The sequence below is a fragment of the Euphorbia lathyris genome, chromosome 1 (assembly GCF_963576675.1).
Source record: "Euphorbia lathyris chromosome 1, ddEupLath1.1, whole genome shotgun sequence".
In the NCBI taxonomy this organism is placed as follows: Eukaryota; Viridiplantae; Streptophyta; class Magnoliopsida; order Malpighiales; family Euphorbiaceae; genus Euphorbia; species Euphorbia lathyris.
The window spans coordinates 43645273-43717361 of record NC_088910.1 but is presented as its reverse complement, the minus strand read 5'-3'; the positions used below and the strand labels follow the sequence as shown (position 1 = coordinate 43717361).

Below are 72089 nucleotides of genomic sequence, written 5' to 3'. Positions count from 1 at the left end.
AAGAATGATGTCACCCAATAGTAAGACAAAGTATGCCTCTTCACTTGTTAAAAGATGTACACAACTCATTCTTTATCTATTCCAGCCACAATTTCGACCAAAACTTCAGCAAACCTTCCTTTGATATACCCTAACATCCTCCAAACAAAACTCTTCCAATTTCTTCCATTTTCAAGCCAAACAAGTCAAGTTAGGAAGCATACTAGGTGATAGACACAAGTTGAAGGTTAGTATGCTGTTTTAGCTTGTTTTCTATGAGTTGGAGATTCTGAAAAAACCTAGGTATGATCATAGGATTTGTTGTGGATGAGTTGTGATTGAGCTTGTTGAGTTTTGGTGTTGTTTTCATTGGTTTTAGGCTGTCCAAATGAAAGATATGTATCAAGTGCCCTAAACAGAAATCTAGGGTACTGCTTTCAGTCATTTTGGAGCCTGTTTTTCATATTGATATTGTTCGAATTTGAAGATACATAAAGAATAACATATGTTCCTATATGTGTTATGAAACCCTCTGTAAAATATGGGACTTTAATTCCATATATAGAGGAAGAAAACCTAGATGGATCATGACTGCCTCGAAATTGAATGTCATGTGAGGCAGCCATGTTGATGTAGCATTTTGAGGATCTTAAAGTCCGAATTGTAGAAAGTTTCTTTATACAAAAGTGTTCCTAAATACTTGAAGTATATGTCTGTAAAAGGATTTGGCAATCCATTGTGTTTATTGTGAGCTAGGTTGAGTGAATTATGGTAGATGCAAATCTGAATAGTCTGTTTCTTGGCTGGAAACAGGACCGAATCATTTTGCATGCCATATATTGTGTAGAAGTGATATTAAAGTGAATTTTGGATATGTTCTACTCATATATGTCTAGTTTCAGTAGGTTCAAGAATCAGGGCATTTGGATTCATATACAGAAAGTTATGGCAGAATGTGTGCAAGTAGGTCATGTGATGATCTAAGACAAAAGGATTAGATTGCATGAACTTTGTGGCATTAGTGTCTTGTAAATCATATAGCATTCCTTAGTTTCTATTTTCATTAAGTTTATGTTAATTCTAATTGTATCAATGTTATGTGACATTAGGAGGGCAAGGTGCAATTGAACGCACACCCGATCGTGTTGAATAGATCGAACCAAGTGCGACGGTAAGCATATTGCTTATATATGTGTATGAATGTATTGTGCCTTGTGACTTGTTGAGTGTGAGATGTGGTTGAATCTGATGTGAATGATGTGGATAATGTTTGAGTGTTTATGATACGTCATGATTGATAAAAAAGTGTTATGATTGAGTATGTTGCAGTGTTATGCGTAAATACGGCATGTTAAGCCTTGTGCACATACTGGAACTGAATAATGGTTGGATTATAAATGAATATGAGCTTGCTTAGATGGATATGTGAAATGGTCCAAGTTGAGAGTGCTATCCGAATATTGTGAGCCGGAAGCACATGTGTTGAGATATATGAGTACGTGAGTGAGTGTAACTCCTCCGTAGCACAGATGATTGTATTCCGAATTTAGTGAGCCGGAATACAGATTGGGCCCAAGGACCATTTTATATATATTGTCTAAGTATGGCAAGGCCTTTCTAAAATCAGTATTACTATTCTAAATGAATAAATTCTAACTTGGTACTGATGACCTATTTTGGTTTGTGCTCTTTACATTACTTGTATATACATATATGTGTAATATGTTTATTGAGTAGGCAGCTCACCCCTTGCCAACAGATTTTACAGGTTAGGTGGCGTTCTTCTTGCTTAAGGTCGCACCAGCAGTGTCAGTCCATTCTCATCTAGGCATTTTGGAGTCTTGTTAATGTACTTTTGTTTTGTAAATCCTCTGTGTAGGATAATGACTTAAACGTGTATTGTAAATTATAAATGATTTCTCTTCTGTATAATATGTAAAATTTATATGAGATTGAAGTTTATATGATTGAGAATTGAAAACATGTCTATGACTGATATTGTGTGAGATATCATGTGATCCAAATGAGGGGGTTACATTTAGTGGTATCAGAGCGGGTCTACTTTCCTAGGGATTTGGTTGTGTATGACTTGTTTTGGATTCCTAGGTTAAGACCACATAATCATATTTTCTTATGCTAAAGCATGTTGACATGGTCATGTTTCATGTAGGGTTATGGAGTCTGATGGTGAGAATGGACAATCCGGTCATATGTCTAGTCATGGTTCAGTTGGTCATGTTCATGAGTCTGGGGGCTCAGAACATATAGGAGCTTCAGAACATGCAGGGTATCCTCAGGGTTACAACCAGTTTGAACAGATGATGGGAATCTATTTGGCTCAAGGTCAGCCTCAGCCACGTGTTCAAGCTCGTCGAGATGCGCCAATCTTTGATAAAAATTTTGAAAGGCTTAAAAAGATGGGTGCAACAGAGTTTGAGGGTAGCACAGATCCTGATATAGCTGATAAATGGTTGGCCAAGATTGAAGATGTACTTGAGAACACAGAGTGTCGTCTGGACTCAATGGTCAAATATGTTTCTAATCTTTTCACTGGTGAAGCTTTAGAATGGTGGAGATCTATAAAAAGGACAAGAATTAGAACTAAAATAACATGGGATATTTTCAAGAAGTTGTTCACTAATAAGTACATGTCAAAGATATACAAAGATAGGAAACAAACAGAGTTTTTGACCCTTATGCAGGAGGATATGTCTGTGGCTGAATACGAGCTTAAGTTTAACACCTTAGCCAAATATGCACCTGCAAATGTGGCTACAGAAGAAGCAAAATGTCGCAGGTTTGAACATGGTCTACACCCAGATGTTAGAATGGGGATTCATGCACATGAAACGAGCTTTAGATTGTTAGTAGAATCTGCACTCAGAGCTGATGAAATTGTGAAAGATAGAGAACAACTTTTTGTAACCAAAAGGGCTAGATTTGATACAGAAGGTCAGTCTAGCAGGCCATCAAAGAGAGGTGGATTCTCAGTTTCTTCTAGAGGCTATTCTCAACAATTTAGAGGTAGTAGTAGTATCCATCGTGGTGGGACTAGATCACGGGGCGGATTTGGAGATGTTTTGAATAGTGCTCCATCTGTGGGTAGTAACAGATTTTCAGGTGGTCGGTTTAATAGTGGGTATAGAGGAGGAGCGAGAACAACATCTTTTCCAGCTTGTCAGACATATGGACGGGTACACAGAGGTGAGTGTTGGGGACCTTCCCTGGTTTGTGGCAGATGTGGCCGATCTCACACAGGAGAGTGTTATGGTTCATTTAAGAAGGGTACATGTTTTGAGTGTGGACAAACAGGCCATTATCGTAATAATTGTCCCTTGTTAGTTGATAGAGGAGAGAGAGTTCAACCTCAGTCTAATATAGGAGGTGGTACAGCTGGAGTGGATAGAGGCAGAGGCAGAGGTCGAGGAGGAGGTAGATGGGGTAGACATGATGCTCCTATGGGTGGACAGACACAAAATTTACCACGAAATAGAGCCTTCAATATGACGAGGGGTGAAGCTCAAATAGCACCAGAGGTTATATCCGGTACAATTTCTATCCTTGATACCTTAGCTTTTGTTTTGATTGACCCTGGATCCACTCATTCATACATAACACCTGAGTTTATATTGAAAATAAATGGGAAGGTAGAACCATTAGGATATGATGTGGGAGTTATCCTGCCAGTTGGGAATAATGTGATTGTAAATCAGGTTCTGAGAGATTGTCCTATAAAAGTGAGGGGAAGTGAGTTCCCTATAGATTTAGTAGTTATGGGGTTTAGAGAATTTGATATTATTTTGGGGATGGATTGGTTGTGTAAATATGAAGCTAAAGTGGATTGTTGTTCAAAGGAAGTTGTGTTACATTGTAATTCAGAATCAACTGTGTTATTTGTTGGGGAGAGAAAGGTTGTGCCATCTTGTTTAATATCTGCAATTCAAGCAATTAGATGGATTAGAAATGGGTGTGAGGCATATTTAGCTCATGTTGTGGACACTAGGGAGGATGGAGGCAAATTGGAGAATATTCCAGTGGTGAGAGATTTTGCAGATGTATTCGTAGATGAACTACCAGGATTACCACCTCATAGGGAGATTGATTTTCCTATTGAGACCATGCCAGGAGTATCTCCTATATCAATTGCTCCATATAGAATGGCTCCAATGGAATTACAAGAATTGAAGAAACAAATAGAAGAACTACTTGAGAAGGGGTTTATACGACCCAGTACTTCACCGTGGGGAGCACCTGTATTATTTGTGAAGAAGAAAGATGGTAGTATGCGATTGTGTATTGATTACAGACAACTGAACAGGATGACAGTGAAAAACAAGTATCCCTTGCCTCGGATTGATGATTTGCTAGATCAGCTTAGAGGAGCTCGTCATTTTTCAAAGATTGATCTACGATCGGGCTATTGGCAGTTGAGAGTTGCAGAAGCTGACATACCTAAAACTGCTTTTCGTACAAGGTATGGTCATTTTGAGTTTCTTGTGATGCCTTTTGGCTTGACTAATGCTCCTGCAGCTTTCATGGCATTAATGAACAAGACTTTTCAGCCATATCTAGATAAGTTTGTTGTGGTGTTCATTGATGATATCCTAGTGTACTCAAGAACTGTGGGTGAGCATGAACAACATTTGAGAATTGTTTTGAAAATTTTAAGAGATAATCAGATGTATGCAAAGCTGAGCAAATGTGAATTTTGGATGGATGAAGTTGTATTCCTTGGTCATGTGGTGTCAGTTGAAGGGGTTCAACCCGACCCTTCCAAAATTAAAGCTATTGATGAGTGGGAACCGCCAAAGAACGTTACAGAGCTTAGGAGTTTTCTTGGGTTAGCTGGTTATTACAGGAGATTTGTAGAGGGTTTTTCTCTGATTGCAGGTCCATTAACTAAATTGCTGAGAAAGGGAGTTGTATTCCAGTGGAATGATAAATGTCACCAAATCTTTGAGGAACTAAAGAAGAGATTAACTTCCACACCAGTGTTAGTGTTACCTTCTGAAGGTGGTGGCTTTGTTGTTTATACAGATGCCTCGGGACAAGGTTTGGGATGTGTTCTAATGCAAAATGGGAAAGTTATTGCATATGCTTCTAGGCAACTGAGACCTCATGAGATGAATTACCCCACACACGACTTAGAGTTGGCAGCAGTCATCCATGCATTGAAGGTATGGAGACATTACCTATATGGGGAGACATTTCAGATTCTCACTGATCACAAGAGTTTGAAGTACATCTTTACGCAGAAGGAGTTGAACCTAAGACAAAGGAGATGGATTGAGCTATTAAAAGATTATGATTGTACAATAGATTACCATCCAGGAAAAGCTAATGTGGTTGCAGATGCTTTGAGTAGAAAGAGTGTTGATATTGTGGCTAGTATGAAGAATTATAGTTTGAATTCACTAGTGGAGATGCGAGCCATGGATGTGCAGTTAGAAGTAAATGAAGTAACAGGTTTGATGGCTACACTACGAGTAAAACCAGATTTGAAAGAAAGGATCCAAGAAGCACAATGGCATGATCCTTATTTATAGAAAATGCGAGATCATGTACAACAAGGTAAAAGACCTGATATTTCTGTGGAAGATGATGGAACTATGATGATAGGTAGTCGATTATGTGTTCCAGATGTAGCAAATTTAAGATCAGAAATTCTACAGGAAGCACATAATTCTCCTTATGCTATGCACCCAGGAATGACAAAGATGTACAGAAATTTGAGACCTTTTTACTGGTGGCCTACAATGAAGAAAGATGTATCTGATTTTGTTTCCAAATGTTTGACATGTCAACAGGTTAAAGCTGAGCATCAAGCTCCCGTGGGAAAACTAAAACCTTTAACCATACCAGAGTGGAAATGGGAGAGGATCACTATGGATTTTGTGATGGGATTACCAAGAACAAGGCGTAGACACGATAGTATATGGGTGATAGTGGATAGACTTACGAAATCTGCTCACTTTCTACCGGTTCAACAGACAGACTCGATGGATAAATTGGCTAGACTTTATGTGGAACAAATAGTGAGGTTGCATAGAGTACCTATATCTATTGTTTCAGATCGTGATCCTAGATTTACATCTAGATTTTGGGGCAGTTTACAGCACTCATTGGGAACAAAATTGCATTTCAGTACAGCCTTTCATCCACAGACAGATGGACAATCGGAAAGAACTATTCAGACCTTAGAGGATATGATGAGAGCTTGTGTTCTTAATTTCCAAGGTGAGTGGGATATACATTTACCTCTTATGGAGTTTGCTTATAATAATGGTTATCATTCAAGTATAGGCATGGCACCTTATGAGGCACTATATGGAAGACCGTGTAGAAGCCCTATATGTTGGGATGTTGAAGGAATGAGACAATTGGAAGGACCTGAGTTAGTCCAGGAAACTGTTGAGAAGATCAATGTCATAAAGAAGTATTTAAAAGCTGCACAGGAACGTCAGAAAGCCTATGTGGATCAGCACCGAAGGGAGATGGAATATAAAGTTGGAGATAAAGTGTTTTTAAAAATATCTCCATGGAAAGGAATAGTTCGTTTTGGCAGAAGAGGGAAGTTGAATCCAAGATACATCGGGCCTTATGAGATCATTGAGAGAGTTGGACCATTGGCTTATAGGTTAGCTCTACCACCAGAATTGTCTTTAATACATGATGTATTTCATGTGTCAGTATTGAGAAGATATAGATCAGACCCAAGTCATATGATTCCTGAACCTGAGATTGCAATAGTGAATACAGACTTAACTATTCGTGAGCAACCTTTAGAGATTTTGGGACGAGAAATGAAACGACTCAGAAACCGTGAAATTCCAATGGTTAAGGTGAGATGGAGTCATAATCAAACACTTGATGAGGCAACTTGGGAGGTAGAAGAAAATATGAGGACACAATATCCTTACCTATTTGAAGCTTCTGGTAAGTGAATTTCGGGGACGAAATTCTTTAAGGGGGGAAGAACTGTAACATCCCTAAAACCCTAACATATACATCTTTCCACATTCATATATGTTTTCATGATTGAATACATGCATTTTAGATTCATCTCATTGTCATTAGAAGTTTCGTATTCCTAATGCGATTACCGTGCGATTAGGAGGCGATTAGTGTGTCGTTAAGATGTAACGATTGGTTAATTGAGTTTGGACTTAAATGAATGAATGCACATGTCCTTAATTGATTAAATTAGACTTATGGAGGGCTAGAAGTGAAGTTTAGCAAGTAAGCACCTCACAAAGAATGATGTCACCCAATAGTAAGACAAAGTATGCCTCTTCACTTGTTAAAAGATGTACACAACTCATTCTTTATCTATTCCAACCACAATTTCGACCAAAACTTCAGCAAACCTTCCTTTGATATACCCTAACATCCTCCAAACAAAACTCTTCCAATTTCTTCCATTTTCAAGCCAAACAAGTCAAGTTAGGAAGCATACTAGGTGATAGACACAAGTTGAAGGTTAGTATGCTGTTTTAGCTTGTTTTCTATGAGTTGGAGATTCTGAAAAAACCTAGGTATGATCATAGGATTTGTTGTGGATGAGTTGTGATTGAGCTTGTTGAGTTTTGGTGTTGTTTTCATTGGTTTTAGGCTGTCCAAATGAAAGATATGTATCAAGTGCCCTAAACAGAAATCTAGGGTACTGCTTTCAGTCATTTTGGAGCCTGTTTTTCATATTGATATTGTTCGAATTTGAAGATACATAAAGAATAACATATGTTCCTATATGTGTTATGAAACCCTCTGTAAAATATGGGACTTTAATTCCATATATAGAGGAAGAAAACCTAGATGGATCATGACTGCCTCGAAATTGAATATCATGTGAGGCAGCCATGTTGATGTAGCATTTTGAGGATCTTAAAGTCCGAATTGGAGAAAGTTTCTTTATACAAAAGTGTTCCTAAATACTTGAAGTATATGTCTGTAAAGGGATTTGGCAATCCATTGTGTTTATTGTGAGCTAGGTTGAGTGAATTATGGTAGATGCAAATCTGAATAGTCTGTTTCTTGGCTGGAAACAGGACCGAATCATTTTGCATGCCATATATTGTGTAGAAGTGATATTAAAGTGCATTTTGGATATGTTCTACCCATATATGTCTAGTTTCAGTAGGTTCAAGAATCAGGGCATTTGGATTCATATACAGAAAGTTATGGCAGAATGTGTGCAAGTAGGTCATGTGATGATCTAAGACAAAAGGATTAGATTGCATGAACTTTGTGGCATTAGTGTCTTGTAAATCATATAGCATTCCTTAGTTTCTATTTTCATTAAGTTTATGTTAATTCTAATTGTATCAATGTTATGTGACATTAGGAGGGCAAGGTGCAATTGAACGCACACCCGATCGTGTTGAATAGATCGAACCAAGTGCGACGGTAAGCATATTGCTTATATATGTGTATGAATGTATTGTGCCTTGTGACTTGTTGAGTGTGAGATGTGGTTGAATCTGATGTGAATGATGTGGATAATGTTTGAGTATTTATGATACGTCATGATTGATAAAAAAAGTGTTATGATTGAGTATGTTGCAGTGTTATGCGTAAATACGGCATGTTAAGCCTTGTGCACATACTGGAACTGAATAATGGCTGGATTATAAATGAATATGAGCTTGCTTAGATGGATATGTGAAATGGTCCAAGTTGAGAGTGCTATCCGAATATTGTGAGCCGGAAGCACATGTGTTGAGATATATGAGTACGTGAGTGAGTGTAACTCCTCCGTAGCACAGATGATTGTATTCCGAATTTAGTGAGCCGGAATACAGATTGGGCCCAAGGACCATTTTATATATATTGTCTAAGTATAGCAAGGCCTTTCTAAAATCAGTATTACTATTCTAAATGAATAAATTCTAACTTGGTACTGATGACCTATTTTGGTTTGTGCTCTTTACATTACTTGTATATACATATATGTGTAATATGTTTATTGAGTAGGCAGCTCACCCCTTGCCAACAGATTTTACAGGTTAGGTGGCGTTCTTCTTGCTTAAGGTCGCACCAGCAGTGTCAGTCCATTCTCATCTAGGCATTTTGGAGTCTTGTGAATGTACTTTTGTTTTGTAAATCCTCTGTGTAGGATAATGACTTAAACGTGTATTGTAAATTATAAATGATTTCTCTTCTGTATAATATGTAAAATTTATATGAGATTGAAGTTTATATGATTGAGAATTGAAAACATGTCTATGACTGATATTGTGTGAGATATCATGTGATCCAAATGAGGGGGTTACAGGTATTAACCACAATTTCTCTGCTCCTAGAACGCCTCAACAAAATGGGGTGGTTGAAAGGAAGAACAGAACAATTGTCGAAATTTCTAGGACAATGCTGAGCGAAAATAGGCTTCCAAAGTATTTCTAGGGTGAAGCTGTCTACACAGCATGCTACATACTCAATAGGGCTTTAGTTAGACCTATTCTTAAGAAAAACCCATACAAACTTTGGAAAGGACGAAAGCCCAACATTGGCTACTTTCATGCCTTTGGGTGTAAATGTTTTATACTCAATACAAAAGATAACCTTGCAAAATTTGATGCTAAAGCTGACGAAACGATCTTTTTAGGGTACTCAACTAACAGTAAAGCATATAGAGTGTATAATAAACGAACTCAAGTTGTTGAAGAGTCTGTCCATATAGAGTTCGATGAAACTGACCCTGCAGGAAAGACAACTCAGTCCGCCGAAGATGAACCGAGCTCAGCTTCCGCTAACCAAACAGGAGCTACTGAGTCATCAGTACAAGGGCTGACCAAAGGTAAACACGAACCCGAAATTACCTTTGCTGGCCAATCTATTCCTGCAGATATTATAGAAACACCTATTCCAGACAACTCAACATTACCTAAAGAAATAAAAATTCCAAGAGGACATTCGGAGAAGTCCATTCTTGATGCCGCAGACAACAAGCTGATGACAAGAGATCAACTTAGAAAGTATCTCAGAAATGTTGCATTCGTCTCAGTAAATGAGCCAAAGAACTTCGCCGATGCCGAGCACGATGAATATTGGATCAATGCTATGCAAGAAGAGATTGATCAATTCACAAGAAATGAGGTATGGGATTTAGTACCAAAACCTAGGAATCAAAAGACCATAGGAACTAAGTGGGTCTTTAGAAATAAACTAGATGAGCAAGACAACATAGTCAGAAACAAAGCCCGACTTGTAGCCCAAGGCTATAGTCAGCAAGAGGGCATTGACTATGGTGAGACCTTTGCTCTTGTTGCTAGGTTAGAGGCTATACGTATATTGTGTGCATATGCTAGCTATGTGAACTTTAAATTATATCAAATGGATGTTAAAAGTGCATTTATTAATGACTTTATAAACGAAGAGGTATATGTTAGTCAGCCTCTAGGGTTTGAAGATCCAAAACTTCCAAACCACGTTTATAAACTCAAGAAGGCCTTATATGGCCTGAAGCAAGCTCCAAGAGCTTGGTATGAGAGGTTGACCAACTTCCTGCTGACCAGGAATTATGTCAGAGGCAAAGCTGACACAACCTTGTTCATTAAGAAAAGGGGTAAAAATACCTTACTAGCACAAATTTACGTAGATGATATAATCTTTGGTGCTACTGACGAATCTATGTGCAAAGAATTTAGTAAACATATGCAAACTGAGTTCGAGATGTCTATGATGGGCGAACTCAACTTCTTCCTTGGACTACAAATCAAGCAAGGTAAGAATGACATCTTTATTAGTCAGTCCAAGTACGCCAAGGAAATGCTCAAAAAGTTCGATATGGAAGATTGTAAACCCATATCAACCCCAATGGGTACTGACACTGTCCTATGCACGGATGAGAAAGGTAAGTCAGTAGATAGTAAGCTATATCGAGGTATGATTGACTCTTTACTCTATCTTACTGCTAGTAGACCTGATATTCAGTACTCAGTATGCTATTGCGCTAGATATCAAGCTGACCCCAGGGAGTCTCACCTTGTAGCTGTAAAACGAATTTTTAGATATTTATAGAGCTCAGTTAATGCAGGTTTATGGTATCCCAATTCAAATGACTTCACTCTCATTGGATACACTGATGCTGACTATGGATGAGATAAGCTAGAACGTAAAAGCACTTCAAGAGGATGTCACTTCCTAGGAAGCTGTCTAGTATCTTGGTTCAGTAAGAAGCAATCGTCAGTGGCCCTGTCAACAACTAAAGCTGAGTACATTGCTGCTGGAAGCTGTGTGGCTCAAGTCTTATGGATTAAGCAACAGTTTGAGGATTACGGAGTCAAAACAGAAACTATTGAAGTCAAATGCGATAACAAAAGCGCTATTGACCTATCCAAAATCCAATACAACACAGCAGGATGAAGCATGTCAGCATAAGGCATCACTTCATTCGAGATCATGTACTCAAGGGTGAGATCAAGCTGACCTATGTACCAACAGATGAACAGCTTGCGGATATCTTCACTAAGCCTCTGGCTCGTGAACAATTTAACATATTGAGGGAAGCAATCGGTATGTCTAATCCTCTTCAATAATACTATGTGCATAATTGAATGTTGAGTGATTACCATGCTAAGTGACTAGTGCTAAATTAGTAACTTCTACATGCTAAGCTTAATATGTGCTGAGTAAGACATACATGCTGAGTGATTATCTTAAGCTGAGTTACTAAAGTATTATGAAAACTCTCTACGTAAAACTATGCACCCAGTATCACAAACGTTCAGTATTCTAACAAACTGAGTAAAGCCCATTTGCATCATTAAATGCTAGCACGGGAATTAAATAGCCACCTAGGGTGACGTAAGAAATAATTAGAAAACACATGCGCCGAATGTGTCATAAATGCCAGGATCTTTATCGATTGATCATCTCGAGGTAAAACGACTAGTTCAACGTATAAGATCAATTCGAACCTCTATAAATAGTGGAAGATTTCCCACTTAACTGTCTTTACACTCGAAATCCTTGGCATTCAAATCTCTCGCTCTCTAAATTCCAAAACCTCTCGAAAATCTCTGAGAAAATCATGTCGGACTCTCAGAATATCTCCGGTGGTGATTACGACAGAAATCACTTCGATGAAAACCCTAAGTCTCCTCCTCAGCAGGAATATAGCAAGACTCCCACCAAAGGACAAGGTCAGCATGACCAAACTCCAAGCAAGAGCCCTCAAGCTGACCTTGCAACCTCTTCGAAAAAGAAGAAGAAAAAGAAGGACAAGCAGCCCAATGAAAAGATTTTCCTTAAAGTCTATAAAAGCGTTAAGAACCATGAGGTACTTCGCTGTCGGTGGTTCTCTTCAAGCTTCATAACGGCTGAGCAATCGTTTTGTGAGTGGATCTCGAAAAATGAATGGGCTGGACTCTTCTCCTTTCCTGGTAAAACCTACCCTAGGTTGGTAAGGGAATTCTACTCCAACCTCTGTGTTGACGAAGAAGATGCTGACCATCTGGTAACCCATGTCAAAAGCCAAAAAATAACGATTACCCCATCTTATCTAGCAACCTTGCTAAAACTGCCAGCCAAAGGGAAAGAATTCAGGACTACTAAGGAGAAACTTGACCACATTGTGACGTTCTGTAAGCCGGCGGACCACAAAGGGGAAATAGCTAGTACATGCATGGGTCATAATCAAAAGATGGCTCACTACATCCTAACTAACTTTATCTTCCCAAAAATCAACTCAGCATCATCAGCTTCAAACTTCAAGCAGTGCTTCATCTGGCACATGCTGACCTATCAACCACTCAACATGCCCGTGTTTCTTATCGGTGCACTTCAACGAAGTACTGGGAAACTCAGGATGGGGTCCCTCATTACAAGAATCCTTGAAGATCATCAAATAGACATGATTAATGAAACTGAGACTTGGGGAACTGAAATCACAGCGGCTCTACTGTTTAGGTTAGTATACAACCAACCCCTCAAGTCTAAGAAGGGAAAAAGGGTCATTGAGGAAAATGAGGAAGAAGTCGATGATGTACAGGATGTGCAACCCAAGGAAGGGAAGAACTCCATGGCTGAACCTGCTGACCAAGCTAAGCGAGAGAAGAAGAGGAAAGCTATTCAAACCTGTTCCAAAGATGTCCATGCTGTCCCGAAAAAGATTCGATTCGTATCAAAGGGAAAGAAGGATAGTGATGTGCAAGGTCAGGAAGAACCTGAGTCAACTGGTAAACGAAAAAGGCAAGATGAGCCTAAGGAAATCGAAAGTGAGGAAACACCTCTGAGGAAGAAGAAGAAATCTTCTGGTCTAAGTCCCATTGATGCTGTCCCTCTTGGTTTTGCTGTTTCTGATGATTCCCACTTCGTGAGAAGCCAAGAGATTGACCTTGAGAAAATCCATGCTGACCAAGAAGCAGAAGAACTAAGAAACGACAAAGGTCAGCGTGATGATGTTGAGCCATGTCAGGAAGATAATGTTGTGCCAGAACAAACAGTGGATATTGAGCAGGTTGAGAATCCAACTGTGCCAAGTAAGACAGTTGATGCTGAGTTCACAGAGCAAGACATAGCCGGGGATGAACTCAATACTGACCTAAGGGTAAATTCACCTTCTGAATCTCTTGATTCTATTCGAGCTGACCCCTCTCCTCCAAAGGCTAAGAAATTGAGAAGACTTAAGAAAAAGGCTCACAAATCGCCAATTATTGACCTTCTGGGCGATTCTCCTCTGCGGGATCCTATCACTGATCTCTCCGACATGCAATTTAAATTCTTCTCTAATCCCACTGAGCCTTCTCCAAGGGAACTCGAGAAAAAGCAAGCCTCTGTTACTCATCCTAAGGAACAAGCCAAGACTCCAAAAAATCCAATCCCTGCCGAGCAAGAGCTCGAAGTCCAAGCTGCTCAAAGTGAAAAGCATGCAAAGGAAAATCCTGCTCAAACTGAGTTGACTCCTTCTGCACCAACTCAAACCAACATTGAGCAGGTCAATATCTCTGCTGATCCACCTCCTTCCACTCCAATATCGCAGAATGTTGAGAAGTTAGTTCTTGCAGTTGACCTAAATAAAAGCCCAGCTGTTGACCAAGCTGGCCCCTCCGGTTCCACTCGAATTCCGGCAACTGAGCAAAATCCTGAAACACAATATGCTTATCTTCATGCTACTGAGTCTGGGCGTCGAATTATTGACTCCGCTCAAACTATTCTCCAGGATTTAAACACTACTCATGCCGATGCTGCTGGGTTTGCAAATATTGAGTCACCACAAATCTCGTCTGTCACTCAGCTCCTAAATAAGATCTAGGGTCTCAAAGATCTAGTAAGTGTCATGACAATGGTCCAAACACAGCAACCCAAGCAAGACTCCATCATCAAGCTGGCCGAACTGCAGTTAATAATGGTGAATCACATGGATTCCCTTCAAGGCCAAATTAATGCTCTTTCTGCAGTCAACACGGGCTACGCTACATCTGCTGAGTTGAATCAACACTTTACCAAGTTGAACTCTGAGCTGACCGGCACTCGCGAGCTAATCTCCTCGACTTCTCAATATCCGGTCGAACAAATTAGCGAAGCTGTCCGTCTACTCAACTTGAGTAAGGAGGAAATGGAAACTGACCAACTCAAGATGAACGAACTGTTGCAATACTCCCGATCCACCTACAAACATGTGCGCCACACGAATGCTCAACGTCAGTTCTATGATTCGGCCTTGCTTAAGATGTACCATTAAGCTTATGCTATGCTGACTGACACTATCACATGGGTAGGAAAATCTCAAGAATATATATTGAGTATGCTCAGTGCCTCTATCCGAATTCCCGGTGCTACATTGGACGATGGTGTTCCAGTTTTTGATGGTCTAAGGGAAAGCACGAAACGGCTTAAGGCTTATTCCGTAATATTAACTCGTGCTGCTCTCAACGACACCTTCGTTCCTCCTCCGCCCGATGCTGGCAAAACGGGGGAGAAAGAACAAGCTGATAGAACTCAGCACACAAGAGAAGCATCTGGTAGTCAGCAGCAAAAGGGAAAAGGCAAAGTCAATTCTGCCCAAGTCAATAGGAAGAAATAGTTTGGCTAGAATTGCTAGTTTTTATTCTTGACTTGTATTTTTGTTTTCCTTATCTGGCGTATTTTTTTTGCTGACTATCTATAAAATTATGCATTCAAAATTGATTAATTTTATGTGATGCTTACTTACGTATTATGCTTTATGCTGATCTGTCTTAATTGAACAAACAAACAAAAGAAAAAGGAATATACTCAGTACACATTAGACTTGATACATTTGCTCTGAAAAATGTTTCCCATAACTCTGATTTCAAACTAACCATGTATCAAAACTGAGTCAAAACATATTCCACACATTGATCTCCTCTGAAAATCTGAACTAGGCTCATCTGAATTAGATCTTGGAAGGTATAGAAATGAACTAAGTCAGTATAAGCATGCCTTAATTTTACTCAATTGAATCTTAGAAGGTTTAGAGTTAAGTTAAGTCAATAGATGCAACCCTTATGGGGGAGTGATTTCAGAAGCTTAAAAAGAATTTCAATCATGGGGAATCTCAATGCTGAGTTCCATCAATTAATTATTTTGCCAACATCAAAATGGGGGAGTTTGTTGAAACAGCTTTCCACATGATTTTGATTTGACAAAATTATTTAAGTTAATCCATGATTAAGGGACAATTAAATTTAAGTGCTTTGATTTAATTATACTAATATGTTTGTTCAATGTTGAGTATAAATATAAATATAAAAAGAAATAAAACGTAAGACAGGACGAAGTCAGCATAAGATCACAGCACAAGCTGAGTAGAGTGGAACTCAGCATGAAAGAAGATAAGTTATCTTCGGAACAGAAGCTTAAAGATCAAGCTAATCAACGAAGCTGAGTGGAACGAAACTCAGTATTAAAAGTAGAAAAGTCTTCTTAAGAACTATGTCTTGCAGAACGAAGCTGACCATGGAAGCTGAGTAAAAGAGAACTCAGTATATGAATTGACAACAATCAAAGACAATGACTATCAAAATCAAGCTGAGTGATCTTCAGGACAGTATGAATGATCCGCTTGCTAAAAGACAAGATCCAACAACTGTCTGCACCAATCCAGAACCTTGAAATTACGCAAAAGCCAATTTCGAGATGCATGGGTCAACTGTTCGTTAGCAAAAAGACAAACTGGCACAAGAAGACGAAACCTGCAAGAAGAAGACAAGCCTGACGACTGTGGAATTTCAGACGACAGGATTGGCCTGCAAACCTGAAGCTGACCAGGGCTTTGTCTAAAAAAGGAGCCGTTTGGATCAACGGACAAATTCAAGATTCAAATCATTTCTGCTTCAGACCTCAACTATAAAAGGACATGATCATTCTTGGATCAAAGGCCGCTTCACAACAAGAGAATATATACAAACAAAGCACATCAAAACAAAAAGAGATCTTACACCAATTTTCTATACTTGTGTAAAAGCTAGATTGATTTTTGTAATCATCTAAGGTGTTCTTCATCTGAATAGAACAAACTTGTATCAATTGTAAATTGAGAGTGTTGTGCTGAGTGTTTGGTTTTAAATACTCAGTGGTAGAGAAATCTAAGTGTTCGGTTATAGCACTTAGTAGGGATTGAGTAGACGAATAGAGGAAGGTACTCTTGCATATTCAACTGCCTTGTAAACGGTTTGTGCTCTACCTTTAAAGAGCTCAGTATTGGATTTAAAAAGCCCGGAAGGACTCTGGGGACTGGACGTAGGCGGAGAGGCCGAACCAGGATAAGTCGTGCTGAGTAATCTCTAACTCTCTCTCAATATATATATGTATGTATGTATGTATGTATGTATGTATGTGTTGCTTGTTATATTTACTCGGCATATAAATTGTTTAAACTAACACTGAGTAAATAAGAGTGCTGAGTTGGAAGCTGACCATAAAAGTGTCAATTCTCAACTCATATGTAAAACAGTTCTAGTCAACATCTGATTAAAGATGTCTTACGCTACAATTGGCCGTGCTGACCAAAGCTGAGTTAATAAACTCAAGAAATTATATTAAGTCAGCATAATTAAATTTGAAAACGTTATATTAGTTCCTAACCCCCTCCCCCCTTTGGAACTAATCACACGTGACCAACAACAGACACCAGAGGAAATCCATCGTATGGCCTTATCGGAATTGAGCGACTGGAGAGAAGCTCAAATCGTCAATCTAAAACACCCCCCAACCACAGTCGGTCGTAATCGCAAAATGGAAGAAACCGTCGGAAGGAAGCTATGTGTGCAATATTGACGTAGGTGTGGATGACCAGAATAAATTCAGCTCCTATGGGTGTCTGCTGAGGGATCATCAGGGTAGATGTTTTGCTACTAAAATGGGGCACCTTGCGGATGTCACGGATCCCCCGTTGGCAGAGGCAATGGCGGTAAGAGAGGCTCTGTCCTGGATTAAGGATTTAAACCTCAGCCATGTGGAGGTCCAATCAGATTGTCTCGTGGTTATTAGTTCCATACATCAGCAAAAACGTCAATTATCTTATTTATCTGATGTAGTGAATGATTGTTGTTTTTTTGTTAAGAGCCTTGAACTCATGTTCAGTATCATATGTAAAACGTTCAACGAATTTAGCAGCTCATAACTTCGCTAAGGCTGTTACATCTAGATCTGTTCGTGGTGAGTGGGCCTGTCCACCACCGATTATTTTTGACATTCTCGCTTCTGATCTTAGTTAATAAAGTTTACCTTATTTCAAAAAAATTGAGTTAAATGTTACCTATAGAAATATACCATGGACAGATGTTATCAAATGATACTGTATAGGGGCAAATAATAAGATTTTGGATATTATGAGGATCAAATAGGGTTTTAATCCATATATATATATATTTTTTTAGAAAATCTATTTTTATATAATTATTTTATAATTTATTTCGAAAAAAATAATAATTTTATAATTCTTTATATTATAAGACGAGTGGCTAAATAAGGAAAAAAATCTTATGTCCCGAATTCCCTGTCCCCTTCCCTGTCCCCCATTCAATTTTTGACACGTGTCCCTTTTATCTTACTTTATTGCTACTAACTATGGTTAGATATACTTAACTTTGGTTAAAGTGTAGTTAAAGGGACACGTGTCAAAATTTGAATGAGGGACAGGAAAGGGGATAAAGAATTCGGGACAGAAGATTTTTTTCCGCTAAATACAGTAAGACATGAGTTGTCACTTTGTGACAAAATAATCAACTACGTTAATTTGTTTAACGTTATTTTTGAAGTGTAAACGAACTTAACATACCTTGAAAGCGATTTAAATTAACTCAGAAAAATGAGGTTATATTTGTGTGGATAATGGAGTGGGGAGCTCTGGGTCAGCACTCTGCAGTAGCAGTCGGCAATAGAATCAGAATCCTAATCGCTAAAACTGAAATGCGATTCCTTTCCTTCTCATCCTTCTTCCTTCTCTGTTTCACTATTCTGTGAGCGGATCAAACTGAATCCTGCATACTGAAGCGAAATTGGGATGAAATTTCATTGAAAGATATCAATTCAGCAGCAGCCATGACTTCAAGCTCAGGCGAGTCTTCCTCTTCTCCTCCTCTAAACTGGAAGTTCTCTCAGGTCTTTGGTGAAAGAGTTCCAGGTGAAGACGTTCAAGATGGTAGTTTTGCTTCTCTTCTTCTAAAAACTCCAAAAGAAGGAGGGTTTTTCTTTTTCTTTGGAAATAATTTTAGTTTTGATATTAGTCGACTTGACTTTTCTTCCAGTTGATGTTGTATCTACTATTGAATTCGACAAGAGTGGTGATTACCTAGCAGTTGCAGATCGAGGGGGTCGTGTTGTAGTTTTCGAAAGAAAAGATGGGAAAGATGTGAGGATTTCTTATTTCAATCCAGAGCTCTTCCTAATTGTTTTAGAGCTATTAGATCCTCTAGATAATTTTTGAATGTTTTTTATATCCTTGTGTTTAGGCTGGCAGCTGTATTGGTTGTTTGGCATCTAATGTTGGATAAATTGGGTTTATGATCTTTTTACCCTTAATTATTGGCTTCTTAGAATCCAAACCAATACAATTCTCGATATGAGTTGGAGCACCTGGATTCCACTTTCACAGGACATCCTGAATATCAATACAAGACTGAATTTCAGAGTCATGAACCTGAGGTACACTGAAATGATGCCATCTCTGCTTAATCTATGTTCTCCGTTGAGTGTTGTATATACTTTTGCTGTTTCTGTTTTTACCAATCATGATAGTGTTACCTTTTTCTGTTGAATTAGTTTGATTACTTGAAGAGTTTAGAGATTGAAGAGAAGATCAACAGAGTAAAATGGTGTGCAACATCCAATGGGTCATTGTTTATCCTTTCAACAAATGATAAGACAATTAAGTTATGGAAGGTACGGATCCTATTTTCATCCTTCACACCAAGAACTTTTATGTCGACTGTTTGTTAGTTCCTTATAAGTTGTAACTCACTTCAGAGGAAAACAAATATCTACCTGGATACTTCTCCAAGGGTGAGTAAAAACATACCAAATAATGGATATCCATTACACACATTATCAATCTTCCTTGTATTAGATCCATTTTGCAGCCGGATGTTCATTTTCCCTCTCCATGCTTTTTCATTTTATTGGGTTCTCTAACATTGAGCAGAGGCCCTGTCATGCCAGATGACAGCTTGATGAATCAAAAGTCTTAGATGTGCTTACATATTTCTCTGTTCTTTAATAGTTTGTTTTTCTGAGCATGGTTTTGCTGCTATCACAATGGATTGAATCCTAGGCTATCTGTTCTTTCTGAATGTGTTTTGCCACTGTGCTAGGATTCTTTGGTGAAGAATGAAAATATCAGCTAACTTCTGTAGTTGTTGAGACCAGGTTAAGGAACAAAAGATTAAGAAACTGAAGGAAATGGACCCCAGTTCTGTTGTGCATTCAGAAAGTGCTCTCTTGGCAGAAAAAAGTTTCATAAGTGAGCAAGACAAGCCACCGAGTGGTAACGGATATAATCTGGAGTGGACAGATAATATAGTGAAAAAAATCTCACCATTTCAAGAATCACTCTCCAAGGTATCTACTTGTAAATGATAATAATATAAATTTTTTGGATTTTCATGATAATGTGTACATATTTTGCATTAATGGGTAATGTTGCTAGTTTATAATGTAACTAGATTGCTTATTCTGAAGACACAACTCGTGCAAGTTGTCGAAAGGTGTATGCTTTTGCTCATGATTTTAATATCAACTCAATCTCTAGCAATAGGTAAAGTTTGTACTTTCTTTTTTCTCAATATTGAAATTGAACCCTCTAGTGCATAATCCATTTTAATGCAGTGCAAATTTCATGCTAATGCTTATTAAGACAGTGCATTGTTCTAATGTATATTTTTCTTTGTACAGTGATGGTGAGACATTTATTTCTGCAGATGACCTTCGAATAAACTTATGGAATCTTGAGATCAGCAATCAGTGTTTCAATATCATTGACATGAAACCAGCAAACATGGAAGATCTTACTGGTAATTCTATGTATCCCTTGAGCATTCGTGCAGTTAAGTTGTGTCAATTGTCCATGCATCATAGGGTTTCACTACTTTTGTGTCACCATTGTTGTTAATTAGAGAGATAGGTAATAACTTCACGAAGAGGTTCACAGATCAAATGGTTATCTAGGACTTGTATTTATGTTAATATATATTTTTTTGGAAGTAACAAGTTAAATTAACAATATTAATATGAAGTGGACCTTTAACTATGAGTTTGAGCTTTTAGTTCAAACGGTTCCATGTCATGGTATCAGAGCTTCTTTGACCAAGTGGTCTAGGGTTTGATTCCTGGCAACCCCATTTGTTGATTTAATTGTAGGACATGGTAATATGGGCCTGTGTTGTGCATGCTTCAAGCCCAGTGGGCATTCGCGTGTGGGGGTATTAGATACGGTTCCATGACAAGCAGGACAGTTGAATGCTGTTTGCTGGTTACAAGCAGTTATAGCAGTCTAGTATATGACTCCATGTCTGCCATGGGTATATGATTTGGGAGGGCATGATCACAAAATTGTCAGAACCCTCACCATTTTCACATGAAGTTCCATCTTTCAAAACTTGAATTTGTGCATTTAGCCTGACTGAATAGGAGTTGTAGATTTTATAGAATCTCTATCTTAAATTATCTTATTCAGGGAAGAAACGACAAGTTGTTCTAGGTTGCTGCTTTCGTCTAACATCCAACTTTTCTGTCAGTTGTTTTCTTGTAATTGAAGCTCTAAACTTTTGATTCAGAGGTCATAACTTCAGCTGAGTTCCATCCCATCCAATGTAATATGCTTGCATACAGCAGTTCTAGAGGTTTTATCCGTCTAGTAGACATGCGGCAGTCAGCATTATGTGATCAGAGTGCTATAATGTGAGTTTCTTCCACTTTTAATTTTTTCTGTTGCTCTTGTTACTATAACGTAAGGGATTAGTCTGATTCCATGGATTGCTTTCTTTACAGCTTAAAAGATGTAGAATGCCATGGGTCAAAATCATTCTTCACAGAGATCATTGCATCCATCTCTGATTTGAAATTCACAAATGATGGGCAGCACATCTTAAGTCGTGACTACATGAGCTTGAAGGTCAATAACCCAAAACTTTACTTGATCTGTTTTTAATTCAAATTAGCATCAAACTGCTTATTTTTCTGTAAATCGGTCCACCTCCTTGAGGGCCAGAATATAAAAAGCTAGTAAGGTGGAGGTTTTCTTATTTGGTGCCTGGTTCATGCTTGCAATCCTGTAAATATCTGGTTTAGAAACATGAGAAGCTATCTCAATTAGAATCTTCTTTTTCTTCAAGCTTTCATGGCATTGCTTATGATGGAAAAAATCCTTTATCTATGTCTTGTCTACTTTCTGTTTCCTGCCATATGACTTTTGTCATTTTCTTCCCTAAATTCCTATTTGTGCCTTAGTTGTTTGATAAAATGTTTCATGGCATTTCTTCTGATTGGAGAATATCTTATCTTCTCTCGTCTAAATCTTCTGGTTCTTGCCACATGACTTCTTATTTTCTTCCCTAAACTTCCAACTCGTCTTAGTTTTTTGATAAAATTTAATCCTATCATAAGCTCCTACTTCATTGTTGGCCAACATCAAAATGTGTTTCAATTTTATGGTGCATTGTATCTGCTGATGCTTTCTTTCTTTGCTTTAGCTTTGGGATATGCGCATGGATTCTTTACCAGTGGCAATATTCAAAATTCAAGAGCATTTACGACCTAAGGTATGGAATTAATTATGATCTTCCAAGATATCAGTTTGGAAATTTATAGTGAGGTTGTAAGTGAATTCCTCCAATATTTAAAATAGTTTTGGATGAGGCATCTATAATAGAGATCTTGGTGCAAAATATCAGTAAATCTAGATATATTTTGTTGTTACTTTCATCTTTCTGTTAGTTATCAGCTACGCTGTCTGTGCTCCTCGATGTTACTTGTCAAGGGAATTTTTCCATATAAAAAGATAACTGTGGCTGAAGTTGAGCTAGTTTCTAGCACTACCACTTTTTTACACCTGTCCAAAATTATTTCTTTCCCTGGTTTTGCACCTTGAAGACACCTGCCATTTTTGCTTCCTCTTTTCAATTTCTTTTATAGCTTGTTGGTTTAGATGTCATTTTCTTTCTCATATTTGATGCATAAGTTTACTCAAAATTGTCGACCTTAGCTCAGTGGCTAGAGCAGAGGATTGATCCTCCTGGTTGTTGGTTCGATTCCGGCAGGTCGAGTTATGAATGTCTTGAGTATCTTATTCCTTTTGTTCTATAACTCTTACTTGGACCAAAAATTTACATATTTGCTCTGAATCTTCAATGTGCTTGGATTTTTTTCTGCAACTTTCTGCTTGTGTCTTTCACAATCTATTTACTGGTGAAAAGTAGCTTCTTATAAGATGTCATGAGAAGTGAAATGCTTCTAAGAAAAATAGGCTTTTGTATCTTATGCATCTAAATGGTTAAACTAAAAATGGCTGAATTTCATTGATGATAATTCTTCTAACTAGTTGTTGAAAATGATGATGGGAGTCTTCAAAACTTAAATGGCTGGAAATAAGTAGTGTGCTCTTCCAGAATTAAAATTACATGATAAATTTCATTTGGTTTTGTGTTTTTTTACTTGTGTATATTATATGATAAATTTTACAATCTCTTGGTTATCTAAGACAAGATGTCATATTGTTTTCTGTTTTGTCCTGCAGTTGTGTGATTTGTATAATAATGACTCAATATTTGATAAATTTGAATGCTGCATCAGTGGAGATGGATTTCATTTTGCTACTGGATCTTACAGGTTGCACATCTATCTTGAATTGCGGAAGGTACTATGCCTTGTCATAACCTAGATATTGCCATTCTTGTGACATTTCTTTTCTGATTTTCACTTAGCAATCGTTTACGAATATTCTCCTATGGCGGAAGTGAAGAAGGCGTTACAGTGGAAGCTAGTAAAAATCCAAATAGGTTAGCAATTGTCTTCTTTTCTTTAGAATTTTGAGTCTGACATGTTGAATCCATGTTTGACTTAATGTTGGCCTTTTCTCAATCTGATAATATGATAACAAATCTGCATCAATGGACTGTGGGGGGGGAGATTATTGAGCAAAATAGTTATATATTGTTAAAATAAAAAAGAGTGTGAAAGAATGTAAATGTAGTGTACTAATCTCTGATGGCTTATTTCTCAGTACAAGTCAAGAAAAAAATAGAGCAATGATTTTTCTGTTATTGAAATTAGAAATTCGATTCCTTTATGGTGACAAAAGAAAATTGGGGTCAAATTAAGAGGTTAGTGGTAACTTGAGGGCCAGTGAATGCAATTAAGCTGGTCCTTCTAGCAATATGCTTACAAGTTTGATCCTGTCACTGGATGGCTTCCAATAAAACCTCTAGTTTGATCCTGTATTTTCGGTGTAGTCTATATCGATATACTGTGTGCCCAAGGTTCCCTTTCTTTAACAAAGGACATTAGTTTTGTATTGGAAGCATTATTTTCCTGTTAATAGCATATTGCTTTCTGTTCCGGCATGCAAAGAAAATCCTGTTTCTGAATGAATTTGTACTTTCTCTGTGCCTGCAATTTGAAAACAGGAAGTCCTTTCTCCATTCTGCTTCAAGGGCTAGGAGATCATCCTTGAGCAACTTAACACGTGGCTTTTACCGGCATGGTTGGAGTTCCTTCAGTCTTTTTTAGCATTTCGAGTTCCTTCCCCTTTTTTAACAAGAGGGCGAGCCTTGGCGCAACGGTAAACGTTGTTGTCGTGTGACCAAGAGGTCACGGGTTCGAGTCTTAGGAGCGGCCTCTTGCCAAATAAATTGGCAGGGGAAGGCTTTGCCCCCAGTACACCCTTGTGGTGGGACCCCTCCCCGGACCCTCGCTCAGCGGGGACGCGTAGTGCGACCGGGCCGCCCTTTATTAAGAATTTAATCTTAGTGGATACGATACGCTAACCATGCAGGAAATGAGAATTCTAGTTCATGTGGTAATGATTTCTCCAATGACTTAAGCTCCAAGCTGCTTCATGTGGCATGGCATCCGACTACCAACTTCGTAGCTTGTGCTTCTCGAAATAGTTTGTACATGTATTATGCATAGTGTTATGCACACGTCTGTTGCTGTTGCTGTTGCTGCTCGGAACAATCGGAAGGCTACAGATTTTGCTCCAATTCTGTTAATAACTGTGAATGGAGTAAAAAGTTTACAGGTCAGTCGTGCATTGTCAAGTTGATACTAAGAAGTATGAGATGACTAATGAGCAATGGGCATATACATAAAAGGGCTTTGAATTTCTCTGTTTAACCTCCAATTCTAGTTTGCATTGTGATTAGGACTTCCACGGAAACCACGTTCTATCTAACTTTTGGATAAATTAGATAGATTTCTTTTGTGTATATATAGTAAATTCCTAATAGGGTTGTAATAACAATAGTTAACTTTTCGTTATTTTCCTCACTACTTACTTTGGCGCATTGCATACAACAGTGCATATATTAGTTCATAGGGTGACTGGTGTGGTGTAGAAAAATAAAGTTGATAAGTGGTTTCTTTTAGAGCTGGGTGCCGATCCTGAACATATTGGATTTGATCGAATGAAAGACTAAAAATGTGATTGAACTGTTCTCTTTTGACTGAATCTGATCTGATTCGGTAGGAAAAAAAAGTCAATAATTTGGTTCAATATGGATATTTTCCTTTGGTTCAATATGGATATTTTCCTTGCATATGTTGTCTGATCAATTTAGTATTTTTAGGATCCACGACCAGTTCTAGTTTCTCTTACAACAAAGGTAAGGTGAAATATGTTAACTGCCTTCTAGTTCTCTTATTAAATTATCTCAACAATGTTTCCATGCATTAGATGTATTCTAGTTATCTGATGAAGGATATTTTAATGCTTAATTTAGTAATTTATTTTAAAGAGATTAAAATGATTGAACTCTTGTATTGAGATAATGAACACAAGATATATATGAGATCAGATATATGTTGAGACACATCTTATCAGGAATTTTCACATGCACTTTAATGAGCAAGTGAATTTGCTCATTCACCGTTAGATATAGGCTTATTAAATCTAAGCCAACGGTGAATGAGCAAATTCTACATGTTCATTATGGTGCATGTGATCAAGATTGCACAATTGATATAGGTAATGACTAGTCATAGTTTATATAGGATATTGGGCGTATATTGTTTGTTTAAGAGTAATAATCCAATTAGAAATGTAATTAGCATATTTATGACATATATAGGAATAAGACTTGCATTGGTGTTAATTTTGTTATGAAAGGTTTTATGAAATTTGTTTGTTTAAGGGTAATAATCCAATTAGATACGTGTATCAAAACTTTGTTGCAATTCTAACCGTATAGAGCTCGGGCTGATGCTGTATACAAAAACACATCTGAATTTTTCTTTAAGATCGAGTAAATCAACCAAGAGAAGACAAGGTTGTCGATCTCTGCCAGCACTCAAACTCCAGTGAATTCCTAGAGGTTGAATATCTTGCATAACAAAATTCAGTCGCCTATCTCTTAACTACTAAAGCATGAGTTATAGAGTGACTCAATTGGACATCATTGTCGCTACCAATATGGATAATGCTTAGTAAAATTAAGTTCGGATTATCAGTTGATGTTACAGATCCAAAAGGGTGTAGTTGATTAACAGAAACTATAGATTTCAGTTTGGATTCCATCTTGCCTTGCTGATTAATCGCGTGTTTAAGTTGATTTCTCAACAACATCATTACACGCAAATGTCCATTGGGCATGTATTTTTAATTTCAGAAATTAATGAGGTTGTCAGAACTTAAATTCTCGACCGCTGGTCTTAGAAGCTCTGATACTATGTTATGGAACCGTTTGAACTAAAAGCTCGACCTGATAGTTAATGTCTAATTATATATCTTATATTAATCTTTGACACTATATTGATCCGTATTAGAAATTGCATTGGCACAACCATCACTGCCTTTGGCTATTTTATTACTACAGCAGCAGAGTTGATCAGATTTTTTTTTTTTTTTTTTTTTTTTTGCCAATTTGGTACTCTTGGGTTCACGACACATGTAAATAGAAGGTGTTAATTTTTTTTTTTTACAAAAGCACAAAAAAAAAAAAAAAATCAATTGAGCACCTATATATCACTAAAGAGCACCCTAAACACCCTCTATCAATCAATCCTATATCTGTCCTGAATAAACCTATAGGACATCAGATCGTTTAGTAAGCTCATTTTGAAAAAAAAAAAATTTGTAAAAATTTAATTTTGACATTTTAATGGAAGTGTAGAATTTGCATTCATGTACGAAATGGTACAAATTTAACCATAACGTTTTCAAACAAGATCAATTTTAGTTCTACATAAAAAAAAAAATTAGAACAAACTGCTTAGACTTTTTGCCGATATTTTCGGAATATTCCAATTCTCAGTCTTGATACGCGAGTGTGGGGTTTAAAAATGGTAAAAATAGCGCGGGCGTGCAAGAGAAGCTAGTTCTCGAAGGGTAAAATGGCAATTGGATAAAATAAATGCGCCTTGAATTCGAAACGAAAAGCGATTGATGACTGTTACAAGGACTGAAAATAAAAACAACATTCTTGAGTCCCGACGTTGCTTGAAAAGTCGGTTGGAAAATAATTCTTTAAAATATGGTACCGAAAATAAAAACAATAAAAGCAACACAAAGATATAATTTTTTTTGGAAACAATACGTTAAATTTAGAAATATAAATAAGTCATAAAAAACAATATATACGAGGTTAAATGAAATTAACCGATCTTGTTGACGTTGTTGGGAGGCGTGAAAATGAGGCCTGGAACTTCGGGAACTGTCGCGTTGTTCAGGTAATTCTAGGCGAATTTGGAGCGATTTAAAAAGTTTAGGGACCAAAACAGTAATTTTTTATTTAAATGAAAATCAGCAATACTCTCCGGAATAAAAATAGTGATTTCATGGGATTTTGAGGCTCGATTTCAAAGGCTGTAGAGTTCGGATTTGAGCGAAACGAAAGCTAATATTTAAAGTTCGTGTGTAAGGGAACGATTCAGAAATGTAATTTCAGAAAATATCAAGTAATGAGTTCGGAATAATTTTTGGAAATAGCTCTGACAGAATAGTTGTTTGATGGTTGGAAAACCAAAAACTTGATTCTGTTTTGTGGAGGCTACTTCAAGGATGATTTTGAAGGCCATAGAAGGTTGTTTTTCACGAAATAAAAATTGGCATTTTGAGATTGGATGTAACTAAAGAGATTAAAATTAGTTCAGGACGAAATGATGAAGTAACGAGTTCAAAATAATTTTTAGAAAATAACTCTCCAGAACAGTTGTTTGATGAATTTTCAATAATGAAAAATTCAAAAGCTTGTTTCTAGGTCTTTTCAATTGATTGGAATTAATAAAAAGTTTTTAAACATGATTTAGAACGAGCATGTAAACTAAGAATGACTCGAAAATGAAGCATTGAAGAAAATGGCAATGATGGATTTTAATCTGGACAAAAGAGGTCGAATTGATTACTGGGCAATATTGGTAATGATTAAACTAAAAGAGGTAGCAAAAATCGAATTGAGTTTTGGTTGAGTAAAAGAATTTAGGACTTGAAGTTTCTGAAATTTGGAAGCTTTGTTGAAAAACTTCAGAATTTGATTTAGAAAAATAGGCTAAGCTTGATCAAATTGAAGTTAAGGGGACGGATTTGAGAGACTAAAGATTGATAATATGCGTTGGATTGATCCGAAATAGGATTAATTTGATAAAAAAACTGTTGTTGTTGATTTTTATTGGGTGTTTGATTGGGGATATGGAATGAAGGATTTGAAGAGTTGCTGTTTCTCATCCCGTTTTTTCACCAGCAGCAAACTTTGAAAAATTCCACACGCTTCAATACAACTCCGTTTTGTTTCATTTTTGACATTCTTAACATCCCAAATTTTTAGAATTCCATGTTGACAATCCAAAATTTCACTGATTTGAGGTTCAATTTCATCGTCAACGTTGTTGGATGGGATTGCTGAAAAATAGCTCGTAGTTGACCCTAATTTTTTACTATTTCTTTCTCATTTTCTTTTTCTGTTTTGTTATGAGTTTGTTATATTATTTCTTACTTTTATTTTATTGAAATATGAAATTAATTAAATAAATTTAATTATAAAGTAAAATTATAACCTATGCTAAAAATATAAAAATTTAACTTACCATCCAACAAGACTGTTATTTAATTGTTACGTTAGACATTCCAAACATCAATTATATGTATTACTAACAAAATTTTAAAAATTCTCTTAAAATGCTAACAACTAAGTTTGCTGCATATAAGTTAATCACAATTTTTTTTTTGCCAATCTGTCTAAATTATTTACTGTGTTATTAATATAGTTATAAATAACCAATAAAAGATGTACGAAACTGCTTTAATTTTATCGACAAACTTGTTTGGAATGTCGCATGTGACGGTTAAATTTATCTTTATTGAAAATGTTAGGATTAAAATTTATCTTTCTTGAAAACGTTAGGATTAAATTTGCATTATTTCGTATGTTAAGACTAAGTCTGCACTTCCAACAAAAAATTTAAGACTAAGTCTTCACTTCCAACAAAAGATGTACGTAACTCCCCAATTAATTATTGTATACTGAATGAGGAGAATGGTGGAGTTACTATGTCTGATGAAGATCTCAATGTTAATCATGTTGATCTCCGCTGGTCCTTTTCTTAGAATGATTGCTCATACTGGACGAAAACCCTAGAGTAGGGGTGCTTGCTGACTTGTCAATAATGTGGGTGTTAGAGGTGGCGGTAGTTCCTAGATGGTGGTGGATGGGTCCGACCGAGATAGTCCAGATAACTGATAATTATGCTGGTAATAATTGCTCAATTAAAAGAGTAACTGATAATTATGATGACATTAACTGCTTAATTAAAAACGTTACTGGTAATTATGCTCGTAGTAAAAGCAGATATGATAATTTTGATGGCAGTAATCGCTCAATTAAAAGTGTAAAAATGGGAGAAGTAAATATGTCAATTACTATTATTAGGGGGAGTCATTTAAGGAAGGGAATGAGTGGGTAGTTTTGCAAATGGAAGTAGTAGTTATCTCTAACCTAAAACGACGAAGCATGTAGGCTATGAAGCACACAAACTCTTCATGACATGCGTTTTCCCGTTTCTAGCAGATGTGGGAAAAGGAAACTCTCGGAAACTGATACGAAACATTTTCGGACATGTTTCCGTACCTACCCAAAATATTAAATGCGCCTCTCAATTTTAAACGGGTTTCCTACCCGTTTGAATTAAAATTCTGGAAATTCAAATTTTCTATTTTGCAACTCCTATTCACTCTAAGATTAGAAAAATCGAAACTTTCTATTTGAGAGATAATTCCTTCGTTGTATCCTTCAATTTAAAGAACTTACCAATATTACTTTCTCCTATAGTCTTTGTCTCTTGAATCTCAATTGAGTTTGGACTTTCTTGCTCTTGTTCTTCAATCTTATTTTTCTAATGTATTATTATATTTTTAATATTTATAAATATATCCCTATATTTTTAATATTTACACGTTTCCCCTACATTTGCGTTTCCTATGTTTTTCAGAAATTACGTTTCCTAGTATCCGTTTCGTTTCAGTTTCCGTATCCGTTTATGTTTCCATGCAACATAGGATGTAGGCTTGTGAGGATTGCAATAACTTTTTGACTATTCCTCTATCTGCCAATAAAGAGATAGAGTCTTGGTTATGGGCTTCGGGGCATAATGGGGAGCGAAATCTCCAGTGGCGGGCTTGCAAATGTTGTGTTCTTTGCAACTCGCCTGAAAGTTTTGTGGCAGCAAGGAATTGTACGCTCTCTTGTCGTGTGGACCCTTTACTTGTTGAGGGTTTTAGCATGAAGGAAGTCCTTAGTTGGTTAAAAAATTATATCCTCAACGTCGTCCTTACTGAAATACAGTTACAATTCCTAGTAAACGATTTACATTGTCAAGATGTGTTTGTTTCTAGTTTTGGTTTGATTGTATATATGTGTAGTAGTACCATGTCTTTTATCAAGCGGTCTACAATCAATGTTGCGATGTGTTAGCCAAAACGACTTGTTCTATGTTATATTGGGGAGTTTGTAAGCATGTTCCCCTTCCTTTCATTTGTTATTGGTTGTTGGTTGATTTATAATTTAACCCCTTTTGTTTAAAATAAAATAAAATAATGTAAAGAGTGCCTTAATGAATATGGAAATAGTTACAAAAAGTCTCACATATAACTCCTCTATTGAATATTACGTAACTCCCCAATTAATTATTATGTAAGCCTCCACTAATTAATATTTATATATATATATATATATATATATATATATATATATATATATATATATATATATATATATATATATACTCATACAAAATTGTATGAACTTGATTTTAAAAAAAAGTCTTCCACTGGCTTCCTTCTTAGTTCATTCCTTTTTGAAATTGAACAGTGAATAAGAATTGACTTGTAGTTATTCCATTGAGTAATTCTGATTCGTGCAAATCAGAATTTGTACATACAGTTGATCGGCTGAGCTGTTTTATTCTGGAGAAGGCTGATTGCTAGTCTGCTTGCACATTTTCGAGCCGTGCCATGAACGTCTTAAGGAGAGCACCTCGTCCGCGACTCATCCCATATTCTGTATATTAGGTAACTTTGTTTTTTTCTAAGTTCGTGCGGCAACCGCTACTGAACTTTACTTATTTTTATAGTATAACCACTAAACATCAAAATGTAACACAAAAGCCACTTAATTTTAAGCTTTCTAATAATGGCAATTAAACTTCAATCGACGTCTCAAAATAGCCGTTGACGACCTCTAATAAAAAAATTGAAGAGTTGGTGTTATTTTAAGTAATTTTAATTCGAAATTTTCGTTTTAAGATTATTTATGTATTATTTTGTTAGAATATAAAAAATGAATTTTAGATAGAATACTTTAGAACTAATTATTTTGTAAATAAAAAATATAGTTTTAAATCATTTTAATTTTTTAAATATTTTTATTTTGAAATTGTTAAATTTAATAACTATAGAGTAAAAATAACTAAAGTTGTTATAAATTTAATTTTTCCCAAAAGTTGTGGGCTTATCCAATAGTCATTGTTGTCCAATATAAGCCCATCAAAACAAACCTAAAACAAGTTTCTCCAACTAGGGAAAGCAATCTGTCCTTGTGCAGTTAAAACTTTAGGTTTTTGCCTTTTATGTAGGGGCGAAACGGTTCCATTGTTGCATGTGTGGGTGTAAGCTATAATGAAGTGTTTTGGAGTCTCAAGGAGTCGCATAAAGTAGATCTGGGAGTATTATTGATTTTTTGGGTTTAAAGCTTTTGGGAAATTTGTGTCATCAGCTGTTGTGCGGTATGAGCAGTCATAATTCGAAGAGCTGAGGCTTGGTTGTTCCTTGAAGTTGAACCAAAACCAAAATTTGTTTTGGCAAATCGCTTGTTCAAGAAAAGAGGTAAGGGCTTGCATTTTCTTTGCTATTCCCATATGTAAATTTGTTGTGAACAGATGATTATTGAAGTTTGGAGTATATTTTATAAAGATTGCTAAAATTTACTTTCTTCCCATGTTACCTAGGCTAAATGCATCATTGGCCAGTGAACTTACATGGTTGTCTCAAAATGATCAACCGCTGAAACGTGGGAGTTGTGATTTTTCGTTTCGGTCACAGATTTGAGTTGGCTCAGGTTGACGTGTCACCTATTTATTTCGATACTTTTTAACCACTGAAATTGGCGGAGTGATCTAATTGACACAAAACTAAAAGTTGAGTGTTTTTATTGAGACAGATTGAAATTGAATGACGATTTTGAAACAACCAAACAACCATGTAAGTTCAGTGATAAATGGTGCACTAAAATTTTCTTTCTCTTTATTGGTGTTTTCGCGTTTTGCATTTTAGTGTGTGATTAGGAAACAAAAACCGTGCAAAATGGGCCATTTTAGCAATATTGAAAATAGAAATCTTTTAGGAACGATTTCCATTGGTAAACACAATGATTCTAGCCATAGTTATTAAAGGCGCACCTGATGCGGGCCTCGGCTAAGGCTCAAAGGTGGGCGCGGTCAGTCAGGCGCGCCCCTTAAGCCAGGCACTAGGCGCATGCATTGGCTACCATAGGGTATTTTTAGGGTTGAGGGTTTTGAGGGTATTTTAGGGGTTTTTAAGTTCAGAAAATAAAAGAAAAGCAGAGACAGTCAAAGATCGACAGTTTTTACTCCACATATCGCAACATACATTTTGCTCTCCTCCCTCCATCAACGGTGCTTCAATCTATCAGGGTTGATGATGATTATGATTCCGATGAAGATTAGGAAGGAAGACTAGGAAGTTAAAGATTAATTGTTTTCTAGAGTGAAGATTATTAGTGTTTTCGTTAGTTTTAACTTTTAAGTCGGAATTATAATTTTATGATTATGCTTTAGTAGTTAACTAGAACTTAACTCATGCATTATATGGTTTTATTGTTGGTATTTGACTATTTGTGATTATTTGTGACTAGTATTATGAATTTATAATTTTTTTGGGCGCCTTGAGTCGCTCGGGGGCGTGCCTTAAGTTGCGCCAAGACTCCAGGACCCTCCTTGCGCCTTAGTGTGCCTTTAATAACTATGATTCTAGCTAATTTAAACATATGTTGCACGAACACTTTCTAGTTAGTAGCGTTTGTACATATCTACGTCCATTTTCGTTTATATGCTACTTTTAGCAGGTTATTTTTTAAAAATTATGTTTCCCGTATCCGTTTTTATGTCCATGTGGTTTTTGTCCGTACAACATAGATTGGAACTTTCTCTCCTTATCAAGACTTTTTTTTATTTGATGATAGTTTCTATTTTATAATTAATAATAAGGGTTAATTCCAAAAGAAATTTATGTGGGTACAATGTTGGTGTTTTTTTTTGGGGTCAAAACGAGCACTATATTTGTTGACCACATTTCTAAATTTAGCAATGTCAATCTAAAAGTGACAAACACCGTCCTCATTTTGACAAGAAAAACAAAAAATACCAGTCTCCTTCTACAAAATACACCACAAGTGTTTCTTTTGAAATGAACCTTAGGCCAATTCAGACATGAAAAGTCACCAAAATATTGATGTGGCATTACATTAAAATAAATAGTCGCATGGACCGCTTAGGGCTCGAAATCAATAATCCGTTATGATTTCCCAATTAGTCCCTTTGGGCGTTTTTTGGCTGCCTAGCAAAGCCTAGATTGCGTGGTTGTCTCCTAGCCGGCGATCGAAACAAAAAAACGTTTTTTTCTTGCTTTATTATAATTTCTTTTTGAACATTGTTGTTGATGATTTATGTTTGTTGTTTTCGTACATTTTTATGGGTAAAGTTAAAAAAAAAACCCTTTGCTGTCACGTTTTGTCAAATTGGTACCTGTAACGAGACTAAGGTTTTTGTTTGCGACCAGGAAATGACTGGGGTTTTAAGTTTTATTAAAAACAAGGACCTCAAAATTAAAATGAGCATTGATGATCTCAAAATTGAAAAATTCAAAGACTTGATGATATTTTAAGCATCTTTAATTGTTTAACTTTTTAATGTTGAGTTCATTTAGGTGTTGTTTGGTGAGTAGAGTGAAAATGAATGTTTAAAGAGGAAAAGTTTCGAAAATGATGATTTTGGAAAATAAAGAATTTGGTTCCATAGTAAATGTGGTACTAAACAACTTTAATTCTTAAATTTTTTAATTTTGAGATCATTAACGGTCATTTTTTAAAGTGTCAAACTAAGCGATTATCGTTTTTAGCAAAACAAAAACCTCACTCTCCGTTTGGACAAAAAATTTGTTATAGGTATCAGTTTGACAAACGTGAAAGCACATGGCTATTTTTTAGACTTTATCTATTTTTATTATTGTTCTTTCTACTTGTTTCAATGATATGGTTGAAGACTTTACGAATATTGTTTCATATGTATATTTGTAACATATATTCTTAAAAATATGTCAAGAACAATGATATCATTAAAAAAAACTAATATTAAATTATTTTACATTGTTCTATTTATATTAACATTGTTTTACATTCTTAGTTTTAGATAATATACTTCCTCCGTCCTATTATATAAGTTATTCTAAGTTTTTTCACACAAATTAAGAAACATATAATTAATCTAGAGTTAAATTAATGAATTGAAAACTTTGAAATCTTAAAAAATACATGGATACATTGAAAACTTTTACAAACCACGCGAATACATTGGAAACACATGGGATAATGTATAGACTAAAACTATATGATTATATTTATTCAAGGAGAATACAGATATATATATATACATATTAGAGATACTGCCTAGACATCTGAAGCTCATACCCATACCTACAAGACTCATACTATGCTTATATTATGGTTAATCATGCTCAGCTTACTATGTATACAAAATACATAGTCTTAAAGAAAATACAACTCAAAACAAGAAACTTAAGATACTTTGGAATATATAACCTAATTCGGGAGACGCAACCTAGAAGAACAAATCGGACATGAGAGACGACATCGGAACATCAAGCTTCATTGGAAAAGAACAAGCAAAACTCAGTTGAAGCAACATGGGGTTAATACACATATTTGCCCCTGTGTTTTCACGGAAAAACAGATTTACCCTTAAATCAAATAATCCCACAAAACTATCCCTGAATTTTCCATAAACCTGCAATTATACCCTAATCTGACGGAGCTGCTAAACGGCGATGACATCAAACCTTGTTGTCTCCAAAAAAATTGGATGACGACAATCAAAATTCATTTGGTTTCTTATTGTTTTCTATTGCTATTGCTTTTGGATTAATTAGGAGGTTTAGACGACATTTTATTAGGTTGATTGAGCTTTTATGAAAATGAATTTTGACCAATCTGTTCTTTTAACTTGTTTTTAATCGAAATTGAATGTGCATATTTTTTTTCTGTTTGTGATTGGTTGTTCTTTTCTGAAGTTTTTCTGGAGATAAGAAGGTTTGATGTCATCTCCGTTTAGCAGCTCCGTCATATTAGGGTATAATTGCAGGTTTATGGAAAATTCAGGGATAGTTTTGTGGGTTTATTTGATTTAAGGGCGAATCTGTTTTTCCGAGAAAACATAAGGGCAAATATGTGTATTAACCCAGCAACATGCAAGAGGCAGCTAGCAATGTTATTGTACAAAAAGGAGATTCACCGGAAAAATAAACGGACAAACAGGTCAGAAACAGAGAGACGAAACTGACAGAAGAGGAATGTCGACAATCCGGTGAGATTAACTGAGACTTGGAACAGTAGCTCCAAACAATCTGCTCCCAAAGCATACAATAATGCTGAAGAAAACAACTCAAAATACAAACCCAGAAACTCTGCAGACAAGGATAGACAATGAAGCCAAACTATGTTTTCTTACCATGTTACAAACCATGTGAATACACTGGAAACACATGAGATACGATATAGACTAGAACTATATGAACATAGTTCATTCATGGAGAATATACACATTAAGAATACTACCTAGACAGCTACATCCCATACCTACAAGATTCATACCATGCTTACATTATTACAAAAACCAAGACAAATTCAATGCTTGGACCGAAAAACCAAACTAGAAATTCTTAGAAAAGTAAAACGACTTATATAAATGAGTTATATAATAAGACGGAGGATGTAATGCATATTTTAATTGTATTTATATAACAATTTGTTTTTTAATAAATAAAAAGTATAAAAAAACGAATCCGACTAAGTCTTGACTAATTCCTGATTATTCCCCAAGGCCTTGTTAGCTTGATTAGTGCTTAGCGTTTTTTACTATTTTTCTTTTATGTATGACATGATACTTAGTGTAAAAGGCAAAGAATTAGGGGTCTCGAGTAAGATCAGATCAGTTCCTAGAGGTTGGAAGATGCTTGACCAAAGATTCGAAGATGCCAACCCACACAAAGAATCCAAACACTAATCCAAGTTGTACAGGATCATGTAGGAAGTTCAGAAATGCCAAGGCTACGTCGGAACACCAAAAGTTATCGGAAACGATGCTGCCACGCGCTGGGACATTTGTTACCAGAATTTGCAGATCGGACAGTCATGGGAAGAGGAAGCATGTGGGAGGGGCAGTGAGACTTGGAACACTAGGTCCAAACAGTCTGCTCACAAGGCATGGACCAATGCTGAAAGTAACAGCCCAAAAATGCAAACCGATCAATTTTGCTCACAAGGCAGAAAATAAATTCTAGAATCTCAATCCAGAAACCCAAAACATAAGCCAAAACTAGGCTCTGATACCATGTTACAGACCATGGAAATAAAGAGGAATCCATGGGATACCATGTAGAGTAAGATACTACATTGATATATTTTAAATTGTTACAAATACACATATATACATAGAATGAGAGGAGACCCATACCTAGAAGACCCATACCTACTAGACCATGTCATTCTTACATTTTTACACACACCAACTTTTTTAAAGAAGACATGATTGGGCTTGTCACGCTTGTCACACCCAAAACATAAGCCAAAACTAGGCTCTGATACCATGGGATACCATGTATAGTAAGATACTATATTGATATATTTTAATTTGTTACAAATACGCACATATACATAAAAGGAGAGGAGACCCATACCTAGAAGACCCATACCTACTAGACCATGTCATTCTTACATTATTACACAAACTTTTTTAAAGAAGACACATGATTGGGCTTGTCACGCTTGACAAACCCTCAATATAGATAATTGTTGGAAGTGTACTATGGAGGAAGGCATTAGATACATTGAGTTGATTGATGCAACAACCATGGGGCGCCGCAAGGGCAAAGATGGTGCGAATGGTTGTAGCTTTTACAACTGGACTAACTGTCTCTCTATAGTCAATGTTGGATTGTTGCGTGAAGCCCCTAGCCATAAGGCGAGCTTCATATCGCTCAATGGTGTTGTTTGACTGTCGTTTTGTGCGAAATAGCCACGTGCAACTAATAGTTTTTCAATTTGATGGATGTCGAACCAGAACCCATTTTTTATTACGAAAGAGAGCCTTTATTTCCTCGTACATAGTTTGACATCGTTGGATTTTTGCTTTGCTGAAGCATGTAAGAGCGATGTAGCCGGATTCATGAGTGGATGTAGATTAGAAAATCAACCCGAAGAGATCAAAGTACTGGTCCATAATTGAATAGGGTGTATGCAAGGTGCTTCGGTTAGTATGAAAGAATCGTCAAGGTTTAGGCTAGTCGGGGAGGGAGTAGTGGTGTTAGGCAATAGAGACACATCTAAGAGGAGGCAGATGGCGGAGCTGTTGCTACTGCTACGGGATTCGAGTGATCCTTGATGTCAGGGGCCGAGACCGTCATATGGGAGGTTGTGAGATCAATGTCATTAGAGGCAGAACACATTGCACATTTTCAGGTGTTGTTGAGTCTCTAAACGTGGCCGGTGAAGGTTGTGTTGTTGAGGGCAGCATCAATGCAGGAGGTGCCCCAGTAGGAGCTTGTGATTTGGGTGCCATGGAGGAGCTGGCTGTCGTTGTTAAAGTAGCAAAGGGCTGGGCAAGGACATTTTGCATAGAAACGGGTTTAAAGGCAGCAATAAGAGGAGGATAGGGAGAAGGGGAAACGAAAATACATGCTGGCGAGTCGAGAATGGATGGGAGAATATGTACCATGTGTTGCAAGGTCGATTGAGACAGAGTAGAGGTTGTACTTGAACTTGCCGGAAACACTGATTCCCGAATTTCAACAAGTTTTCACATGTAAATGTGTCCCGTATCATAATCAAGGCATAAGTCTCCAGAATGATTTGGTGTGGGACCCAAATAAATGCCAAGTTTTGAGAGTTATATGGGAGAAGGTAGTGATATATGCCTCACCTAAAAGCACAAAGAGATTTGTAATCTAGAGGAACTTTGTGAAATCGGTAGAAAGCGGTGTCAACTTTCAAAACTTTTGCAGGTAGCATGTTGATTGATCTAGCATATGAAGCATCTCAAAGTTCCAAAATTTAAGTGGAAGTGAGTTAGTGGCTAATAAAGTGAGGGATGTACAACTATATGACTGACATTTCGCTCGGAAATGCCGTTTGTTCATGTGTGTGAGGACATACAATTTGTGAATAATGCCATGACTTTGAAGAAAAGGTTTCAATTTCATAAACATTATTGACATTGCCATTGTGTTGATTTTTAATCATGGCATAAAAGTTATAAAATATGGAAGCAACTTCACTTTGATATTTCATAAGATAAAGCACGGGCAGGCCCCAAACATCACAATGCAAATTTTCAAACAAAATTGAACTCGTACAAATATTGGAAGGTAATGGAGATTTAGAAAATTGCCCTACTGGCCAATGAGGGAATGATTCATCAGGCGAGAGGATGGATGCTTATTTTGACTGACGACTTTTCTAACTGTGCGATACTGGCAATGGTCCAATCTGGCTTGCGAACTGTCATATGACACATTTTCCCCTACAAGTGCTTGCTTGAGATTTTGCTTGACAAGAAAATGATTAGGCCAGGATTCAAAGTAACAAGCATTATCTACTGAGATTTTGTTAGCTTCGGAACAATAAGCACATCACGAATATGTACATTGTGAATTTTAGAATTACAAAAGTGTTTAATGTGCAAACCTTTGACATTGTCATTGTCGGGATAGGGCTAGATGTTGTGGAGATTTCCCGAATTTGCTGTCATGCTGCGTAGCTCCCGTATTTAGGTACCAAGACTAGGGAGCACCACCAAATGTATCATACTACTGACATGCGATATGAGCTTGTGATCGAGGACTGGATTGGCTTCCATGTCCCTTAAATAGACCCTTGTTTTGCTTCTTGCACTTGTTGGCCCTGTGACTGATATCACTGTAAATGAAACAGTGGCCACATTTTTTGTTTGTAGTCTATCAAGGGGTAGGTTCAGTTGATTTTGTGGTGACATTGCCCATAGGGGAAGGTCGTGAGCTTTGAAGTAAGGGTTATAAGCAGTAAGACATTCAAATAATTCGTAATAATTAATTTAGAACCCTTTTGAATAGTGTTATAATATTCTTCTCCCAAATTTTTTAAGCAATAGGGGTGGAAGAAAATGAATCGGAAAAGGGTTATTGGATGCTGCCAAATGATCAAGAATAATTTTAACCTTTTGTATGTAAGCAGTGACAATCATATCATATTTTTCTAACCCATACAACTCAAGATTCAATTGAAATTGACGAGTATTCGAAACATAATCAAATGTTCGTTCTTGTCATGAAACCGTTTTAGCTAAAAGCTCGAGCTGATAGTTAAAGGTCCACTTCATATTAATAGCTGACACACCCCCACACGCGAAAGCACACTTGGGCTTAAAGCGTGACAACACAGGCCCATATTACCATGTCCTGCAAATAACTCAACAAATGGGGCTGCCAGGAATCGAACCCAGGACCACTTGGGTACACTGGCTCTGATACCATGTCATGAAACCGTTTTAGCTAAAAGCTCGAGCTGATAGTTAAAGGTCCACTTCATATTAATAGCTGACAGTTCTAAAGCAAGCCATTTATCCGATGAGCACACAAAACTAGTAATTAGAGTAAATACCTCCTCAGTGAACGAGTTCAGTAGTAAAGAACGTACTGTGTCTTCAGTGTGCTGCCATTCATAAAATGGCTGGTTCAGAGCAAGGTCAACCTTTGAGTTCGGGTGTGGCACATGCGGAATGAAGCATGGTGGAGGGGCAGTCATGTACATGATATGATCAAAGAGTTTGTGCAACTTCAACAACGCTCTAATTTTAATTTTCAGCTTCTATAGTTTGTGGGAGTGAGCTTGATATTGGTTTGAATGTTTGCTGGAATCGAGCGAGGTAATGGAAGGGTAGTAGGCGGATTCGGAGTGTATATGTGATTCCATTAGGCCTGTAAATATTGCAGGTGCAATTGAGGACGACCAGCATGGAACAACGGCAGGTGAGGCGAACTCTGGCTCGGACCAACTCCTCTGTTAGAGGCACTATGTGACGAGAATAGGGAGGGCTCAATCGACCCAGAAGGAACAAAATTTCGTCAAGGTACTGATGGAATTTGACCGTGTCAAAGTAGATGAGTTTCCGAAAGGATGAGGCAAAGGTGAAAATGGGTGCTATTTGGGGTTCTGGGTAAAAGTCGTCGGTCGAACAAGAGAAGGGGTTGTTAAATTGGTAGGAAGTAGAGGGAGGATTGGCGAACGACGAAACATTGTTGGTGACCATGGTAATTTCAACATTGCCATTGACGGATGAGGCTGTTGTGGAAGTGGTAGGAATCGGTCCACTGGAGGTATTCGACACATTTAAGTGGTGGTCGGAATAGGAATGGAAATTGAAGTTGATACCATGTTAACATATAATTTGGGAAGGATAAAGAACGCACTATGGCTATCATAACTTGTGTGCCTTTTATAACTATGGCTATCATAACAAACTAGTTAGAAACTAATTTAGAGATAAATGAATGAATAAATAAGAGATAATGACCTTGTTCGAATCACTTTTCCCTTCCATTTTGAGAGCGAGCATCACAGTCAGAAGCGAGGGCAGAATAGAGCCGCCTAGCCTATATTATAAGGCAGATCCGAACGAGAGTACGACCTTATTCCTATAAGTGAAGCGAGGTCCGATCCCTTTTCCGGCTATTTACTTTCTTACTTTGCTGGATCTATGAATTATTATGTTCAACATATATATGCTAGGTAAACTCAATTGGTCAGACGAGTTCGCAATTGGTTAGGCGGGACTTTCACTGGTAAGATAGGAAGCTGCGCCTATAATTTCCTAGTATAAAGGTTTTCCTAGTATAAAGGTGTGGAACCGAATCCAATCATTACCAGATAGAATTACATAGAGTCAAATACCATTTGACTTCACGGATCATATTCTTTCGAGATTTGCATTTGACTTGCTTTAGTCACATAAAGAGTCTATAAGGATAAGGAGGGATTCATGCAATATCTCTCTTTCTCTTACTTGTCCTAGAGACACATGAATATGAAATAGGGGATCTCGTCATAATGTCTACGTCTCGGTTTTGTTGACTCGTTGCGTCTGGATGTGGTATTAAATTCGTAGATCGGCGAAGAAAAAGGTGTCTTAGTCACTAGAAAGACCTATTGACTTCCTTTTCTATCATTCGTTCCTTCCCCGTAAGTAACTTCACTTCCGCTCAGTCAGGCCCTACTTCGTTTCCTTCTTTCTCCGAGGTTCGAACTAGTTATTGGACACTTGACTTCCTATTCCTACAGAGATAGACTGCAGTTAAGAGATAAATGGTGCCTTAGTGCGTTGTGTGCCTTTTTATAACTATGACTATCATTACATTAGGTGTTAGCTGATTACCTTATTGGTTAGCTGATTTGACTAGCCGATTGTGTAAACTTATTTGGTAAAACTTAAGCGCTAGTAGCTGTTTATGTAAAATGACAAATAAAGACATGGTAAATCCTTTATTTAGAGTTAAAAATGTCCTTTGAAAGAGGTGGAGCAATAAGCTAATTGAAAAAGCTCCTAAAACCAGTTTTTTCAAAATTAGCCTTTTGGATCCCTTTCAAACCTCTCTTCACCAAACATCAGTACTATTAGAGGTTTGACTACTCAAAACCTCTAAAATGGCTTAAACCAGTAATTTTATCCCAAAAAGCTCTTTACCAAATAGAGCCAATCTGTGAATTATCTCTAACAACAATTGGAAAATGTTAATGAAAATTGAATCGGGAGTCTATTTAATTGTAACAAACCATGTAATACACTAGAAATACATGGGATACCATGTAGATTAAGTGAATGCATTGGTATATTTTATTTAGGAGCGATACACAAATGTACAAGTACCTCTTGATATTACCCCTACAATTAGGAGACATATCCTACCAGCAGCTCTAGCAGTCCCACAGCACCCTTAGGTATGCTTCATTAATTGCATTGACTTATTCTCTAACATTCTCCTCAAACTGAAGCATGGGTTTTAATCACGCTTTATAGATACAGATAACATAGTCTTGAAGAAATACAACTCAAAACAATAAAATTCAAAATACTTTGGAATATAAAACATAATTCGAGAGACGCAATGTAGAAGAACAAATCGGGCAAGAGAGACGAGAGAAGAACATCAAGCTTCGTCGGAAACGAACAAGAAAAACTCAGTCCAAGCAACACGCAAGAGGCTGTCAGCAACATCATTGCACAAAATGAGTTTCACTAAAAAACTAACCGGGCAGACAGAGGCCGTGGTGGCAGAAGAGGAACCCCGACAATTCGTTGATATAAACTGAGACTTGGAACCCTAGGTCCAAACAGTCTGCTTAATGCTGAAAGAAACGACCCAAATTACAAACCCCGAAATTCTGCTCACAAAGCAGGAAAAAAATTTTGGAATCTTAATCCAGAAACCCAAAACATAAGTCAAAACAAGGCTCTTATACCATGTAACAAACCATGTAATACACAAGGAATACATGAGATACCATGTAAATGAAGAGGCTACATTGATATATTTTATTTAGGAGCAATTACAAGTAGCTCCTAATATTACTCCCACAATTAGAAGAAATAATGACCCAGCTTTAGCAGCCCTACAACAGTCTTACGCGTGCTTCATCAATTACATTGACTTATCTCTGTAGTTTGGGAAAACTCAATAATGTATTATTGGAACATTAGGTATTTATATACAAAATGGTATAGATGCTAATAGGTCCCTGAACTAATATGCTAATAGGTCCCTAAACTATTATCTATATACAATTACATACATTACACTCCCCCTCAAGCTGGAGCATAGATATTTGACATGCCCAGCTTGTTACAGATGTAATTTACCCGAACCCCATTAAAGGCTTTGGTAAAAATGTCTCCAAGCTGTTCATTGGTGCCAATATAGGCTATAGCAATGATGTTTTCTTCTAGCTTTTCACGAACAAAGTGACAATCTATTTCAATGTGCTTAGTATGTTCATGGAACACAAGATTGGAAGCAATATGAAGAGCTGCTTGATTATCACACCATAATTTTGCCGGAGTGGTGACGTTGAACCCAAGTTCGGAGAGGAGATGACGAATCCACATAATCTCACACACTGATTGAGACATCGCTCGATATTCAGATTCTGCACTGGAGCGAGAAACAACATGTTGCTTCTTGCTCTTCCAAGAAATTAAATTACCTCCAACAAAGACACAATAACCGGTAGTGGATCTCCTATCATCTTTGTCTCCTGCCCAATCTGCATCAGAGAAACACTCAATCTGGGTATGACCATAATTCTTGTAAAGTAAGCCTCGGGCAGGAGTTCCCTTTAAGTAGCATAAGATCTGTTCCAGTGCAGTCCAGTGATCAACAGTGGGAGATGACATAAACTGGCTAACAACACTGACAGAATAGGCAATATCCGGTCTAGTCACTGTAAGATAGTTTAACTTTCCAACCAAACGCCTATATCTTCCAGGGTCTTCAAAGGGCTCTCCTTCTGATGTGAGATGCGCATTCGGTGTCATAGGTGCACTGCATGGCTTAGCTCCAGATTTTCCAGTTTCGGACAACAAATCAAAAACATATTTTCTTTGAGACAGGAAAATTCCTTTCTTACTCCTTGTCACCTCAATTCCTAAGAAGTACTTCAAAGCTCCTAGATCCTTGGTATGAAATTGACCATGGAGAAATGATTTCAAAGACGAGATTCCTGACATTTTACTGCCTGTAATAACAATATCGTCTACATAGACGACCAAGAGAATGATACCTGAAGCAGAATGTTTATAAAAAACAGAGTGATCACACTTACACTTCTTCATCCCAAAAATCTCAATTGCTTGACTAAACTTTCCAAACCATGCTCGAGGACTTTGTTTCAACCCATATAGAGATTTGCGGAGACGACAAACTTTGCCATACTCCCCCTGAGCAACAAACCCTGGTGGTTGCTCCATGTAAACTTCTTCTTGAAGGTCCCCATGTAGGAAAGCATTTTTGATATCTAACTGATGCAAGGGCCAATTAGAGTGAGCAGCTAGGGAGATAAAGAGACGAATAGAGCCCATTTTAGCCACTGGGGAGAAGGTGTCAGAATAATCAACCCCATAAGTCTGAGCAAAGCCTTTTGCAACAAGGCGAGCCTTTAGTCGAGCAACAGAACTATCAGAGTTAACTTTCACAGCGAATACCCAACGACATCCAACAGGTTTCTTACCAACAGGTAAATGTACCAAGTCCCAAGTACCATTAGCATCCAAAGCATTCATTTCATCAATCATGGCGTGGCGCCAGCCCGGATGGGACAACGCCTCAGATACAGTTGAGTCAAGGGAAGCAACAAAAGACTGTGAAGGAGAAGATAAGCGCTCATAGGAAACAAAAGCAGAAATAGGATGGGTGCAAGATCTTGTACCTTTACGAAGGGCAATGGGAAGTTCATCAGTGGTTTGGCTTGACTCGGGAGCAGGATCTGAAGGCGGAGCAGAAATTGGTACTGGATCAGAAGCAGGAGGTCTCTCACATCGTGAATATACCTGAGTAATTGGTGGCTTAGAGGGACATCCATCCGAGACCTGGTGAACGTGATAGACCAGCTCATCATCAACATCAGTATCACCTGTGGAGATATCAGACGACATGGGAAAGAAGGGAAGATGTTCCATAAACGTGACATCAGAAGATACAAGATATTTATCCAGAGAAGGAGAAAAACAACGATACCCTTTTTGAAGACGAGAGTATCCAAGGAAGACACATTTAAGGGCTTTGGGGTCAAGTTTAGTGACTTGTGGACGAACATCTCGAACAAAGCAAGTACATCCAAAAATACGAGGTGACACCGGAAACACAGGTTTATGAGGAAAGAGAGTACCATACGGAGTCTCACCTTGTAACACGGAAGAAGGCATACGATTGATCAGAAAACATGCTGTAGAGGCAGCATCAGCCCAAAAATGTTTAGGAACACGTGTTTGAAACAGAAGAGCTCTAGTAGTTTCAAGAAGATGACGATTCTTGCGCTCAACAACACCATTTTGGGATGGTGTATCAACGCAGGAAGATTGATGGAGAATACCATTCTGGAGCATGAAAGACTGAAATTGTCCAGAAAAGTATTCTTTTGCATTGTCACTTCGGAGTATATGAAAAGAAACATTAAATTGTGTTTTAATCTCAGCACAAAAAGTAGTAAAATGAGTAAATAATTCAGAACGACTTTTCATTAAATATAACCAAGTAGTTCGAGAATAATCATCCACAAAAGTAACAAAATATCTGAAACCAGGTTTCGACACAACGGAACAAGGACCCCAAACATCAGAATGAACTAATTCAAACGGAAAACTGGACCTTTTATTGACTCGGGGAGGGGAAAACAAACGGTGATGTTTAGCAAACTGACACGACTCACAATCTAAACTAGACAAATCCTGAAACTGAGGACATAATTTCTTCAACACTGGTAGAGACGGATGTCCCAACCGACAATGTTCATCAAAAGGTGTGGATACACTAGAGAGAGCAACCGGTCTTCTAACATTTGTATCCAAGACGTAGAGACCGCCAGCTTCCCGTCCACTACCAATAATCTGCTTCGTCATGAGATCCTGAAATAAGCAATGATCAGGGGAAAATGAGATAGAACAATTAAGTGAACGAGTAAGCTGACTCACAGAAATTAGATTGAATGTAAATCCAGGCACATTAAAAACAGAGGAGAGGGAAAGAGAAGAAGTTGGGTTAATAGTGCCAGAACCAATGACAGGGGAATGTGTACCATCAGCTAAAGCAACATGTGAAGGAAAATTTTTATTATGAGAGGTGAACAATTTAGAATTACCTGTCACATGGTCTGTTGCACCAGAATCAATGACCCACTTTGAAGACGAAGAAATGAGGCACTTATTAGAATTACCTGAATCAGCAATAGCAGTGATAGGTGAAGTAGAATGCTGAGGAGCTAATGATTCTTGATACTTAGCATACTCATCTGCAGTAAGGGTGTAGGTCGGGCTAGAGGATGTAGCATCACTAGTGACAATGTGAGCAGACCGGTGCCTGTGCTGCCCCTTTGCCTTAAGTTTGGGACAAGTACGCGTGGTATGACCCGGCTCATGACAGTAATAGCACTCAAAGACTCTGTTCCCTTCAGTTGGATATCTGGTGTCCCGGAAGACTCTGTTCCCTTCAGTTGGATATCTGGTATCCCGAGTACCACCCTTAGTCGGACCCTTATAAGAGCGGTCAGATGAAGGCTTGTGGCTGACTAGAGCACAGGAAGCAGGAACAGCAGGAGTGGGTGACAGAACCAGCCCACTTCGCAAAACACGGCTAAGAGCTTCCTCAACATCAGGAATGGTGGCACTAGAGAGAATCTGGGAGGTAACACCCTCAAAATCAGAACCAAGTCCACACAGATAGCGAAGAACAAACATTTGTTCCCGTTGAGCTTGCAACACTCTTATATCAGTACTCAAAGGCAGCAATTCATTCAACTGCTGAAAAATTTCCCTCAACTGCATATAGTAATCCTGAGCAGATTGACCCTGGCGATCAGTAGTATAGAAAGATTTATACGTATCGTATAAGTGAGACAAATTATCCTTCCCAGCATACATATTTTGCAGATAGTCCATAAGTTGTCTGACATACTCACAATGACGAACCAAACCAACAATAGACGCATCAATAGAGTTCTTAAAACCCAAAAATAAACAGGCATCATCTGCCATCCAATCCTCATCATCTGTCTTAGGATCATCAGTTAAGTGACGGGTCTTCTTGATGCTACGCAAATAAATCTTAATTGTTTTAGACCAGTCTAAATAGTTGGAACCCGTCAATTTATGATCAGTAATCTTAGGAGAAACTGTCATAATGCTACTAACCACATTCTTACTAGATTCAACTTTCTTATCCTTGTCCTGAACCATTTTAGCAAAGAAGAAACACAACCCAACAAATTTCAGCAAAAAAGAAACACAAACAGGGACCAACCTTCACGGGTGCGAAAACAAAAGTTGCCGGAACACAAAATAAAGTGGACAGGGAGGCCGATCAGAGGGAGACGAAGCCAACGGTGTCGATCGGAGTTGGATCGGTGGCCGGAGGTGGCCGGACGCGCCGGCGCGTGGAGGAGGCTCGCCGGAGTTAAAGTGGCGCGTGCGGTGCACTCGCCGATCGGAATGATGCCGGACCGCCGTGAAACTGCCGATCTGGGGATGGGTAGACGGATGGGTTGGGAGGTGAGACTCGGTGGTGACCGGAAATATGTAAATCGGAAGAAGGTGGAACCCTAAATCAGTTTGCACACTAGGGCAAACACAAAAGAAAAAACGCTGCACACTAGGGCAGGCTCTGATACCATGTAGTTTGGGAAAACTCAATAATGTATTATTGGAACATTAGGTATTTATATACAAAATGGTATAGATGCTAATAGGTCCCTGAACTAATATGCTAATAGGTCCCTAAACTATTATCTATATACAATTACATACATTACAATCTCTAACAGTAATAAAAGGGCGGCCCGGTCGCATTACGCGTCCCCGCTGAGCGAGGGTCCGGGGAGGGGTCCCACCACAAGGGTGTATTGGGGGCAAGCCTTCCCTTGCCAATTTAATTGGCAAGAGGCCGCCCCTAAGACTCGAACCCGTGACCTCTGGTCACACGACAACAACGTTTTACCGTTGCGCCAAGGCTCGCCCTCTACAATCTCTAACAGTAATAAATTGTAAAAATAAATTGTATATACTTTATATGCTCAAAATGAAAATTTAGGTGGCCTATTTATAAAATGGGATTCGATAATTTTAATATTTACTATTTCTTTATGAATCCTTCCTTTAGACCAAACAAGCTAAGGGTATTGAACTTTATAAACTTATGTCTTCCTCTCAATCAAGCAAAATGTCAATCCCCTTGTTTCCTACTTAAATCATTCATTTCTTCTAGGCCTAAAGCACTATTTGGCCTCTAACTTATCTTTGTCATTTGGCCCTTTACATTATTTCGTCACATTTAATTTGGATGTCGACTTGACAGAATCATTATCCCCAGACACGTGGTGATATTTTGACACCTGAACTTGACACGTGACATGTTTTAAATTTTTTTGCCACAGATTTTCTTATATGGAAATAATTAGTTAGATTTAAAAAAACAAAAAGAAGAAAAAAAAATCCCTAAACTAAAATCTATCAAGTCAGAAGTGTCAAAATGTATGTGTCAATGAGATAAAGGTTCTGTTAAGTCTACATCCAAATTGGGTGAAATTTCACCAATTAGGATATGTCAGTGGCTAAATATAGCCAAAAGCCAAATAATAGGTTAGAGGACAAATGACAAAATTTTGTATAAGTCGGGAGCTAAATAGTGGTTTAAGTCTTTCTTTTAATAACCCTTAATTCACCCAAACCAATTGTCCTAATTTCCTCATTTTTTACCTATGCTTCATGTGATAAATCTTCTTGAATGCCTTTATCTAAATTTTTTCACCGAGTTTTTGTACTTCAATTTGGTTTAGTTAGCAATTGTAGTTTTAATTGGATAATCTAGTCACTATAACAAATCTGTCAGACTAATTTTCTTGATAGAAACGTGGATGATGATGCCCTATTTAACATAGAACGAGACCAGATTTGTTAGTTAGAGATTAGATTATGCGAAATTGAAATAGAAAAACTAACTAAGCTCAAAATTGAAATATAAGATCTTAATAAAGAAATTTAGGCAAATACAATGGCCAAAATATAGCCTTTTCCTGTATTCCAAAGAGATGCACCAGATTATGTTTATCTATCTTCTGTTAAGCAACTTTATATAAATATTGTACTTATGTAGTGATATTGGGATTGGAATAGCTGAAATGGAAGTTAAACTGGAGTTAGAGGGTGGGGTTAAGAATAAAAATCGTGAGAATGTCTTACTAGCCAAGCATCGAAGGTCAGAAGCACCTGTGGATGACACCGGTGTTTCTTTTGCAACAACCATATGTCCAGCACCACTTTGTCGTCAATTTTGGAAAGCTGGGAACTACACTGACACTTTTGCTTCCAAGGCAACCGTACAAAGTATGTACTTCATCTTTATGTTTGAAATAATTGAAAATACTATGTTGCAAGTCCATTGAACTAATCTAAGTTGTGGCGTGCTATGGATGCTTTGTAGAATTGGCTTGAGCATAGCTAAAGCTTAACTCTAGCAATGACTTCTGATAGAAAATCTGCATATTCATAGTTTGATTCCTGTACATGGCTCAATGTGTACATTTGGTTTCTGAATTTCAATTTGGCCATAGTTAATTCCTGTATTTTTTTATTGGATCATAAATAACCGTTATGTAATGACTGTTAAAGTGGAGAATGTAAGCTACACATTGTCAAAAGTGCGTGTTTTTAAGTTGGCCTATTAACCAGAAGTGAAGATCCACCTATATACAAAGAAGCAATAAGAAAAATATGTTGGTCTTCTTATTTTGATTGATTGACAGTTGTCATGGATTACAGTGGTCTCTTTATTGCAGATGTGGATCTAATACGGTGACTATGTTTGATGTAGCGAAAATGAGATGATGTGTGAAAATAATTAAATCTTATCAGTGTGTTTGCCATCAAATTGAACAGTACATGATTAGTGGTTGTGAGCCTGTGACCAAATTGAGGTTAAAGGACCAAATGTATACATTGAGTAATGTAGAGGGACCAAAAACTGTGTTTTTCCATAAATTTCTGGTGTTATTGGTTAAATTGTTTGCATTTTTCATTAGTACTCTTTGTTAAAAGATATTTGAATAATCAAATTATAGAAACCTAGTTTTTGAATTTCTCAGATGATCTACAATTTGTTTCTTTTAGCTCTAATATCATGAATGATGTGGAGTTCAATAAAATCATAAAGTTATGCAATTTAATTATGAATGATTTTAAATGTGTGCTTAAGTTTTATTTTTGCTTGGTGACTGTCAATAAGATGGTAGAACAGTTCAAGCAAGTTGGTCTGCATTTTTGGTTAAGCATTGAATTATCTAATGATTTTAAAAAAGTGATATTGGCTTATTTGCGTAATTGCTCACTGCAAATTATCATTTAATTACAAAAAAATATGTTACAACTTTAACTGTAGGAATTTTTATTTATAGCATTTGATTTTTTCAATGGAAAGTTACTCACTACAATTTGATGGCTGACTTTGCAAATTCTAATTTGCACAATCTTGAATAAAATTTCTTCACCAATGAATGTCATCAACAAAGCTCATTAATATACATGTATAATCGCATTGAAATTTTAAGTTCTTACATTTTAGTTCAGTGACTAGGTGGCTTAGGTGAGTTTAATTGTTTGTGATAGTTGATAGCTTGTTGAACAAATAGATAGTTCAAGATACTTAGCAAGCAAAACATTTCAGCTGCAAGTAAAACCTGTTATGGTGTTCAATAGCAGCCAGTAATTGCTAGCAACTTCTTACCAAAAACTTTGCTTTGTCATCAGCTATAATAAGTTACCATTTAGCTGATATTTGGAAACCTTATTGGGCTAAAAAATTAACCAATTGAAGGTTTAGTGCTATTCTGCATTATGTGATGATAAGTTCAGGAATTAATAGCCAATCCATTGAGTGGGTATTTAACAATATGATGTCCAAATAGCTTATCAGCAGTTTGGTTTGTTCGTAGTCAGCCAAAAAATTGGTTCTAACACAAGCTAATGTAGTATTGACATTTGGAATTTTCTGAGTTTTATTTTTTTCTTTCCCAATGATAAACCTTGTAGAATTCATATGAACTTGTGAATGTTTATTGATGCTTGGTCTATTGTTTCATTTCATAGATTTTTTTTTTCTCTTGAAAGTATAAAAAGTTTATTTTACTTGTGGGGCAGATGGAAAAAATTATCTAAATGTCCACCCTATGTTTCTTCATTCAAATGCCACTTCACATCAATGGGCCTTTGGTGGTACGTAGACTAATGTTAATGTTGGTTCGGTTTTGTGTACTTTCTTGATGATGAATTGGACTTGCTATTGGTGTATTAATTACTATCTTATACACCATGTTTGCAGCGATAGCAGAGTTGCTTGATAATGCAGTTGATGAGGTAACTTTTAAATATAGAAAAATGCAATTTTTTTAGTCTAAAAATTGACTAGTCATTTTACTTTTTAATTGTAAATTATAATTTTACCAAACAAAATTATCAATCAACTATCAGCCACAATCTATCTTTGATAGCTTTCAGCTTTTAATTGCATACCAGGGCTGAACCAAACAGACCCTTAGATTTAATCATAGACAAGTTTTATTGCATACATTTACGCAATAGGTTACAACATGTTGACCGGTTAAGTGTATTGTAGTGTTTTATCTTTTTATATGTGGATATTATCGGCTGATGTCATTGCCATCCATTTCCCTATTATTTGTATTGAATAGATCCAAAATGGAGCCACTTTTGCCATTGTAGATAAAATTTCAAATCCAAGAAATGGAAGTCCATCATTGTTAATCCAAGGTATTTGAAGTTTTATCATTTATTTATTATTATTATTTTTTTGATATAAAATTTATATAGATAAGACAATACCTAAACCTTGGTCCAAAACTCGAACATGCATCCAGATGACGGTGGAGGAATGGATCCTGAAGCAATGCGACATTGTATGAGTTTTGGATATTCAGATAAAAAATCCAAATCAACCATAGGACAATGTATGGATCTTTCATGATCTACAAGTTATATTATCCTTTTCCGTATATATAGACTAATTGTTGGTCTTTCAGATGGTAATGGCTTTAAGACGAGCACCATGAGACTTGGGGCAGATGTGATTGTCTTCAGTCGCCATTTACACAATAGGTTTGGCTGCAATACTGAAATCTCATGCCGATATTTTACTTGAGTTTGGTACAATTGCTATCCGGCAATATGATTGTTTATAGCATCCAGGATTGTACCAATATCCTGTTACTTATCTTCATTTCTCTCATTATTTGGCCCTGTTTGGCAAATAGCTGTTAGCGGATAGCTGACTACCTTTTTGGTTAGCTGATTTGACTATTGTGTGAACTTGTTTGGTAAAATTTAGCTGATTGCTAATAGTTGTTTGTGTAAAATGACAAATAAGGACTTGGCAAAGCATTTATTTGGGGATTAAATAGTATTAATTAGGGGTAAAAATGTCCATAAAACGAGATGGAGCAATAAGCTAATTGAAAAGGCTCCTAAAATTAGCTTTTTGGATCCAATAAGCTCTTTCAAACCTCTCTTCACCAAACAGCACTATTAGAGGTTTGACTAGTCAAAACCTCTAAAGTGGCTCAAACCTCTAATTTTACTCCAAAAAGCTCTTTACCAAACAGGGCCTTTATATTTAATGAGGAATATTTTGATGGGAAAAACTTTAGGGCATTTTCTTATAGTTATTGTTACGTTTTATGAATGTTCCTCGTAAATCAATTTTTCTCACTCAGAAGTTAACTTTTTGTTTAGATGTTGGTGTGTATTTGTTTGGTTTCTTTCTTTCTGATGGAAGAGTAAGCAATGGACTATAAAATGCATGATCATGAAGTTCATGGAATCCATCTCTTGGTTTTTTGTTTGAAACTCTGAAGAAACTGAGTTTTTTGGAATGTTGCTTTGAATTTAAGAACAGAATTTTTAATGCTTGATTTTATGTAGTTCAAGCTGACAAGCAAATTGTAAGACTGTACATGGCTAGATTTTACTGTCTTGTGGAATGTTTCATGCAAGGGAATTCTGTGACTCTGAAACTTAACATTGTTTTTGGCATGAAGGCTGCCACTATTATCTCTCATTGCTGAGATCACTTTGTTGCTTTGCTTGACAGCATTGTTTGATAGGTTAGATAAAATTGATGATCCAATGCCAATCAAATAAGCATAGTTGTGTGAAAAGATCAATGACAAATCGTGCTCAAGTTTTCTTGTATTGGTGTTTGGTATTGTTGTGCACCTTATTGATTTGTTAAATGAACAGCACCTTGACTCAAAGCATTGGTCTTCTCTCATATACATTTTTATCACGAACGGGCTATGACAGGATAGTAGTGCCCATGGTGAGTTTCACTACACATTTGAGCATCAATTTAATTTCTGATTCTTGCCATTTATATTTCAATAAGCATCCTGTGCCTACTTGTTTACTGTAGCTGTTTACATTTTGTGTCATTTTGAGTGTGGAAATTATATGAAGTATGCCTTTTATAGAGAATGTGACAATGAGTTAAAGGGTAGATTCGTTATTTCTATGCCGTATAGCGGTAGTGAGATGTGCTCTATGTTAGGGTAATTCAGGTATGTTGATAGTTCTATTAAGTGGTGTGTGATGAGGGAAGGAATACAATTGTTGTTTCGCTCGATTCCCTCTACTCTGTATGTTCTGGATGGATTTGGGGGGTTTCTCCCATTTCTCCACTCTATCTGTTACTTTATGTTGGGTTTCATATATTTTTTCAAAAAGAGTGTTCATTCAATAATATCAGTTCATTCTTATTGGTTTCCTTTCTAGGATTTGTATCTTTTTTTTTTGTTTGTTTTTTTTTTTACACTTGTTTGTATCAATTGGTTCGACCTGTTGAATACATTAAGGAGAACGTCGAATTACCAATGGAGGTATTATAAGCCCAATTGGATGTTCAGGAGAAGAAACACGGTCAGTTGGAACTCCAGGCTAAGGAGCTATCTGAATCTCTTGTTATAGATTCATATAGCTGTTACACTGCTGCTATAGAGTAATTAGCTCCTTGATTATAGGAATTAGTATAAATTTAATTTATACTCTTACCTCGTAGCGAGTATCATGTACATATATAGGTGTATCCTACCCATTATAATACACAAGAATATAGAGATTATTCCTCTCTCTTTGTTTCATCTCTAAATCAGTTCATATTGAGAATCTAAAAATTTGTAAGAAATTGCTTACACCAATATGTGATGGAGGAGAAGACTTCATTGATTTTTTACTAGTTGGAATGCTGTTGAAAAGCAGAACATGGTTATTGTCGAGCAGGAGAAGCAACTCCTTATTGAAGGTGTGTTGATTTCTCACTGTTATCAATCTAAATGAGGAAATGGCTCGAGTATTCTCATGGGTTTTTAGGTTTAGGAAGATGAAGAAAATCTAGAGGAAGAGTTACAATTCACTGTTTCATTAGGACCCCAAAAGCCAGATTTGAAGCATGAAAAACTTGTTGAAAAAAGGGTGAAAGCAGAAACACAGAGTTCGGCGAGAATACAGGATTCTGAAACCATAATTTGCACCCATCTATTGACACCCGATTTTTGTTTGAAGGACTCATTTATGCCATAGGTGTCTCTGCATTGGAAAGGGAGATTTCTGTTCTCACAAAACAAGAGAGATGGAGATATGTGTGAGGGGGAAACGTTATGTGCCTTTAGACCAGATAGGAGGGATTATTTTCCCTTCCCACAATTGTGCCAAATTCTTCGTCAGCATTGAATGCACTGAAACTTAGGTTCAATAGAAGACCAGACAATTGCCTTCATAAACTTCATTATCAGTTCACAAAAGGACACTTGAGGTTCGCACAGGTGGAAGAATTAGTGCTGTGTTGCGATGGGATAGAGTTATGCAAGTTTCTTTTTAGCTTCCTTGAAAATTCTTTTCGTCACATCACAATTTATGGGGAAGCCCTTATTACCGATACCGGTCAAGGAGATTACTGAAATTACTATTAATTGTGATGGAGAACGACATTGAAGAGGGAAATCTAAAGGGCGCTGGATTGAGAAGCATTTTGAGTTGCCATTTTCAAGGGACACAAATCAATGTTCAAGACCCAAGGGTAGAATTTAGAGGGAACATATCCAGCAATGGGAGAGAAGATGGTTAAAATTTGGACAGCTGAAATTAGACATGCAGTTAGTGGTGGTGGGTAAGATAATGGCCTTTATTTTGATTGGAGAGACCAGTTGTTTGCTTGATTTTTGTTTTCTGCTCAAGCTTCGAAGTTTTGAAAGGGTTTTCAATGAGGAAGCGAAGGCTGGTTTCCTGAGGTTGATTAGTCATAAGATTATTCTTGTACTGACATTAATTTGTTTCAAAAATGTCATTATTGTGGAGGCAGGGAATTCTTTAGGGTTGAGACTATGAAAATTTAATGGAGGTGTTGATTGTAAAGTGAAGATTGGGTACCGAGTTAGTATTACACAAAATTGTACCCTTGTAGAAATAAGAGAGCAAGTTTTGGTGGGATTTGTGAATGATGAGATGGGGAAGCTGGCTATGGTATCGGATATATTACACAAAATTGTACCCTTGTTGAAATAAGGGAGCAAGTTTTGGTTGGATTTGTGAATGATGAGATGGGGAAGCTGGCTATGGTATCGGATATGATTGACTTATGGGTTATGAATGGGATATCAGCAAGGTTTGGAAATTTTGAGCATTTCAACGACAATGACGTACCAATTATGTTGGGACTGCACTTACCCTTTGCTTCCTTTTAGTTGACAAAGACCAGGTTTCATGCTTGGAGCAACATCATGAGTTTTTCAGCCAAAGTTCCATTTTTTCCGTATAAGATAGTCTGTTTTGGAAAATTGTTGCATAAGTTAGCTTTTCTGTTTTGGATGCTGTTAGAGTATAAGTCAATGTAATTGTTAGAGTATAAGTCAATGTAATTAATGAATAACATGTCTAAGGCTGCTGAAGGGCTGTTGGGGCATGCTTAGGCTGCTAGTAGGGTCAGTATGTCTCCTTGACTGTAGGAGTAATATCAGGAGCTACTACTTGTATATATATCTGTGTATTGTTCCCAAGTAAAACATATCAATGTAGTGTCTTAGTCTACATGGATTCCTCTCTATTTCCATGGCTTGTTACAGATGCTAACCAAATTATTTCGTCTTTCCACTTGGAACTATTTGGACAACTCTTCCATAAAGATTGGGGCAATTGTGATTTGGTTGCTACAAATGTTCTATTTCCTATAAGGGTAGCAGTGTTCCAATGGTTGATTGATTCCATGGAAAACTACAGGATTTGAAGGGTGCCTCTCAAAAGGATTGATCTGCCTTCAACCAACAAAAATCATCGTTTATGGGAGAGTATTGATAGAGAATGTGACAATGAGTTAGAGGATATAATTAGTTATTTTCTGAGTCATATAGAGGTGGAGAGAAGCCCTGTATTTTAGGGGTAATTCAAGTATTTTGTAGGATACTTCTAGTAGGTGGAGAGTGTGAGGAAGGCAGGAATAGAGTTGTTGTTTGGCTTGTCGTCTGTACTCTTTGTGTAGAGAAGAGCTTAGGTTCTGGGTGGATTTGGGGATTTCTCCCATTTCTGCTTTGCATCTGTTACTTTCTGTTGAGTTCGTATCTTCATTCAATATTATCAGTTCATCCTTCTTGGTTTCCTTTCTGTGATTTGTATCTCTTTGCTTTTTATACTTGTTTCTATCAGTCTTGCACATGCCATAGCCTTGTGCTTTGACTCTTGCGCCTATTTGATGAATTAGTAGCTGATTTGATGAATAATGCTACATTCACCTAATAGGGATACATTTTAAGATTTATGAGGATCCTGGATTGACCTTGATGGATATGATTTTACATTGTTTTAGTGAAGCAGAAATTGCTGTTTTTATGTTCTAGTGTTGTATTTTCACTTCTAGAGCTAATACTGGAAGAGTTTGTTCTGGTTGCAGGTAGATTATGAGTTTAATAGCTTAAGTGGCAAATTCGAAATTCATAATCGCTCTGGGAAGGAGCATTTTATGTCTAATCTTTCCATCCTGTTACAGTGGTCTCCATATTCAACAGAAGCAGAGCTTCTCCAAGAAGTAAAGATTCTTTTCTTCCTTTTCTCTGTCACCCATCATTTATCATCCTATATTAAGATACATATTCGTTTTATTCATTCATATGTTAAGGATTTTCATTTTATTTAGTTTATTGCTCAGATCATTTATCTTAGCAAGACATGGGAGCACTTTAATTTAATGTAACATGTATTCTATTTTAGCATATAATGTGTATGTATGTATATTTATGGATGCACATTGTTATAGAATAAGTCAATGCAATAAATGTAAGCATGCCTATGTCAACTAAAACATTGTTATAGGCTGCTGTGGGCCTACAATGTCTCCTTGATTGAAGGAGAACCTTGTATATATTATGCGTATTGCTCTTAAGTAAAGTATATCAATGTAGTCTCTTAATCTACATGCTATCCCATGTACTCCTAGTGTATTACATGGTTTGTAACACACATAAACAACTAAGGCTCTCTACTCCACACTTCTTTTCAGTATCAAGACTCCAAGTTCTCTCTCAAAACTTAGGGTTTGAGAATACGCATTGTATTTAGTGTTGGAGCATGTTCTAATAGAGACTCCCTTAATGTTCTAAATTAGATTTGGTTGACTTGAGAGCTTGAGCATTGGTCAACTCATGTCACCCTTGCAAAGAATGACTTATTTAGAAGGTGTACCTATGGCTCCATTTAAAAATGACCATAACAATAATTATCAAGAATTGAAAAGAGAGGTAAGCTATATTAGTGCTATAGTATTTTGACTTTGAGGCCAAGGAGATTTTTTCAATCAAAATTCCTTTAATTTTTTTTTCTTTATTTGTGTGTGTGCTTGAAATGTGTCCTTCAAAGTGATCAAGGATACCTCCTTTCGGTCTACGCTGGATCTTTTGATTCTCATTTCCTAAATTTCCCCACAAACATCTTCAGAAAATAGGTGTTTACAAAGTAGTATAAACCCAGTGCTGAATAATTTCCATTAGTTCGAAAAGGAGCACCGAACTGCCTGCACAAATCCTAAGATGTGTTCATTTAAGATCATTCCTTTGAAACAAGTTTATAGATTCACTTATGGCTATAAAGGAGCCGGTTTGATGTACTGAAAACTTAGACATAAATCTATTTTGAAACTGAAGTGTTGCCTTTTTTACTTTCAAGAGTTGCTGGAACAGCCGTCTTGTAAATCTGCATTCTGTTCCTATTTAAAGAGTTTGTGGTCACAATAAGGATGAACTATTCAAAGCTTCCCTAGTAGTCGTTTACTAAGCCTGATTCAGACCTTTGATAATTCTCTGAGCTTGTTGCTCCTGATAGGGGGACCATATAGTAGATTGAAATTCACCTTGAAGGCCTTCCAACTCATTTATGGTCTATATTTTTCAAACTTGATCAAACCGGTTGTGGGTGTCACCCTCCTAATTGAATGAAGCTGGACCAACTTTGTCCACCATATCTGTGCAGTGACGGAAAAAGAAAGTTCTTGCAATGGTTTGAAGAACCCAACAGGAGTTTAGAAAGGAAGTTGATGGGCAACAAAGTCTCTATATAGTTCTTCTAATTTGACATTCAGATCGTTTTGCCTTGCTTTGTTGGCTGCTTATTCCCTTTCTATCTTAGCTTGAATGACATTGGACCTGCTATTTTTGTAAACTTCGTCTGATTGCAGTTTGATGACATTGGACCACATGGAACAAAAGTTATTATCTACAATTTATGGTTCAGTGAAGATGGAAATGCAGAACTGGACTTTGAAAGAGATCCTGAGGTTGAAACTTGAAACAGATTCCTGTCTCTTTGTTTTCCCCTCTCGTTTTAGTAGTATTGTTCTCAATGAGTTGGTTTATCGTGGGCTTTGTTGCAGGATATTCATATCAGCGGGGATATCAAAAAAGTGGTGACAACAAGGTATACTACTTGGAGGGAAGATAATGAACAGCACGTAGCTAACCGGTTACATTATTCCCTCCGAGTAAGTTACATTGACAACTTAATAATGCTCATGTAATTGCACCTGTACATGTGACTAATGTTATTTATTTTTTATGCTTTGTAGGTGTATTTGTCTATATTGTACTTGCGACTACCTGAAACTTTTAGAATAATATTGCGTGGACGACTTGTCGAGCATCACAATCTTGCCAATGATCTCAAGTTTCCAGAATTCATCTTGTACATGCCTAAATGTGGTGGAGTTAAAGAGGTTATATTCATTGTTTGCATAATTTTTCCTTACTTATATTATATGAATTAATCAGGGTGCCATTCAAGCTATGTCAACCATGAATCGCCTGAATCTGCATATAAAAAAAGGGCGGCCCGGTCGCACTACGCGTCCCCGCTGAGCGAGGGTCCGGGGAGGGGTCCCACCACAAGGGTGTACTGGGGGCAAGCCTTCCCCTGCCAATTTATTTGGCAAGAGGCCGCTCCTAAGACTCGAACCCGTGACCTCTTGGTCACACGACAAAAATCAAAAGCATTGTATAAACAATTTTTCTAAATCTCAACATCTTCCTCTTCCATGCATGCAATACATTAAAAAAAAAAAAAAATCAAACAGATTATTTATAATTTAGATTTGTTTTGTTACTTCAGTAAATGAGTTTTTGTGTTGATTATGGATGATAGTTTAAATGAAACATTGTGGTTGTTAGTGCTTCATTCTGTCCTTTAATGTGGGGTTGCGTATACAGGTTTCCCTTTAGATGTTTTGATATACTCTGTGGCCTTCTGAATCTTCCTCTGCAGATTCAGTGATCTGCTGTAGAAAGAAATGTTTGATTTTCTGTTTTAAATATGCAGGGTCAGGTCATAACTACAATTGGATTTATAAAAGAAGCTCCACGTATCAATATCCATGGTTTCAGCATCTACCATAAAAATCGCTTGATACTGGTAAGGTTCCTTTTCTTTTCTTTTGTTTCTTTCTACCATCTGACATCTCATGGAGGATGTGCAGGTGTACGAGTGAAGGCACTTGCTAATTTTTCATTGAGATGTTTTTAGTCAAAGCCATCACCTCAGTTCATATTGACGATGTTGTACCGCAGTAGAAATATCCTTAAGTGAGGAAATTGGTGGATCATTAAGCAAGAGGTCCTTGGATTTTGAAAAATGAAATGGCATAGAATTGCCAAGGGACTACCTCATGTGAGAGGCATCGTAATATCATGGAACAAAATCATGGATCTTTGACAGCATTTTCTGTTGAGATGACTTGTATCATCAATTGTCGTTCCTTTTATATACCGGGCATTGAGCTAGTTAATTAACTTCTGACCGTTGCCTCCTTCCTCTCTTTTTTCAGCCATTTTGGCCAGTTGTGAACTATCAAGGCAGTAGGGGTAGAGGGGTGGTTGGTGAGAAGCTGCTTAAACAAGCCCTATTTACTATTATTTTATATGGATTTTAGGTGAATATGCTGAAAATCTGATACATGCATGATGGTTTTTAGGTGTTCTTGAAGCAAATTTTGTTGAACCAACACATAACAAACAAGGGTTTGAGATAACTTCCCTTTTCCAGAAGCTTGAAGCTCGATTGAAGGAAATGACATGGGAGTACTGGTAAATGTTAAAGACAGAAAGAAAGAAAAAAAAATCAATCTTGGATTTATTTCTCAGAAATTGTTCTGTAGATTAATTTGAGTAAAGCTGATTATTATTCAGTTTAAACTAATTTTTGAAATTGATAGATTTTGGTTAATTCAGTTTAATATTTCTTGTTTATAAGCCTTATTTTATTTATTTATTATTATAAATATGGAAGAGGTTGGGTGTTAAATGGATGACCTCCCACCTCCACTTTGTGGAAATATCCCAATTGAGCTACACTCAATTGGTATTTAGAAGCCATCTTTTATAATCTTTTCTTATGTTTATTTAAAATCAATGGAATTCAGTTATTGGAGGAACCCTGTTAATCCCATATTCTAATTTTTTGAACTGAATAAACTAGATTAATACATAGATAGCCAACCCCACATTCAGGGGATTTGCTGAACACTATAAGGATCAAATTTTTACAGATGTAAATTATTGGACTTTGGCAGGGATTATCATTGTGGTTTAATTGGATACCATGTCCATGTAAAGAGTGCGGTAAAGGGGCATAGAGTTAGAGGTAGTCTTTCACTCTGGAAATTTATAAAGTCAACTGTTGTCATTATTTGGTCACATGCTTCTGTAAGAGTCCACTGTTTATCTTACTGGAATTACTCATCTCTACTTAGAAATAACACCCTCATATTCGGACAGGATTATCTACAAAAAGGAAAGAGTGTAACAATTCGATGGAAGGTGAGAATTTGAAGAGGCAGGCAAGCATTGGGGTCAATTCAGTTGATGCAGAGGACGGTTTGGAAACAGAGGTATGCGTAATGCACATGGAGCTGAAGTGCAATTATTGGTCAAGTGAATTATATATACAATTGATACAAGTTCAAACCAAGACACATGCATTCATGCTTATTGTCACTGCCCTGCAATGTCAATGCATTCATGCTCATTGTCACTGCCCTGCAATGTCCTGTGCGTGCACAAAGGCTGCTTCTTTGCCTTTTCCTTACCTTAATTACAAGTGAAATGTGGAGTTGAGAGACGGTTTTAGTGATGTCTTAAAAACTTACCTGCTTGTTTCATAACCTTTAGTTTGTAAGACAGTTTGAGTTTGTGTAATTCATATACAGATTAAGTCCATTCGTACTGCTTACTATAATCTTCTGCTGGGAGCCAGATTGTTACTCTATCATTAATTATTTTTCGTCTTTTTATAGCCTGTCATTACTGCAAACAAGGAGGCTCCAAATTTGGAGGAACAAAACAGTAAACTCAAAGAAAAGTAAGTATTTAGAAACTTCTTTTATGGATGGAATTTCTCTGTTTTCTTTTCTCATATTAGCTATAGGTTAGTTGCTGATCAAAATTCCATTTACAATTTTTCAGATGTCGGGAATATGAGAAGAGGAACGAAGAAGATGATATGAAGGTATGTGAAATGGACATAATAGCATAAAAAAATAATGTTTTTTAAATGCATAAATTCATATAAACATGAGTTGATGCATTACAGGTAACAAAGCTTGAAAAAGAGTTGGCAGAAGTTAAATGCAAGTATCAACAGCTTTTGGCAGAAGCAGCAGCGTTGGATCTTATGAAGGAGGAAAAGAAGGTAAATATGTAAGATCACATCGGTAGCTTTCCAATCAATTCTTTTGTTTGTTTGTTGTATATATGTAGATATAAAGGAAAGCTTTCCATTTTTCCTCAATTAGGTTAGTTTTTGCACCCTTGTTTGTATAACAGAACACTGGGGTGTTTCAACATAGGTTGGGTGGGGTATAATAGAGTTTTTGCCTGACCCATGTAATGATAAGGATAGGATACTACTTGATGGTTTGTATGGACTGTGGTGAGTTGAACTAATTTTTGTAGCTGGGTTGGATGAGCTGAATTATATGGATTGGATGAGTTATGGTGGTTGGATATATAGTTTGGACTAAATTTTTCATTCAATATGCTAACTTTTTTTTTTTTTTTGCTTTGTTTATATTTTATATATTTCTTTTAATTCCTATAAATTTATTAGTAGTAGAAAATCTTGAATATAGAAATGTATTTCTTTCTACTTTTCACACTTTTTCTTTTGGTTGTTTGAACCTAATTGGAGAATGTTTAGTGTTTGGTTTGAAATAGAAAACTGTTGATTGGTTAAATTTGCTGTTTACTTATTTTTCTCCCTTATCCTTTAATTTAAACAAAAGATCACTTACATGGCTCATACTTTTTCTTCTTTATTGTCGATATTGGTAAAAATAAAATAAAAATTAAGATACCTTTAAGCAATCTTTAGTATCTTGTTTCTTTTGCTTGAATTTTGTCATATTAATATTAATTGGTTTTTTTTTATTAAGAGGTAGAGGATAAAGAAAAGAAGCTTGGGACATCCAACTAGGTTGGCACTCCAGACGACCACCCCCCGAACTCAAGTCAATAAAAAAGAAGAAAAAATACAATCAATGTCAAAGAGTGAATAGGTAAATTAAAGTAAACCGATACAAGTCTCAGCCGTTACAACTGTCCCAAATAAAACTAAAACAAAATTGAGGATGTGAGTTTCATCAGTGGGGTTCCTAACCGATCTTGCCAAAATTGGCTAGTGTATCTACAACCCGATTTTCTTCTTGAAAAATGTGACACAGCGAAATGCATTTCACGAAGCAAGGTGTGACACTCCAGAAGCTCCTGATGCTGCTCCCAGGGGGCTAATAAGTCAACATGTCGAAGGAGAAATACCACATAGGTCTGGTTACTTTCAAGCGAAAGACGGTGTCGACCTTTATTGTATGCCATGCGAATTGCATAGAGCGCAACAGAGAGTTCCACAATGTGCACCAGGGAGCAAGTAGATGAAAAAGTAAAAGAATCCACTGAGTGTCCAACAAAATCTTGAAACATACCTTCGCAACCGACATTGACAGTGGTAATTGAGGCATCTGTATTAATTTTAATCCATCCAGATGTGAAGAGTTTGAAGTAACAACTGTAGCGTGTGAAGCAGACCAAGTTCAACAGTTGAGTTCCAAATAGAGCCAAATGACAGAAGATCAGTCCGACGAATTTGAAGCCAGAGAAGTCTTAGCGCGAAGTGAATATTCGGGGACAAATATGAAAAAACGGAGTCGTTGTAGGTCTTCCAAATCACACAAAGCACATGTAGGACCGCACTACACCAAAGGACCAAAATCTGGGAGCTAAACCTTTGATCTACAGCCAGCTAAGCAGCTTCGCAACAAACAATTTGATAATTCGTCGGCCAAACAGTGAGGACAGACTCTGCCAAGGCGCCTTAGCAAACCAACAATCCACAAACACATGATGCATAGATTTGCAATTCTCAAAACATAAACAGCAACAGGAGACAATAAACATACGTCGAAGCCGCAGAGCATCATGGATGGGGAGATAACCAAGCAAAGCACGCCAACAAAAGAGAGTGTGCAGGTGGAATGTATTTTCGCCAAAGGAACCGATAAACTGCTAATAAAGACGGTTCATTCCCCAGTCATGCATAGAAAAGCTTGATCATGAAGCCCCCTTTATCCGTTGTGTGCCAGATACAAATGTCAGAGGGGTCACGACCTCTCCGGATGGCAGTTATCGCACACGAGACCTCATGAGGTAAATCGGGTAGATCCATGTAGACTCCATCCACCAGAAAATCTTCAAATGAGCAATGAGACGACGTTGATCAGAAGGAGAAAGCTCAACCTTATTAGCAACCGTCGGAATAATCCACTAAGATGTCCAAAATTGGAGCCCAGTATCCTCCCCAATCCACCACAAACAATGCTTCCTGAGAATAGAATGGACAGTACGAACCGGTCCCCAATGGAAGAATTGAGCACACGGCCCCGAGGCAGTTCGGAAGCCACAAGGAACTACAAACGTAACAAAGATAACCAAGCAACGTTAGAGGAGAATAGACCCCAAGCCAGTTTACTTGAAAGAACAGTTTTAAATCTCTAATTTTAATTGGTTTTTAACTATCAATATAACCTTTTAATTCAATTGTTACATGATATAGTATTAACTTATTTTTGACCAGTAATCAATGTTTCAATTAAGATAAATTGGATCTTTAATTATCAGTTTAAACTTTTTAATTCTGTTAGTTTCATGTAATTTGGCTTTATGTTAATTTTGGGTTTTTCTTTTAGAGGTTATGACCATCTCCAAGAGACTCTTAGTCAACTCTCTAAAATTAATATAAACAATTGATTCATGATTTGAGGAGTGACTAATGCATGTCATTTCTAACAATACTCTCCATACTCACTTTTTATTTATTTATTTATCACTAAAATTAGAATGTATTGTTATATTTACCAATAATGAAAGGAGATAAATCCACGATAAAAAATTATTAATAAAAAATGAAATAATGAGAGTGAAAGTGATTAACAGTTTGTTCGAGTTGGTTTTTAACATAAACTTTTCATATTTTAACTTAAGAACCCAGTAAATGAGTCTCTTGAAGATGCTCTAATGCTTTTTTTAAATAAGAGTTGGGACGAGCGAGTCTAGGCACCGGACATCCCAGCTAGGTTGGCACCCTCGGAACCCGAAACACAAACCCAAATCTATACTATATATAATAGCGGAAGCAGAGAGAATTTACAAGAAGCGTTTTAGAGCCTTTTTAGCTAAGCAAAAAGAATAAATTAGTTTTTTTTTTTTTGAAAAAATAAATGAGTTAACGAGCTTTTATTATCTCTATATCATAAGTACTATATTAATACATTATTTATTGTCAAGTATTAGCTCATTAATTAAAGTAATAAAAGAAAGTATAAGTTACAAGAAGATAAAAAAAAGACTAAGTGAAGGAAATCGAAAAGTTACAAATAAACCTATATCTAAAGCATGATATATAGTATTCCACTATTATATTCATTAGCCATCGAAAATCAAAGACATCCTTTAATTTTGATTATGTATTAGTTTTGTTCTTAATCTTATAATTTTGTTCTTACTTCAAATAATATAGTATTATAATTTTGTTCTAACTTATTAAGAGATTCATATTTATTTAAGAGTGATTTCCATTGATAAACTATATTAATAGCATTTTTTTCAAGAATTTAGAGAATTTAGACTTTGACATCTCCAATTGAAGAAATCGAATGGAAATAAAAGAGATATAGACAACTGAAATCGGGAAAAGCAAATGTGTCAAAAATTACAGAAAATCGTTATGTTTTCGAAGGTAATTATTCAATTTTTTCATGTGTAGTAGTTATTTTGTTTTTAATTGTGTTGTTTCACACATCTCGCTGCTTTATTTATGTTTTCTTTTTTATTTGTCTTTTTTTTCAAAATGAATAAATAAAGATTTGTATATTTTCATTCTCTTTTTTTAATGTGTAATCGTTTCGATCGTTAAGTCTAACTAAAATATGGATTTTCAACTTTATATGAACTCAATTGTTAGGTTTAATTGGAGTTAATTTGGGTTTATCTAACTCATACGGATTGAATTTTTTATTTTTATGTATTTTTGGTACAGACAGGTATAAAATTTCACACAATAGTTGTTTATTGAAGTTGAGACATATTGAAGAAAATAATTAAAGAGGTATTGAAATATTATACTTACAATGAAATTTATTTTAATTATAAATCACGTTTTGTCATAATTACCATTCTAAGTTTCTTTGCCATTTTCAGTGATGTATTCTATATCTATATTTATTTATATATAATAATGGAAGCAGAGAGAAATTAATTAGAAGAGTTTTAGATGCTTTTTGATTAATGGTGAAAATAGTAATAAAAGAAGATTATAAATATTATATCTAACCCTTAACCTAATATATATTTAATAGATATAATAAAATAACTTACAAAATATTCCAAAAAAAAATTATATGACGATAAAAAATATGTAAAGGTCCATTCAAATTCCATTCATTTAACTTTAATAAATAGCATTAAAACCAATATTACTGAAAAAAATTATATTTATATTTAATAGATAATAAAATAAGGTTTAAATCATTTTTTGGCCCTTGACCTATCTAAAATTTATACATTAGGCCCCTGATCTATTATTTGGTCACATTTGGCCTTTGACATATCAAATTAGATAAAATTCAACCCATATTGACTAGAAAATTAACTTTGTTGGAAAATTAACAGCAGTCACCAATACAGTTGAAACACCTTTCCATATAATTTTGATTTGACAAAATTGTTTAAGTATAAATTAAAATACATATTCTAAACACACTAAGTTTAAATGCTTTGATTTATTCTACTAATGTGTTTGTTCAATGTTGAGTATAAATGTTATAAGTCATAAGGATTGGAAGGCCCAAGCCCAATACGGAAGCCAAGACCCAAGTCAAACAACTCAGTACACTCGGCCCGCGTATGTCAAGACGTTGCCGTTTTGAACAAAAAACGCAACTCAGCAAACGGAAGGATCTAGAAGACCTTCAGGAACAATTTCACAATGAAGCTGCTGAGTAGTCTCGACAAAGCGTACAAGACAGCATCTGGCAAAGGAAAACTTCCAGACAAAGTGTTTCCTCTTTTGGCAAAGTTCAAACGACACAGTATGCTGTCCAGTTGACTTTACCATAAAAGGAGAGACCATCTGCTGAGCTGACCGAGGACAGAAGATACACGATTGTGATTGGCCGAGAGCTCTGTACAAGTCAGGATGACAACGACACATAGCCGTTTCCCTCCAGCGGTTATTTCGAAATTCGAAATGACCGATGACCCAGACGTCTCTATAAATAGTGCCATCACAAGCTTCACAAAACACAGAACTTGATCAAGCCATTACGCTGACCAAATCTCTACAAGTTCTGCAAGCAAGAAGCAAAGCAAAATTCTTACACTACATTTCTCATATCTGTGTAAAAGTCTAGAGTGATTGTAAATCGTCTAAAGTGTCTTAGCACATCTTTGTATTAGGACAAAACACTTATCATTTCTAGAGATAGAAAGGAGAGGCTGAGTACTCGGTTTTAAGTACTCAGCGGAGAGATTAGGATTGAGTAGAAGTATAGAGGAAGGTACTCTTGTCATACTCAATTGCTGATATTGTAAAAGGTTTGAGGCTCTACCTTTAAAGAGCTCAGTAGAGTATTTGAAATCTCGGAACGTGTTCCGGGGACAGGACGTAGGCTTAGAAGAAGCAGAACCTGGATAAATCTGCTGAGTGAAGTATTTCTTACCTTAACTCCTTATTTATATTGCTTGCTTTAAATAATCAAAACTGACCAAGTAAAGAGGTCAAGTTGAGTTGTGCGCGTTGAACGTCTGAGCTCAGGAATAGACTCTAAGTGCTATCTCCTGACTCAAGCTAAGAAACTGACCTAGTCACCTGTTGACTAAGCCAGTACCTTACTGTTCACTCAGCGTCGCTGTTCAAACTTTCTTTAGAAAAAGAAGTCTGCCTAAATTGCGAAAAAAGTTTAAATAGTTCCTAACCCCTCCCCCCCCCCTTGGAACTATACTTGCAACTAAACAAGGGACCAACAAGTGGTATCAGAGCTTAAAAGCTCACTTTAAAAGGTCTAACAACCTTGAGCTGATCCCTACCATGGGTGAAAACAGCACTCGGTTTCTCCCTGGAAACCAAACAACTCAAATACTGCCTGAGGGGCTGTCCATTACTAGGCCTCCCCTATTCTTCGGGTCAAACTATACCTTCTAGAAGAATAGGATGAAAAACTTCATTCAGGCTACAAACATGAGTGCCTGGCTATCCATAGCCCAATGCCCGTTTGTACCTGTCGAGGTTGTGGCTGGCCAAACAGTTATAAAAGCTGAGGCCAAATGGACAGAGGATGATCTTAAGAAGCTTCAAAACCATGCTTCGGCTATCAATATGCTTCATTGTGCGCTCGATGCTGCAGAATATAATAAAATCTCAGGTTGCGAGTCGGCACAAGAGATCTGGAAAAAGCTGGAAGTCACCTACGAGGGAACAAATAAAGTAAAAGAATCCAAAGTGAATCAGCAGATGAGACTGTACGAGCTGTTCGAGATGAATAATGATGAGGGCATTTCAGACATGAACGCAAGATTCACCAACATCATAAATGAGCTCAAGAGACTTGGGAAAATCTTCACTGAGGAAGAACAAGTCAAAAAGATACTCAGGAGTCTTCCGAAGGACTGGCAAGCAAAGAAGACAGCAGTTGAGGAAGCTCAGGATTTAACCACCTACAAATATGACGAACTCATCGGTTCATTGCTGACCCATGAGATATCCATGAAAAACTTTGAGGTGAAGGAAAAATCTGATGACAAGAAGCAGAAGTCACTTGTCATGAAAGCTGACTCCACTGACGGGAGTTCAACTGATGATGAGGAGATGGCTATGTTCACAAGGAAGATGAAAAGGCTGTTCAGGAAGAACGACAAATATTCTAAAAAGCCTTACAAAAAGTTTGATAAGTATAAGGCTGACTCAAGCGACAGCAAATACAGAAAGGACAGCTCAAAGACCATTACATGCTTTGAGTGCCATCAAACTGGCCATATTAAGTCAAACTGCCCCACGCTGAGGAAAGACAAGAAGAGTGGGAAGAAGGCAATGGTGGCTACTTGGAGTGACAGTGATGAATCTTCATCAACAGAAACTGAGGCCACCGAGTCAGCGAAGATATGCTTTATGGCTGACGAACTTGCTGAGTCATGCGTCTCTGAGCATGCTGATCCATCCATCGCATCAGATGATGAAGAGCAATCAAATGAGGTAATTTCTCTTCCCCAGCTCAGAAACGATATGGTTAATGCCCTGAGTGACCTCTATACACTTGTTAAGAAGTGTAATAAGAAGGTTAGAGCACTCAGCAGGCGCTGTGACAAAGTGGAAGAGGTCAAACTGAGTGACCTCAGATACCTTCTTCAGGACAATTCGACTCTGCATGATAACATGAAGATCATGCATGAGTATGTCTCTGAAGTCCAGTCAGTTTCAAAGAAACTGAGGAAGGACGTCACAACCATCCAGAACCAACTAAAGGTTCCTAAGAAAAATAACATTCCTCTGAGAACTCAATACCGAGGTACTCGGCAGAGATGGAATCCCCAGCGAAAAGTCCAGTGTGACTTTTGTGGGAAGTTAGGACACACCACTAAGGTGTGCTGGCACGCTCAGCACTGGGGTGCTGACAAGTCAGTAAAAAACCCTAAACAGAAGGTCAGTTATGACTTCTGTGGAAATAATGGCCATACTGTCCATGTATGCCGCCATAAAATAAAGTATGATGCTATACCTGTTGCACCTAACAAATCAGGACCCAAAAAGAATTGGGTACCTAAAAGTAACTAGTTACAATGCAGGTAAGCCTGAGATGTGCCGAGAAGTCAAAGATGTGGTATATTGACAGCGCATGCTCAAGGCATATGACGGGTGATGAAACTCAGTTCATCACGTTTGAACGTAAACGAGGAGGGAGCGTAAGTTTTGGAGACAACAAGAAGGGTAAGATAGTAGGCTCAGGAACCATCGGAGGTAATCCTACTATTGAATCTGTCTCCCTAGTCAGCGGACTCAAATATAACTTACTCAGCGTAGCTCAGCTATGTGACAATGGGAGAAAAGTTATATTTGATTCTACTGGATGTAAAATATACGAGGGTAAAACAAATGAGTTAATTTTAACTGCCCCTCGGATAGATAATGTCTTTATGCTAGACTTATAGAAAAAGTTTTCAAAAACTGTGTGCTTAGTAACAAAGGAAGAAAATTCCTGGCTATGGCACAGGAGACTTGGTCATGTAAGCATGGACCTCCTGGCCAAACTAGCAAGAAAGCAATTGGTTGAGGGACTGCCCGAACTTAAATTTCAAAAAGATCAATTATGCCACGCTTGCCAAGCTGGAAAACAAACCAAACAATCTTTTCACAGTAAAAACATTGCCTCAACTAAACGTCCGTTAGAGTTGCTACACTTGGATCTCTTTGGTCCAGTCCAGCCACTGAGTCTGGGTGGAAGAAGATTTTCCTTGGTCATTGTAGATGACTTCTCTCGGTATACGTGGGTCATCTTGCTGACCAGCAAGGATGAGACTTTTGAGATATTTTCAAATTTGGTTAGAAAAATTGAAAATGAAAAAGACCTAAAATTAGCTCATATCCGTGGTGATAACGGTGGAGAGTTCAAAAACCAAAAGTTTATTGAATTCTATGAAGCCAGCGGCATTGACCACAATTTTTCTGCTCCTAGAACACCTCAGCAAAATGGGGTTGTAGAAAGGAAGAACATAACTTTGGTTGAAATAGCCAGGACAATGCTGGATGAGCATAGGCTTCCAAAGTATTTTTGGGGAGAGGCTGTTAACACAGCATGCTACATTCTTAATAGGGCTCTAGTTAGACCTATACTCAAGAAAACCCCCTATGAACTTTGGAAAGGACGAAAGCCCAATATTGGATACTTTCGTGCCTTTGGCTGTAGATGTTTTATTTTAAATACCAAAGATAGCTTAGCAAAGTTTGATTCAAAAGCTGATGAGGCTATCTTTTTGGGCTACTCAACAAACAGCAAAGCATACAGAGTTTTTAATAAGCGGACTCAAGTTTTAGAAGAGTCAATACATGTAGAGTTCGATGAAACTGACCCTGCAGGTAGATACCAGCCGCTGACCGAAGATGATCCAAACTCAGTAACCATCCCTGACCCAGAACCAGCTACTGAGTCATTCACGAAAAGGCTGACCAAGAGTAAGAGTGAACCTAAGATTACTTTTACTGACCCATCTACTTCTACAGAGATTGTTGAAACAGGAACAGCACAAGACATAAATCTACCCAAAGAAATAAGGATTCCAAGAGGGCACTCCGAAAGTGCAATCCTTGATTCTGCTGGGAATACCCTGATGACGAGGAATCAACTCAGGAAGTACCTCATCAATGTTGCTTTCGTCTCAGTACAAGAACCGAAGAATTTCGCTGAAGCTGTATGGGAGTTAGTGCCTCATCCAAAGAGTCAAAAGACCATCGGAACAAGATGGGTCTTCAGGAACAAGATGGACGAACAAGGAAACGTAGTCAGGAACAAAGCAAGGCTTGTAGCTCAGGGCTACAGTCAGCAAGAAGGTATAGACTACGGTGAGACCTTTGCCCCAGTGGCAAGGCTAGAGGCAATTAGAATATTATGTGCATATGCATCTTACATGAATTTTAAATTATTCCAAATGGATGTCAAAAGTGCATTTCTTAATGGAGTTATAAACGAGGAGGTTTATGTAAATCAACCTCCAGGTTTTGAGGAC

At 37.0% G+C, this 72089-nt stretch overlaps 2 protein-coding genes across 4 annotated transcripts; both read left to right on the top strand.

Moving 5' to 3' along the window:
* The first annotated feature begins 18252 nt into the window (after nucleotides 1–18252).
* Nucleotides 18253–24928, top strand: LOC136230239 (serine/threonine protein phosphatase 2A 55 kDa regulatory subunit B beta isoform-like). 2 transcript variants are annotated; one of them, XM_066019256.1, is made up of 14 exons: nucleotides 18253–18499; nucleotides 18690–18793; nucleotides 18979–19086; nucleotides 19204–19323; nucleotides 19807–19998; nucleotides 20103–20194; nucleotides 20332–20450; nucleotides 21213–21336; nucleotides 21427–21550; nucleotides 22128–22196; nucleotides 23171–23262; nucleotides 23358–23432; nucleotides 24060–24136; nucleotides 24428–24928. In XM_066019256.1, the coding sequence occupies exons 1-14, from the start codon at nucleotides 18484–18486 to the stop codon at nucleotides 24562–24564; spliced, it is 1449 nt and encodes a 482-aa protein (XP_065875328.1). In that variant the 5' UTR covers nucleotides 18253–18483; the 3' UTR covers nucleotides 24565–24928. The 2 variants fall into 2 exon arrangements, with proteins under 2 accessions (XP_065875328.1, XP_065875321.1); XM_066019249.1 differs by having other exon boundaries at nucleotides 18254–18583.
* Nucleotides 24929–31667: 6739 nt separating this feature from the next.
* LOC136230226 (protein MICRORCHIDIA 6-like) lies at nucleotides 31668–62735 on the top strand. 2 transcript variants are annotated; one of them, XM_066019228.1, is made up of 21 exons: nucleotides 31668–31963; nucleotides 32086–32338; nucleotides 49354–49563; nucleotides 51373–51447; nucleotides 51554–51588; nucleotides 51924–52002; nucleotides 52110–52199; nucleotides 52272–52347; nucleotides 53488–53566; nucleotides 57182–57316; nucleotides 58958–59056; nucleotides 59153–59260; nucleotides 59345–59491; nucleotides 60091–60183; nucleotides 60596–60647; nucleotides 60743–60854; nucleotides 61340–61410; nucleotides 61545–61657; nucleotides 62063–62127; nucleotides 62232–62274; nucleotides 62359–62735. In XM_066019228.1, the coding sequence occupies exons 3-21, from the start codon at nucleotides 49359–49361 to the stop codon at nucleotides 62467–62469; spliced, it is 1788 nt and encodes a 595-aa protein (XP_065875300.1). In that variant the 5' UTR covers nucleotides 31668–31963; nucleotides 32086–32338; nucleotides 49354–49358; the 3' UTR covers nucleotides 62470–62735. The 2 variants fall into 2 exon arrangements, with proteins under 2 accessions (XP_065875300.1, XP_065875309.1); XM_066019237.1 differs by lacking the exon at nucleotides 32086–32338.
* The last annotated feature ends 9354 nt before the right edge of the window (nucleotides 62736–72089 follow it).

Coding starts and splice junctions, on each gene's coding strand:
- LOC136230239 (XM_066019249.1), top strand. CDS start 18,484: ATGACTTCAAGCTCAGGCGAGTCTTCCTCTTCTCCTCCTCTAAACTGG. Junction 19,087..19,203: donor TTCAGAGTCATGAACCTGAG/GTACACTGAAAT, acceptor CTGTTGAATTAG/TTTGATTACTTGAAGAGTTT. Junction 19,324..19,806: donor AGACAATTAAGTTATGGAAG/GTACGGATCCTA, acceptor TGTTGAGACCAG/GTTAAGGAACAAAAGATTAA.
- LOC136230226 (XM_066019237.1), top strand. CDS start 49,359: ATGGAAGTTAAACTGGAGTTAGAGGGTGGGGTTAAGAATAAAAATCGT. Junction 53,567..57,181: donor ACAGGATAGTAGTGCCCATG/GTGAGTTTCACT, acceptor TTCTGGTTGCAG/GTAGATTATGAGTTTAATAG. Junction 57,317..58,957: donor AAGCAGAGCTTCTCCAAGAA/GTAAAGATTCTT, acceptor GTCTGATTGCAG/TTTGATGACATTGGACCACA.